Source organism: Canis lupus, chromosome 20 (assembly GCF_003254725.2).
Source record: "Canis lupus dingo isolate Sandy chromosome 20, ASM325472v2, whole genome shotgun sequence".
Classification (NCBI taxonomy): Eukaryota; Metazoa; Chordata; class Mammalia; order Carnivora; family Canidae; genus Canis; species Canis lupus.
The window spans coordinates 1,516,201-1,588,289 of record NC_064262.1 but is presented as its reverse complement, the minus strand read 5'-3'; the positions used below and the strand labels follow the sequence as shown (position 1 = coordinate 1,588,289).

The following is a 72,089-nucleotide window of genomic DNA, read 5'->3' as shown; positions in this document are numbered from 1 at the left end:
ATCAGCGCCCAATGAGCCCCAGTTGAACGAGGCATGTATGAGCCTCACAGCTTTTTCACTCACACTACCCTGATTATGCCCTCTGAGTTTGAATAGGAAAACCTATCAGGCCATTTTTGTATAAGGTAATAGACAACCTCATCATGTACACTATAAACTTTCTCTTATTTGGGTCTCTCACTTAATCCTGGGGGTAGTTCCTGAGGTGACTGTCATTATTCAGAACAAAACACTGAGGTTCCAAATGGCCAGCAAGAGATGGCCAGACCAGGAGAGATGAGGGGAGGTTTCTTAGGGGGAATTCCTAAGTAGATTCTAGAAGGTTAGACAGGCCAGATGTGTAGAGAGAGGAAAGGCATTCCACGTAGTGGGAACAGCAAGGGGGCAAATTCACCCTTTGAAACCTACATGTCCTTCTTTCCTCTTCCTGGGGACCCATGTCCTCTTCCTCTTTCTGGTACGAGAGCATGTCCCTTTCAGAACTCTGGGGGGACTCTCCCCCGGGTCTTCACCAGAATTCCCATCCTTGAATATTGGCAGGGGCATGCCTGGAGGCTCCATCAACCTCACAGAGGCAACGGCAAGCCTTCAGGGATGGCAGGAAGAGTGGACCTGGTGTTGGGGTTGTCTAGGGGCTGGGGTACAGGTAAGAGTTCTGGGCTGGAGGGAGTCACCTGATGCCAGATTACTAGGCTCAGGGACTGGGTGGGGAAGTGCTGTGCTGAAATAAATTACCCAGAGGCTGGTTTCCTTGAAGTCCCAGGGCCTGAGCCGGTTGGAGGTTGGATGCCCATCCAGGGAGAAAGGCTGAGATTGTTGCACATGATCTGTCAGGAGGTAGCAGCCTCAGGGCGCGGAAGTTGCACTTGGAAATCAGCCCCAAAGACCAAGGAGCCTGAAGGCTGGTCCACACCTGAGGCCTGCTGCCGAAGTAGACCCCCTGGAAGCCCAAGGATGGGAGCTGGGTGACTGGAGCAAATCAGAGGCCTGTGTCCTCATGGGCCTAGCTCCAAATGGCATTTCAGCTGCAGAGAACACACCCCATCCAGATTCTCATGGGGTGAGCAGGAGGTGAGAAAGTGAAGAAGAATAAGGGCCTGCTCAGGGGCAGGTACTCAGGGGCCAGGAGAACCCTGGGCATCTTCAGGGAGGTTCCAGAACCTTCTACTACACCCTGGAGTCAGCAGGGAGAGGAGGAGGGCAGTGCCCTGGGAGTATCTCAGCTTATGCACGTTGTCTCACTTCTGTAAGTATGCTGGCACTCGGTGAGGAAACTGAGGCTTACAAGGCTTACTAGTCCAATGTGCATCATGTGTCTTCTCTGAGACAGCAAAGGGGCTGGGTGTGAGGGATCAGGGAAGGCTCCCTGTGGCAGGTGGTATCTAATGTGAGGCCTTGATGGCAGAGGGAGGGCAAGGAATGTTCCAGGTAGCGGGAACTTCTTGTGCAAAGTCCCTGGGGCAAGCAGCATACGGTATAAGAACCAGAAGTGGCTCACAGGGGCTGGCAAGGCAGCAACGTTGAGGGACCAGGCTGCAAAGTGGAGCTGGCTGAGGGCAGTGGGGCCACTGGAGGTCTGCAGGTTACAGGAGAGCTTGCAGGGGGCCACCATGGCTGTGTGATCCATTGCTTAACAAACAACCTGTGGACTGATGCCCCAGCTTGTGTGGCTCACAGTCCCAAGCTTCAGAACGAAGCTTGGACAGAAGAAACAAGCCTCAACCCCCAAGAAATGAACACAGACACTGCACTGAAACAAAAACCAGTGTGGTAGGAGTTCCCGAGTGAGGGTAGGAGTGAGTGTGGTGGGCAGGAGCCAGAGAGCCATTTGGGAGGATTGAGGAGTGCACACGTGCTGAAGGAGGTCTGCAAGGGCTGGAGTCCTGAAGGAAGGTGCTCCAGACAGGGACAGAGTAAGGCCAAAGGCCCTGAGCCTGGAAGCATGCCTCACCTGAGGCTAAGGACAGCAGAGAAGGGGGTGGAGAGGAGGGAGAAGACGTGCGTTGTGTGTAGGAGGGGGAGGAGATGAGCCCCCCCCCCCAGGAGATAAGCCAGGGGATTCTGGGGAGAGGAGCTCCCAGGTGACCGTGCAAGCCCTGCCCAGGCAGTGTCAGGAGGTGAAGGCTGCTGGATTGAGGATTATTTCAGAGTTAGAGGTGATAGGACTGGCTGGTGACTTGGGGTGAAGGAACCAGGAAACAGAATAATCCTCAAATCTAAGTGCCTATGAAGAATGGACCCACGACAGGTTCAGAATTCACTGAGATGAAGCTTTATGCAAAACCGACCCCAAAACAATCTGAAACAGAAATTCCCCGTGCACGATGGGAAGGCTTTCTTGGCAATGTCACCGAAACCACTAATGGTAAATTGATGTGATGACAAAAACAACAACAACAACAAAAAAGAAACAAACAAAAAACAAAAACAAAAAACTTAAAAAAAATCTCTATGCCAAAAAACAAAAAACAAAAACAAAAGCAAAAACAAAAAGAAAGAAAAAGCCAGAAACAGAAAAGAAAAAGACTGAGTGCAGCCAAGTCACCCAGAAGACTTTCAAAGGCCAGAGGACAAATGGGAATCCTGTTAACTTCGAGAGTAATTGGAGACATTAAAAAAAAAAAAGTAAAAATGTGATATTTTTCATCTGTCTGATTGTCAGATTAAAGGGTTTGACAGGTGGGATTCCAAGGCTGTGGAGAAAAACGCGTTCACAGGCATGGTTGGGGGCGCTAAATGGGTATAACCTTTAGGGAAGTGCAATTTGGAAATTGCTCTCAAATTTAAGATGTCTATTCCTCTGACCCAGCTGTTCTGCTTCCGTGTTGAAGGTAAATTGTTAACTGAAAAAGGCAATTTGGACTCCAGTGGGAGGTATCTTTGTGATAGAGGTTGGTCCTGGGAGATTTATTAGGGGAGAATAGAGCAGGTGGGTGGGTTGCAAACCCGCCCCAGGGCCCCCTGAGCCCCATCCCCCACAGGGAACAGAGATCATCAGGCGCTGTGTGGCTGGGGCTTGGCTGTGAGCGGGAGAGCTTCGAGCCCACATCCAGGGGGACAGGGCAGGGAGGACCTAGGGGTGGCAGATGGGATCCTCAAATACCACCAGAAGAGAGCTAATGTTGGGGAAGGGGTGAGGAGCAGAGTGGATGGAGTGGGCAGAGGAGATGCTGGCTCCTTCTGGATCCAGGGCCAGCAGCTGGGCTGACTTCTCCAGAGGAGGTCCAGACGTTTCCCAGGGACCAAGGGAGGCAGGAGGAGGAGGAGCTGGGCTGGAGAAAGCAGAAGCAAGTTGGAGGTGACATCGGCTAGTGGCCCTGTGGGTGGCTCTGCATCCTAGGCAAAAGAACCATCCCAGCTATAGACCCATTATTCCCTCCACATCTGACCACGGGAACTCCACCTGCCTGCCTCGCATCGTTGGAGCTCTCAGAAGGCAGCCAGCTTCAGTGACAGCAGCAGGATTTCTCCCAGAGGGCTGAGCCTGTGCCGTGGAGGCTGCCATTGACACCCCTGGCAGATCCCAGGGTGAGGGTGGGGGTAAGAGTGAGTCTAGACTCCCTTTTCCAGGTGAGGGCAGGTGGCTAATTCCTTCTGGGTGGGCCCTGCCTTAACTGTATAGGTGGTGCTTTATGGCTCAAGGGGAAACCGCCTGTCTGGGTCCAGGTGCCCCAGCAGTGGCAACCCTGGTGTCACTGCTTGGACTGGAGACTCTGGTTTCCTTGTATGAGGATGTAGCAAGCCAGTTCCCACTGGAAAACAGGGCCTGCGATGTTTGCCCAACTCGGAAAACACATGAAGGATGTCGTGAAGGGGGACCTCTGGAGTCCATAAGTCCTACCTCGATTCAGCTATTCAGAGAAGACTGGAAGGACACACATCCAAGTGCTACGTGTGGTCGCTTCTAAAGATAGACAATGAGGGAAGGGAGCAACTCCCCATTCTTTGCCTCATATATAACTACCCGTATGGTTTCACAATAAGCCTGTACTACTTTTGTTTTTAAAACCCTGAATGGATTGCATTGAATGTGTACATTGCCCTAGGTAGCACCGACATTTTCACGATATTAATTCTGCCAATCCATGAGAATGGAATATTTTTCCATCTCTTTGTGTCTTCCTCCATTTCTTTCAAAAGTGTTCTGTAGTGTTTAGGGTATAGATCCTTACCTCTTTGGTTAGGTTTATTCCTAGGTATTTTATGCTTTTGGGTGCAATTGTAGATGGGATTGACTCCTTAATTTCTCTTTCTTCAGTCTCATTGTTAGTGTATAGAAATGCCACTGATTTCTGGGCATTGATTTGTATCCTGCCACACTGCCGAATTGCTGTATGAGTTCTAGCAATCTTGGGGTGGAGTCTTCTGGGTTTTCTTTGTACAGTATCATGTCATATGCAAAGAGGGAGAGTTTGACTTCTTCTTTGCCAATTTGAATGCCTTTAATGTCTTTTTGTTGTCTGATTGCTGAGGCTAGGACTTCCAGTACTATGTTGAATAGCAGTGGTGAGAGTGGACATCCCTGTCTTGTTCCTGATCTTAGGGGAAAGGCTCCCAGTGCTTCCCCATTGAGAATGATATTTGTTGTGGGCTTTTCATAGATGGCTTTTAAGATGCTGAGGAATGTTCCCTCTATCCCTACACTCTGAAGAGTTTTGATCAGGAACAGACGCTGAATTTTGTCAAATACTTTCTCTGCATCTATTGAGAGGATCATATGGTTCTTGTTTTTTCTCTTGTTGATATGATGAATCACGTTGATTGCTTTATGAGTGTTGAACAAGCCTTGCATCTCAGAGATAAATCCCACTTGGTATGGTGAATAATCTTAATGTACTGTTGGATCCTATTGGATAGTATCTTGTTGAGAACTTTTGCATCTGTATTCATCAGGGATATTAATCTAGAATTCTCCTTTTTGGTGGGGTCTTTGTCTGGTTTTGGAATTAAGGTGATGCTGGCCTCATAGAATGAGTTTGGAAATACTCCATTCCTTTCTATCTTTTGGAACAGCTTTAGTAGAATCCCTATCAAAAAACCATGGAATTTCTTCAGAGAGTTGGAACAAATCATCTTAAGATTTGTGTGGAATCAGAAAAGACCCCGAATAGCCAGGGGAATATTGAAAAAGAAAACCAGAGCCGGGGGCATCACAAGGCTAGAATCCAAGTTGTACTACAAAGCTGTGATCATCAAGATAGTGTACTGGCACAAAAACAGACACATGGATTAATAGAACAGAAGAGAGAACCCAGAAATGGACCCTCAACTCTATGGTCAACTAATATTCGACAAAGCAGGAAATACTATCCACTGGAAAAAGGACAGTCTCTTCAATAAATGGTGCTGGGAAAATTGGACAGCCACATGCAGAAGAATGAAACTGGACCATTGTCTTACATCATACACAAAGATAAACTCAAAATGGTTGAAAGATCTAAATGCGAGACAAGAATTCATCAAAATCCTAGAGGAGAACACAGGCAACCACTTTTTGAACTTGGCCACAGCAACGTCTTGCAAGATACCATCTTTAAAGGCAAGGGAAACAAAAGCAAAAATGAACTATCAGGACTTCATCAAGATAAAAAGCTTCTGCACAGCAAAAGAAACAGTCAACAAAGCTAAAAGACAACCTACAGAATGGGAAAAGATATTCACAAATGACATATCAGATCTATAAAGAACTTATCAAACTCAACAGCAAAGAAACAAACAATCCAATCATGAAATGGGCAAAAGACATGAACAGAAATCTCACGGAGGAAGACATAGACATGGCCAACATGCACATGAGAAAATGCTCTGCATCACTTGCCATCAGGGAAACACAAATCAAAACCACAATGAGATCCCACCTCACACCAGTGAGAATGGGGAAAATTAACAAGGCAGGAAACCACAAATGTTGGAGAGGATGCGGAGAAAAGGGAACCCTCTTGCATTGTTGGTGGGAATGTGACCTGGTGCAGCCACTCTGGAAAACTGTGTGGAGGTTCCTCAAAGAGTTAAAAATAGACCTGCCCTACGACCCAGCAATTGCACTGTTGGGGATTTACCCCAAAGATACAGATGCAATGAAATGCCAGGACACCTGCACCCCGATGTTTCTAGCAGCAATGGCCACAATAGCCAAACTGTGGAAGGAGCCTCGGTGTCCATCGAAAGATGAATGGATAAAGAAGATGTGGTTTATGTACACAATGGAATATTCCTCAGCCATTAGAAATGATAAATACCCACCATTTGCTTCAACATGGATGGAACTGGAGGGTATTTTGCTCAGTGAAATAAGTCAATCGGAGAAGGACAAACATTATATGGTCTCATTCATTCAGGGAATATAAAAAATAGTGAAAGGGAATAAAGGGGAAAGAAGAGAAAATGAGTGGGAAATAGTAGAGAGGGTGACAACATGAGACTCCTGACTCTGGGAAACGAACAAGGGGTAGTGGAAGGAAGGTGGGCGGGGGGACAGGGGGACTGGGTGACGGGCACTGAGGGGGCACTTGGGATGAGCGCTGGGTGTTATGCTATATGTTGGCAAATCGAACTCCAAAAAAATAATATACAATAAATAAAATAAAATAAAATAGAATAAAATAAAATAAAATAAAACCCTGGATGAAGATTTCTTTTTAAAGACAAAAACAAAAACCAGGGCCTGTGCAGTGAGTACACACACAGTGATTGCCAGCACTGCCACTGCCAACACTCAAGTCCCCGTCAGGCTGGCTTTGGTGGATGGGGTGCGGGGCTTCCCCAGGCCCTGGCCTTGCCTTAGGTCTTCAGGGCAAGAAGTCCTGGCTGTGTGGGGCCGAAGGGCTGCAGGGAAGGAGCTGGATGGAGAACAGGCCAGAGGGCTCAAAGGGCAGGAGGAGCTGGGGAGGCTGGGCTTCCTTTGACAGCACCGCCACCACAGGGGTCGCTGCTGCCCCAGGAAGCCCTCCTGGAAGCCCAGCCCCTAGCCCCTGCTCTCCTGCCAGTGTGTCACATCCTCAGCCTCCACTCCCACACGCCCTGGCGGAGCACCTCCCTTTGGAGCTCAGGGGTGGATGACTTTCCCAGCCTCTCTTCTTCCAGTAGGAGAGCAAAGCAGCTTTGCTGGGGGGGCTGCAGAGGCCTGCAGGGGACGGGGTGCAGCAGTGGAGGGAGGGTGGATCCCACCAGGCAGGAGCAAGGAAGGGAGTGTGGAGTGCCCAGCAGGGGTGTGTGTGGGGGGGGGATAGAGGGATCCCAGTGGAGGCCGGAGGGGAGTGGATCAGGGAGGGGAGCACTGTGTTGAAGTCAGCCCTGCAGAGGCTTGGAGCTGAGACCTTGACCCTGAGCCAGGGCTGGCCTGGGGGCACCTGCCCCCACAGGAAAAGGCCAGGGGGTAGCTCTGAATTGAATCCTGAGAGCAGCAGGAAGCCTTTGAAGGTTTTTCTGCCCAGGGGTGACTGATTTTTCATTTTAAAAACATCTCCTGGGCTAAGGGAGAGGGGGCTGGCAGGAGTTATTAGGGGGTCTGGGGGCTGTCAGAGGGAATGCATCAATAGGAATTGGACAGATCTGGAGCAGATCAGGGCTCCACTCTGATCTGGGAGGGGTGAGGTCTTGGGCAGCCATTAAAGGGCAGAGGTCAAGGGCGCAGTGGTGGGAGTTGGGACAGGATGCCCCCTACCCAAGGACAGGGAGAGGCTGGGAAGCCACCTTATCATTAAAGGAGTCCTCCCTAGATTAATAAATGCTCGTAATACCAACCCACTTGCAAACCTGATGTTGTTTGTTTAGGGGTCTCAACAAAATGGTTTTAAAGTTTACTTAGTCTAAAAACACACGTCCCCTCAACAATGAGATGAACACGCAAAGGATATTCTTCAGCCCTTCTGGAAGGATTGCCAGCGGTGCCAGGGAGGGAGAGACAGGGCATCAGTGTGGTGGGAAGTGCCCCATGGGGGCACTGTTAGCTGTGTGCCAGAGTCCTAAACATAGGGGCAAGTCACGTGTGGGATTTCTCAAAACTAGGAGTGCGTCCTCTCTCACGCGTGCAAGAGAAGGATGCGACAGAAGGAACCTCAGCCATTTCCCAGCCCCGCTCCCTGCCTCTCCTGACAGGCTGACCATATAGGTCCAGGCACAGGGTGCGTCACTGCTTGTTTTCCCAGCATGGGCAGTCCTGCCAACCCTGAGGAGGAGGCTCAAATATCTGGGGCAAGAAAAGCCACCTTTTAATCCATCCAGCAGTCCTTAGGGTGTGGCAAGAGGCAGGCCTCTAGGCCCGTGTTCTGGATACTTAACCAGTTTCCCAGCATCTTGGAGCAAATACAGGTCTCTTCCGTGCCTTGTTTTATTGACTTTCTGTGTGGGTGCCCCCAGCCCCAGCCCACTCGGGACCTTCCTTCTGAACTGATGCCAGAGAACTCTGGTCCCAGTGGCTTTCTAGTTAAGTGGTGCCATCTGGTCAGATGGGGCCCTCGAGTTTTCACTTAACCCCGGGGGTCTTGTTTGAAGGTAGAGTCTGATCCAGCGGGTCTGGGTGGGGTTTGAGATTCTGCATTTCTAACCAGGCTTCCGGTTCTGGTCTAAGGTCTACACCGAGTAATGAGCTCCCCAGCACATTTGGGTTGATATTTTTTTACTGTGTGCTGTTTTAGGATGCTTCCTGGTGCAGCGGTGCCTGGCTCATGAATGATCTATTCCTCAGGTGTGCACCTGCTGGTTTCCTTATCCACTTATTTCCATATGGACTTGTGGTTGCTTCCAGCAACTCACACCACATGGTGGTCGAAGTTCTTGTCCAGGACCACTGGGTTTTCAGGGTGGATGTGCAATTAACTCACCCCTGGTCTTCAACAGCTGCATCATCCCAGCCAAGAGGCACTGCCAACATCTTTTGATTTTGCCAACCCGACGGGCTAAAGTGAGCCCCTGTAGTTTTATTTTTGCATTTTTCAATAAATAAGGCATTCTGCTCACATGTTTGTGAACCTTTGAAGTTTCTTTTCCGTTTTGCCTATTTTAATCCTTTTGCCTGCTTTCTTAATAGAGCTACAGTCTTTTCCTTGTTGACTTACAGGGATAGATCTCTATCAGCACATCTTATACTAAATATTAGTTCCTTTTCAATTTTAGACAATCAAATGCCTTGTTCCAGTCTGTCACCTGCCTGTTAACTTAATCCCAAGTGTCCTTTGCTGAGCAGAAATCCTTGATTTCGATGTGCACAAATCCATTCATTCTGCCTTGTGATTGTTACCTTGGGGGTTGTGTTTAGGGAGTCCTGTCTCTCCTCCCCACCCCACCCCTACTCCAACAGCTCTCCCGCATTTATTTCTTTCACTTTCAGGTTCTTAATCCTTCCAGAAGCTACCTCTGCATATAGTGAATACAGAGAAAAATAAGACTAGATACCTGCTGCTACCATCTACAAGAGTTTTATTTGTAGGTTAATTGGGGGATACTTAACATCTTTATAATATCAAGTCACCTCCATTCAGGAACACTAAATGTCTTTCCTTTATTTTCCATGTCTTTCTAAAACATCTCACTTAAAATTTTCCACATGGAGGTTTTTTTCCCCCCTTCAATTTTTTTTTTTTATTGTGGTAAGATACACATAACATAAAACGATTCCCCACTGTCCTACCTCCTGTCTCTTGTGAATTTGACAACTCTAAGTACCTCATGTATGTGGGATCATATGATGCTTGTCCTTTGGTGACCAGCTTATCTCACTGAGCACTGTTCTTCAGGGTTCATCCATGTTGTAGCCTGTGACAGAATTTCCTTCCTTTTAAAAGCAGAATAATATTCCATTGTCTGTATAGACCACATTTTGTTTACCCACTCATTTGTCAATGGACACTTGGGCTGCTTCCACCTTCTGGCTCCTGTGAATAATGCCGCTCTGAACACAGCATACAAACAATCTCTTTGAGACTCTGCTTCCAATGTTTTTCCTTTTGGATTTTATATATTCCTTACTAAGGCAATTTCTAGATGCTATACATTGTGTTGCTCTTATGAATAATATCTAATCTGTTATATTTTTTCACTGGTGTGGAGAAATGCTGCTGGGTTTTGTATCCACCAACCTGGGTGAATTATTAGATTTCAAGGTTTGTATTTTGATGTTTTTTTTAATGTGACATATGTATAAAATGTCATATATATGAATGACATACAATACATATATATACTATGTCATTAACAGAATGTGTCTGGGGTGCCTAGGTGGCTCAGCCAGTTAACTGCACGACTCTTGATTTCAGGGCAGATTATGATCTCAGGATCACGAGATGGAGCCGCACTCCATGTTCCCTGCTGGGCTTGGAGTCTACTTAAGATTCTCTCCTTCCCCCTCCCTCTGCTCCCCTCCCCTGCATGTGCTCTCTCCTCTCTCTCTCTCTAAAAAAAGGGAGAGGGAAAGAGAGAGAATGTCTAAAAGTTCCTGTGTTAAATGGAGTGTTCTGTTGTATAACGTTTATCAAGGTAAGGAAGTTCTCTTCTAGTTTGTCCAGAAGTCTTATTATTATTGCTGTAATTAGTATTATAAGTGGTGTTAAATGTTATCAATGATTTCTCTGCATCTGATGAGATAATTGAGATAATGATGTGAATTTTCTCCTTTAATAAATCACAAATATCATTAATGTATTTTCTAATGCCTAAACCATCCTTGCATTCCCTACTTGGTTTAATGTATATTTTTTAATACACTTACATTCTATGAGATAATATTCTATTTAGGTATTTGCATTTACATTTGTAAGTAATATGAGCTTCTTTTCTGTTCTTTTTTCAAAATTCAGGTTAGGAATCAAGTTTACCTCAGCCTCCTCAAGTGAGCTGGGCCAGTTTTACTTATTTTCCACATTCTGAAACAACTCATATAAGATAGGAATTAACCACCCCTTGAGAATTTTGTAGAAATCTTCCATAAAATGGGCTGGACGGGGGCTCACTGGGAAAAAAAATTTATATTTTAAATTATTTAATTATCATTGGCTAATTCAAATTTTCCATCTCTTTTTATGTCAACCTTTGCATTTTATATTTTCCTAGAAATTTATTCACATCATCCACGCTATACTTTTATATTACTGTAAAAAGTCTGTTGTGCCCAAAGTTACAGTTTTATTCTGTAAGTATATATTTTTATATCTCCTCCTCCTCTCTGCCTTTGGTATTATCAGTCTTGTTTTGTACTTCACTGATTTCTGATATTTATTATTTCCATCCTTGTTGCTTTGGGTTTGTTTTATTACTCTTTTTCTAATATCTTGATTTGAATGTTTAGTGTACTTTTTCTACCTTTTTTGGTTCCTAGTCATTTTATATAAAATCAATAAATTTCCCACTAAATTCTTCTTCACCACAAAATTTTCATATGGTTGATTCATAAAGATTTAATATAAATATTTTTCTGATTTCTTTTTTTAAGCCAAGGGCTATTTAATAATGTATAATTTAGTTTCTGGCCACATGGGTATTTTTGGAGGTATCTTTTCATGATTAAATTGTAATTTTATAATACTACTACTCTTATCAGATACTACTAATTATTATTATCCAACAAAATCTCTATGATGGTGGCTTCAGTAGAACAAGCTGATGCTTCCATTGCTGGCTAGCAAGTGGTCAGTCTTTGTAAGTGTTTCGTATGTGTTCAAAAAGAATGTATATATATTTGTAGTATAGATCTCTATATATTTTAAATTTCTTGATTGAATTATTCAACTGTTTTAGTTTATTATAGTATCATATATATTATATGTATCATAATTTGACATCTCTTCTCCACCCCTTCTGTTCTATCATTGTGTGTGGCAGGGTCAGGGCCAAAAACAAGAGTGAAAAGGATAATAAATAGAATACAGTTTAAAGAAGGTTGAAGTGGATGGTGTCTGTACTAGTTAGGGTTCTCCAGAGAAACAGAAGTAATAGGATACAGATAGACATTTAGTGTAAGGGATTGGCTCATGTGATTATGGAGGCTGGTAAGTCCCAGGATGTGCAGGGTGAGCTGGTGAGCTGGAGACATAGAGCGCCAATAGTTTAGTTCCAGTTTGAGTCTGAAAGCCTAAGAGCCAGGAGTACTGATGGGATAGTTTCATCCAATGGCAGGCAGGCTTAAGCCCTAAGAAGAGACAATGTCTTGGTTCAAGTCCAAAGGCAGTAAGAAGTTGATATCCCAGTTCAATGACCAACAGTCAAGATAGATTCCCTCTTTTTTGGGGGGAGAATCAGCTTTTTTGGTCTAGTCAGGCCTATAACTGATTGTATGTGGCCCACCCACATTAGGGAGAAAAATCTGCTTTACCTGGTCTACCAATTAAAATGTCAATCTCATCTAAAACCATTCTCACAGGGCAGCCTGGGTGGCTCAGCAGTTTAGCGCCGCCTTCAGCCCAGGCTGTGATCCTGGAGACCCAGGATCGAGTCCCACGTCGGGCTCCCTGCATGAAGCCTGCTTCTACCTCTGCCTGTGTTTCTGCCTCTCTCTCTGTGTCTCTCATGAATAAATAAATAAAATCTTTAAAACAAATAAACAATAAATAAAATAAAATAAAATAAAATAAAATAAAACCATTCTCACAGAAACATCCAGGATAATGGATGACCAAATATCTGTACATTCCATGGCTTTAGTTGCCTGTTGTAATAGGAGGAAAGGGGGACTTAATATGGGACCATGGGAAGTTGAGTATTCTGTCAGTGGGATATTGAAGGACTGTGGTAAAATAACAAATAAACATTTGGTCTTTGTCCCCAAGTGCCAGAATCGAGCTCCTAAGTGCCTTGGGATCTTCTTAACAAAGAATGTCTCTGTGTGTGAATGAGCTGATTCCTGGCAGGGCTCAGCATGGAGGCTGGTCTCCAGAAAGACCAAGTCATTATGAGAGTTGGAACTCTCAGCCCCAGCCCCTGACTTCTGGAGAGAGGAGAAGGGTGAGAGATTGAGCTAATCATCCATGGCTAATGATTTAGTCAGTCATGCCTATGTAGTGGCATGTCCATAAAAAAACTAAGTGAAGGGGTTTGGGGAGCACTGTGCTAGTGAGTTTGTGGAGGTGCTGTGAGGAAGTGTGCCCAGATAGGTCATAGAAGATCTATGCACCTCCCTCCTACCTTGCTCTATGCATCTCTTCCATTTGGCTGCTTTTGTGTCATATTCTTTAGGAAAATGGATAAGCTAGGGAATAAAGCACTTTTGTGAGTCCTGGGGGTCATTCTAGGGAGTTATCAAGCCTCAGGGTGTGGGTCACGGGAACCCCGAAATTTATAGTCAGCCAGGCAAGAGTGCGGGTGGCCTGGGACTCCATTTGCAGCTGGCATTTGAAGGGATGGCAGTCTAGTGGGATTGCTCTTTCATCCTGTGGAGTCTGGTGCCAACTCCAGGTGGTTGGTGTCAGAATTGAATTATTGGACACCAGTTGGTGTCAGAGTTGGTGGTAGGAAAAAAAAAACACCTTTGAGGGCATATAAGAGGGTCTGTTCTCTCTGCAAAATAAGAGATAAAGGGGTTTACTGCAGAGAAAACATGGTTCAGTAATATAAGAAAAAATAGAAATATTAAAAGTAGGAAACAAATCTCTAATTTAGGGGAGACGGTGAGATAGGTGCTTGACTCATAAGCCCAGAGGCTGACTACCAACATCACCGTTTTACTAACTGGTGACTTGGAAAGTCAGTTAGCTGTGTTCTGCCTCCATTTCCTCACCTGTAAAATGGGGACAGTATCAGGAGCTGCTTTGGAGTTCTTGTGAGGCCTAAATGAAAGATTCCTGGCATGTCTTTAGCATTCACTAATTATTAGCTGCTATTATAATTATTTGCAGTAATATTATCTCATACTCAAACCCCCATGAGAATAGATTGAAAGATTTGAAAAATACTTTTAATAAGTTGGTCAGTTCCAGAGTCAATAAGCAAAAATCCGAAACTTTTCTAAGTATCAGCAGAGATCAGAAAGGAAATATAATAATAGACAAGTCTCCAATCATAAAAGCAAAAATGCTAGATAGCATATAACAAAAACAAACCTAAAAATTCCTACAGAAGTGCAAAAGTCCATGAAAGTCAGTAAGAGGGGGGCAGACATTCTCTATCAAATATGTAGACTTATTAGAAAGTTAAGGTAAATTAAAGACAGTTTGGTACTGCCTTTAAGAGTAGTTTTAAAAAAAATCAGTGAAATAGCATAAACAGTACAAAATAGCCCTGAACTCATACAGGAAAACTGGTATAACACAGGCTCTAACAAATTTTTGATGAAGCAACAGACTGTCACAGAATCAGTGCAGAGAAACTGGTCGTTTACATGGAAGCTTTAAAATTAATCCTCTATGTCACAGCATGGACAAGAATAAATTCCAAATGTATTAAATGCCTAAATTTGAAAAGCAACATATTTAACATTAGGGAGAAATGTTGGAAAATATCTTGAATGATGTTGGGCTAGGGAAGAACTTCTTAAACAAAGCATAAAGAATCAGATGAATTTTATTCCATTAAAATTAAAGCTTTAAGATGATAAAAAAGACACCACCAACAAAGCAAACAGACAGAAAAGGAAAGATGTGTGCAATGCGTAGGACTCATGGAGAATTCTCACCTAGTTTATAAAAACTAGTCCTACAAATCAGTAAGACAAGGACAAATATCTGAATGGAAACATGAGCAAAGAATATGAACAGGCGATTCAGAGGAAAATAAATCTAGGTGACAAATACGAAAACAATAAAGCTCATTACAAATCAGGAAATGCATATTAAAGCAACAATGAGACGCTATCTCATACCCATCACCTTAGCGAAAAATATAAAGCATGGCAAAAAAATAACTGTTGGTGGGAATGTGGGGTGATGGGAACTTTTGTACTTTGCTGGCACTGGGGGTGGAGGGCACAAACTGGCATAGCCACCTTAGAAAATAATTTGGCATTATCTAGTACGTGGAAGGTGCACATTGCCCGTGACCCAGAAGTCCCACTTCTAGGGATCAGCCTGGAGAACCTCTCACATATGCAAGGATGTTCACTACTCAGAATGGTAAGAAATTACAGTAAGGAAATGGGAGCAACTTAAATGTCCATCAACAGGAGAGGGACTACACAAATTACACAAATCACAAATTGTGGCATTTTCATATCACAGTGAAAATGAAGTATATAACATTGACATATCTCAAAAACCTAATGCTGGTGGAAAACAGCAAGTTACAAAACAAAATTTATGGTGTGATGATATAGCATTTTAATACATGCAAAACAATTCTACATATTGTTTATGGATACAAACATATTTAGTAGAAATATAAAACTGTGTGGCCCACAGAATGAAAGAAAATATTTCTGAATCATATATCTGATAATTAGTTAATATCCATAACTAATTAGTTAACTAATTAACTAATAATATATAGAAAACATATAGAAAAAGCAACCACAAAAACACCAATTCAAAAACACATCAAGGGCTTGAATAGACTTTTCTCTGAAGAAGATAAGTGAATGGTCAATAAGCAAATAAAAAGATGCTTAGCTGGGGATCCCTGGGTGGCTCAGCAGTTTGGCGCCTGCCTTCGGCCCAGGGTGTGATCCTGGGGTCCCGGGACCAAGTCCCACGTCGGGCTCCCTGCATGGAGCCTGCTTCTCCCTCTGCCTGTGTCTCTGCCTCTCTCTCTCTCTCTCTCTCTCTCTCTCTCATAAATAAATAAAATCTTTTAAAAAAAGATGCTTATTATCACTAATGATGAGGCAAATGCAAATCGAAGCTACAATGAGAGTCCAGCTCACACTTGTTAGGAGGGCTACTTATCAAAAAAGGAAAAACACTAATTGTTGGTGAGGATGTGGAGAAATTGGAACGCTTGTACAGTAAATTGGAACATTGTACAGTACTGGTGGGAATATAAAATGGTACAGCCACTGTGGATAGCTGTATGGTTGTTCCTCCAAATACTAAACATAGAATTATCATATGATCCAGTAATTCCACTTCTGGATATATACACAAAAGAACTGAAAGCAGGGTCTTGAAAAGATGTTTGTACAACCCTTGTTCACAGCAGCAATTTTCACAACAGCTAAAACATGGAAGCAATCCATGTGTCCATGTTGGATGAATAGATCAGCAAAATGTGGTCTCTCCGGACAATGGAATATTATCCAGCCTTAAAAAGGAAGGAAATTCTGTCACATGCAACAATGTGGATAAACCTTGAGGACATTATACCAAGTGAAATAAGCCAGTCACAAAAAATAAATACTGTTGGATCTCACTTACACGAGGTCCCTAGAATTGTCAAATTCCCAGGGACAGAAAGCGGATGATGGGGGCCTGGGGGCTGGGGCAATGGGGAGTTAGTGCTTAATGGGGACAGAGCTTCAGTTTAGGAAGATGAAAAGGTTCTGGAGACAGGTGGTGGGGACAGTTGTACAACAACGCAAATGTACTTAATGACACTGCGCTTCACTCTTAAATATGGTTAAGATGGTAACTTTATACTATGTGTATTTTACCATAATAAAAAAAGAAAGAACTTGAATGGCAGAACAGAGGGGGACAGAGAGAAAAGGATTCTAGAGGAGAAAAAAGATCCAAGTGTGATCAATTTATCTCTAAAAAAATATCTCTAACTGTGGTATAATATTAAGTTTGTTAAATTTGTCAAATTATAGTGGTAAGTAGATGAATATTCATTATCTTGTTCTCATCACTTTTCAGTGTTTTCAGACATTTCATAATAAAAAAGAAAATAGATGCAAGAAGGCATGAACCCCAAACTCTAGAATAGGAACAACAATAACAAATAGCCAAAAAAGGAAGGAAAAAATTAATAAAAGAGATTACTTTTGTACTTTTTATTGCCTTAGTGTTTATCTATAAAGCCAAAATTTATTCTTTCAACAAACTCAGAAAACTGGCCATTGCCAATCTTTGTAAGAGGGAGAGCATGCAGAGGGGGATGCAAATTCTCATCAGGAGAAAAATGGAGTTTAACTTCAGGTAAAGAGATTTTTTTAAAAAAATCATAAGAATGTGTCATGAACAATTACTATCATTACATTTTAAATCCTTAATGAAATGGACAACTCTCTAGGAAAATCTGTATCATCAAAAATCAGCCCAAGAAAAAGTAGACAATTAGGAGAGCTCAATCAGCTTAAAATAAACCAAAATTGGAGCCAAGATCAATGTGTAAAATATTTGTGCATGAATTCAACCAAGCCATTTCATGCAACTTACTTTGGAATGTGGAACACAGGGCACCATTCACAGTAGGCTGTAAACAATTCTGATGGCAAGTGACTAACCGAACACTTGTCCCCAGTCCCTCCACTCTCACCAAACTCTACCAAGAGAGGCCAAAAAAATGAAATACTCACTTTCCCAGTCTTCCTTGCAGTTAGAGGTTCCCATGTGACAGTTTTGGCCAATAAAACACAACAGACATTTCCTGGGAGACTTAGGGAAAGTTCTTATTTTCTTGATAGATGGAGAAGGCCATCTGGTACCACCATCCCTGTGCTTCCTGCCATGGACAGGAATCCTGGAGCTGAGATGGCCATCTTGCAGCCGTGGCTGAAAAGCCAAGAGACTGCAGAATGAAGGCTTATATCTAATTGAATAACTGAAGGAAGGTCAACAGTCACCTACTCTCTACGCTTTTTGTCATGGACACTGTTGAAAGCTTTATATTTGTTTATTTGTTACTTACAGCTGAGTCATTACTAAAATAAGCACAAACCGGATTTAAAACCAGTCAAGGACACCATAAGAAAGTTATGTTACAGCCAATCTCATACATAAACAGATGGAAATAATCCCAAATAAAATATTAGCAAGTCAAAGCCAGCAGTGCATTAAAAGAAAATGCCAAGTAGGGTTTAGTCCAGGAATTTAAGGATAATTTAACATTAGAAAAGTCATCAATGTTATTCACTTCATTAGCAGACTAAAGGAGAAAAACCATCTGTTCATCTCAATAGATGCTAAAAAAGCATTTGATGAAATTCAAAGCTAATTCATAGTAAACATTCTTAGTGAACCAGGTGTAGATACTATCTTCTTTAATTGAATAGAACTTTTTACAGAAATCTGCAGCAAATATCTTACCAGAGGAGGAGAATTTCCAAGAAAGTGAGAAGGTAGGCAAGGCTGTGTGCTATTCCTGGAAGTACTCGATGCCACCTCTAGCCAATGCAAGTACATAAGAAAAAAGAATAAGCATACATTTTGGAAAGGGAGAGAGGTAGCTGTTGCTGTTTATAGGCAATGGTCATCTATTCGAAAATCTAACAGATTCTACAAAGAAACAACCTTTCTCTAGGCTCTTTTTCATAGCTTTAAATGAGAGACACTCTTTGGACCTCAAAGGGTCATTAAGACTATTAAGTAACTTTGTGTATGTGAGGAACTTAGAATGGTGCCTGCACATGAAAAGCACTAATAAGTCACAAGATCATTGTTCCTAAAGACCAGTCATAACCAAATAGAAATTGAAAAAAATCTTTTCAAAAAAAATTTCATTTATGATAGCAATCAAACCTATGATATACCCAGAAATAAACCTAACCAAAGATGGGGCTTAGGCAGCAGATGACAAAATTCCTAGAAGGGACAATACAGAAGCCTGGAACAAGTGGAGAGATGAATAATGCCTTGGGGGAGGGGCATGAAATGTCATGGCCCTCCAAAGCAAGTCAGGTGTTCAATGCAATTCCAATCCATATCACACAAGGACTTTTCCTAGAACTTTGCCAGTTAGTTCTCAGATGTACATGGGAAGAATGGGAATCCGTGGATACCCTAAAACAGGCTGTAAGCACAGAACAGGGAAGCCTAAGTACTTTCCTCTTCCTCCTATAAGTATGTCGTAGTCATAGAAGTAGAATTGTTGGCAGATCCCCAGATCCTGCTCCCAGTGTCCAATGCCCTCCAGAAAGATGTACCAATTTGTGATGATGCTAACATAGGAGGACCACGTCTGCCCTAAAGTTGATTATCTATACCTTAGTATCTGACAACTCAGATAATTGAAAAATAATATCCCACTGTTTTAAAAATTATGAGTGCAGCTGCCCACTCCCTCCGGGCAACTAACAGGATGAGATCATTTGCTTTCCTATTTGCCACAGTCCCTAGTAGTCCCAGTGGCTTTATGGCATATAACTATAAGGGATGTATGTAGGAGTGGAATAGCTGGATCACTGCATACCATAGCTTCTACTTTGTTGTTCATATCAAACAATCCTCCAAAATGAGTGTCCCGGGACGCCTGGGTGGCTCAGCGGTTGAGTACCTGCCTTTGCCTCAGGGTGTGATCCTGGGGTCCCAGGTTTGGGTCCCACATCAGGCTCTTTGCATGGAGCCTGCTTCTCCCTCTGCCTGTATCTCTGCCTCTCTCTCTCATGAATAAATAAAAAATCTAAAAACAAAACAAAATGAGTGTCCCTAGCTGCATTCCTGCCCATGCATGAGCACTCTGATTCCTCAACTTTGACATTGTCAGAATATGTGATTTTAGCCACGCCAGTGGGTAGGTAGTGGCATTTCATTGTGATTTTAATTTGCATTTTCACAATGACTAACAAGGCTGAGAATCTTAACATTTTTTATTTTTATTTGAGTACAGTTGACACACAGTGTTATATTAGCTTCAGGTGTACAACTCTACACTTTATGCTTTGCTCACCACAAGTGTAGGGCATCTGTCCCCACACAGTGCTGTCACAGTACCAGTGACTATAATCCTTGTGCTGTGCCTTTTATACTTATTCTTTCCATAACTGGAAGCCTGTATCTCCCACTCCCCTTCACCCATTCTGCCCAGCACCCCACCCTCTCTCCCGGTGACCACCAGTGGGTTCTCTGTATTTATAGGTCTGATTCTGCTTTTTTGTTTGTTTTGTTTTGTTGATTCCACAAGGCTGAGTACCTCTTCATAGGTTTATTGGCATGTGGCTATCCTCTTCTGTAAAGGGTCTGTTCAAACCTCTTGCCCATTTTTCTCTTAAGTCATCTCTTTTTTAAATTGATATGTAGGGCTCTTACTATACTTTGGATTGCAATCCTTGTCAGTCTGTGCCCTGAAGATGTGTTCTCAAGTCTGCGACTGCCTTTTTCCCTCCTTGATTTGCACCTGCCTGCCTTTACTCACCTGGGCCTTTAGGAACCTGACTTTGTGATGTGTGCATCACATTTGCTCCAATGAGCATCTGAACACCCATGACACCTTCAAGCCACTCACTCCAGATCTCTCTGCTGAGCTTCAGACCCACATGTTCAACACCCTTCTACCATCTTGCTGTTCAAAGTGCATCCACAGACTTGCAATACCACGGCCCCAAGGGCTGGTAAAAAAGGCAACATCTTGGGTCCCATCCCAGGCAGACCTCCAGAGTCAGACTCTGCACATGAAGCCCCACAGAAGCCTGAGCACCCCCAATGTTCTGCCAACCATCTCCTTTCTACCTCCTAAATAGCTCAGAAATACCCCTGCTTCTTTCCATCCTGCTACCTACATCACCTCTCTACTAGATTATGGCCTCTTTTCTCAAGGCCTGGGGCCATGCTTGACCTCCTAAAACCTATTATCCACTCGTCAGCCAGAGGCATTCCTTCTAAAACACAAATCTGATTGTGTCACTTCTGGCTTAAACCAATTCAATCCCTCCCTGCTGCTGTCAGGATAAAGTAAAACACCTGACACCCTGCTAATTCGAGCCCATCCCAGCCCTCCCACCACACCACCAGCAACGGTGAGCTCCCCAAATACTGGCTCTCATGAAGGGCTCCACTGGCCTCCATCTCTCTGTCCAGGAGTTTCCTTCTCAACTACTTACCCCAACTTCCAGGCCCGGATCGGGGGCCTTTCGCCCTCCACTTCCCCATCAGCACACATGCTACCCTCTCCCACCATGTCCTGTTTAGGGGTCTCTCTCCTTGTGTGGAACCCTGAACCCACCGCATCCAGAATCATGCCTGTTTGCTCACGGTCGTGCTGGCACCCAGCACACGGCTGACCCCGAGTCCTCCCTCAGTAGTCGATGCATTTGGGGCGGTTATGAGCTAAAGAAAGCTGCACACGAGTTAGCACACAAGTCTGTGTTGGCAGGGGCATCTATTTCTCTTGGGCAGATACTGAGGAAAAGAACCGCCTGTCCAGTGCATATTTAACCTTACAGGAACCTGCCCACAGCTCCCTTTCCCATTCTGCTAGGAAGGAGAGGGGTGACAACGGGTCCTTCAGGCACCAAGGGCCTGACTTCTTCCCCCAGGAGTCTGTGTTCTCAGCAATGCGAGCAGGTGCTCTGAGGGAAGAGGAACAAGGTCCTCCCCGCAGCATAGGAAAAGCTGGCTTGCTGGCTCCCCCATCTTCTCTCAGCCTCTATTGGGCTGTTTCCTTCAAGCTCTCAGTCCCCACACACTCAACACCTCTGGTGATCTTCCTTGTGGCCGTGCTGTTCCCAGCTAGGTTCTGAGGGGCTCTTTTTTGGAACCATTGGATAGAGATGAGACTCTGGCCACTATTAGGACCAGGGTGCACACAACATTATGCTCCACCATGATAGAGGAGGTCCATGTCCAGAAGGATGGGGTCTCCTAATATCCAGGGCCAGAGGAGTCTCTGTGTGCCTCCTGGCTGAGGTAGTATCTTTGAGGGCTGCCTTATGCTTCTCATCCTGCATGGGACTTCTATATCAAGTAATCTTAGCCTTTTGTGCACAGACCAGGGCAATCTCCAGCTTCTGAACTGGATGAGATTCCAACCTCTACCCAAGACAGGCTGGAGGCTCCACTGAGGGACATCTCCAGCTCATTACATTCCCGGACAGAACTCCATTCTGTCCCTTCTAAGTGGACTACTGCATGTTCCATTGTTGGCCTTCAGACCTTTTTCCTCCAGCCCAGAGCTCTGCTTTCTGCTCCCTACCCTCAGCCTAAACCCCAGGCCGCAGCCCTGCCTCACAGACAACACTGACCACACCCCACTCTTGCCACATTTCCCTCCTCCTCTCTCCCTCTCTCCTAAGAGGATTGAATCCTGCTGAAGCATTGAAGGAAAATTGGCTGGGGGTTGATGAATGTCAGTGTTTACCTGTGAGAGCTGTAGAGACTCCATTTCTGCTATTTTTCTGTCGGGCCCCATTTTATTCATGAACCATAATTTTCCTCCAAATAAGCCAAAGAAACTATGTTCCCACTCCAAGGGGGAAGCAAGAAAGTTAATCATTCTCTGAGTTTTCTCTTAGGCCCCAAACACCTAAAAACATCTAAGAAGAGCCAGATCACAAACATGTTCCAGCACATTAGTTCGAACAAACCTTGGCTGATGCTGACATCAATGCCCCTACATTCAGTAATTTATGAAATAACACCTGTTATTCACCTGACACTTACCTTTGATCAGATCCTACCCTGGATTCCTAGAGGAACATGTACATGGGACTTATTTCCAATATAAACCCTTAGCCACAAGTGACAATGGGACTCATCCTCCTTTCCTTTCTGAGTCTCCCAGACACCCCATCTGCTATTCTCCACCCATCACTTACACTCTTCAGTAAACTCTGTCTTTACTTGCTGCAGTTCACACTTGATTTCTATCCTGCTCAAAGCCAAGGACCCTCTGGCTGGGTTGGTCCTATGGAATGCTACTCTGGGTACTTGGGTTATGGCTTACCTGCATCACCTGGGGCTAAGAAGCTTTGCAAGTGTCCCCCACTAAAATGTACAAAGGCAGCTTCTCTGCACTGCCTGACAGCTTGGCATACATGCCATGTGCCCTTAGTCTCCAAACTGTTCATTTGTCTTGTCCTGTTGGTCACTCCTGGGATGTCCTCTCTGGTCTCTTCCAATTGTCTTTCTAAAAAGAAAAATCAACTTTTAGATATAATTTACATACAATAAAATTCATCGACTTTATTTTTTTAAGATTTTATTTAATCACGAGAGACACACAGAGAGAGGCAGAGACATAGGCAGAGGGAGAAGCAGGCTCCCTGCAGGGAGCCCGATGCAGGACTTGATCCCAGGACCCCAGGATCACAACCTGAGCCAAAGGCAGATGCTCAACCACTGAGCCACCGAGGTGCCCTAAAATTCATTCACTTTACATGTATTGATAAATACACACAATCACGTAATCACCTCCAAAATTGTAGTATTGCATATTTCCATCACCTCAAAAAGCCTCCTTGTGCCCCTTTGCAACAGACCCCCATCTCTACCCCACCCCCAGGTGACCACTGATCTGCTTTGTCACTAGAGCCCAATTGGCTTTTATACCTTCCTTGTGTTTTCCATGGTCCTAAACTGTAGAATGGGCTAATGGTGTTTATTCCAACAGTTGTAGGAAACTTCAAGCAAGATTTATAGAAATAAGATGAAGTTTTGTGTAATTGCATTGTGTGAAAAGAGGTAGAAGATTTTTCTTCAAATTTGAAATATTTTTCATTCTCTGCCTTAAAACAAGGTCCACTTTGTAAAGCCTGAGGGTACCACCTGGCTTTACATGGTAAAGCCATGACCACTCTAAGAAAGGTAGTCTTCCTTTTGGGCAGCTCCAACCATAGCCCTGCCAAGGCTGTGAGGTATCGCAAAGGCAGAGAAGCATATGCTCTTGCAGCAGCAAGGAAAGTGTGGTTTCAGTTGGGAGCCACAAACTACAATGCAGAAGGGCAGTGCTGGGATTGCAGGCCCAGGGAGGGCACTTTGAAATACCTTACAAAGGATTTTCCTTGCTGAGGGGTCTGGGATCCTATAGTCCTCCATCCATCGGTGGTGGGAAGAGAAGAACCCAACCAAGAATAAAAAAGGAGTTGTCTGGGTTCACAAAGAATGAGCACAGATGCAGTCCTGAGAAGGGAGGGAAGATCCAGGCATTTTAGAGAAAATGGCTTCCCTAGCTCTTCCAAAGCTGCGTTTTGATAAGTAGGGGTCAAGAAACTGTAGAGATGGAGAACAAGTTAGTGGTTCCTGGGAGTTGGGGCTGATGGAGGGATATGTGGCTGTAAAGGGCAGCATGAAGGAGGGATAGTTCAGTGTCTTGATGACATCTATACACGTGATAAAAGACACAGAACTAGACAGGCACTCTGTATAAATGTCAGTGTCTTGGTTTCCATAGGACACTATAGTTGCATAAGGTGTAACCACGGGACAGCAGGAGAAGGCTACAGGGCCTCTCCATACTATCTTGGCACTTCCTGTGAATCTATAATCGTTTCAAGGTTAAAAAGTTTTTATTTTTTTGTTTTTTTTAATTATTTATTTATTTTTATTGCAGTTCAATTTGCTAACATATAGCATAACACCCAGTGCTCATCCCATCAAGTGCTCCCTCAGTGCCCATCACCAGTCACCCCCACCCCCCCACCCACCTCCCTTTCCACCACTCCTTGTTCGTTTCCCAGAGTTAGGAATCTCTCATGTTCTGTCTCCCTTTCTGATATTTCCCACTCATTTTTTCTCCTTTCCCCTTTATTCTCTTTCACTATTATTTACATTCCCCAAATGAATGAGACCATATAATGTTTGTCCTTCTCTGATTGACTTATTTCACTCAGCAAAATACCCTCCAGTTCCATCCACGTCGAAGCAAATGGTGGGTATTTGTCATTTTTAATGATTGAGTAATATTCCATTGTATACATAAACCACATCTTCTTTATCCATTGATCTTTCGATGGACACCAAGGCTCCTTCCACAGTTTGGCTATTGTGGACATTGCTGCTAGAAACATCGGGGTGCAGGTGTCCCGGCGTTTCATTGCATCTGTATCTTTGGGGTAAATCCCCAACAGTGCAATTGCTGGGTCGTAGGGCAGGTCTATTTTTAACTCTTTGAGGAACCTCCACACGGTTTTCCAGAGTGGCTGCACCAGTTCACATTCCCACCAACAGTGTAAGAGGGTTCCCTTTTCTCCGCATCCTCTCCAACATTTGTGGTTTCCTGCCTTGTTAATGTTCCCCATTCTCACTGGTGTGAGGTGGGATCTCATTGTGGTTTGGATTTGTATTTCCCTGATGGCAAGTGATGCAGAGCATTTTCTCATGTGCTTGTTGGCCATGTCTATGTCTTCCTCTGTGAGATTTCTCTTCATGTCTGTGCCCATTTCATGATTGGATTGTTTGTTTCTTTGCTGTTAGGTTTAATAAGTTCTTTATAGATCTCGGAAACTAGCCCTTTATCTGATACATCATTTGCAAATATGTTCTCCCATTCTGTAGGTTGTCTTAGTTTTGTTGACTGTATCCTTTGCTGTGCAAAAGCTTCTTATCTTGATGAAGTCCCAATAGTTCATTTTTGCTTTTGTTTCCTTTGCCTTCATAGATGTATCTTGTAAGAAGTTACTGTGGCCGAGTTCAAAAAAGGTGTTGTCTGTGTTCTCCTCTAGGATTTTGATGGACTCTTGTCTCAAATTTAGATCTTTCATCCATTTTGAGATTATCTTTCTGTATGGTGAAAGAGAGTGGTCCAGTTTCCTTCTTCTGCACGTGGATGTCCAATTTTCACAGCACCATTTATTGAAGAGACTGTCTTTTTTCCAGTGGAGAGTCTTTCCTGCTTTGTCGAATATTAGTTGACCATAAAGTTGAGGGTCCACTTCTGGGTTCTCTATTCTGTTCCATTGATCTATGTGTCTGTTTTTGTGCCAGTACCACACTGTCTTGATGACCACAGCTTTGTAGTACAACCTGAAATCTGGCATTGTGATGCCCCCAGCTATGGTTTTCTTTTTCAATATTCCCCTGGCTATTCGGGGTCTTTTCTGATTCCACACAAATATTAAGATAATTTGTTCCAACTCTCTGAAGAAAGTCCATGGTATTTTGATAGGGATTGCATTAAATGTGTAAATTGCCCTGGGTAGCATAGACATTTTCACAAATTAATTCTTCCAATCCATGAGCATGGAATATTTTCCATCTCTTTGTGTCTTCCTCAATTTCTTTCAGAAGTGTTCTGTAGTGTTTAGGGTATAGATCCTTTACCTCTTTGGTTAGGTTTATTCCTAGGTATCTTATGCTTTTGGGTACAATTGTAGTTGGGATTGACTCCTTAATTTCTCTTTCTTCAGTCTCATTGTTGGTGTATAGAAATGCCACTGACTTCTGGGCATTGATTTTGTATCCTGCCACGCTACCAAATTGCTGTATGAATTCTAGCAATCTTGGAGTGGAGACTTTTGGATTTTCTAGGTACAGTATCATGTCATCTGTAAAGAGGGAGAGTTTGACTTCTTCTTTGCCAATTTGAATGCCTTTAATGTCTTTTTGTTGTCTGATTGCTGAGGCTAGGACTTCCAGTACTATGTTGAATAGCAGTGGTGAGAGTGGACATCCCTGTCTTGTTCCTGATCTTAGGGGAAAGGCTCCCAGTGCTTCCCCATTGAGAATGATATTTGCTGTGGGCTTTTCATAGATGGCTTTTAAGATGCTGAGGAATGTTCCCTCTATCCCTACACTCTGAAGAGTTTTGATCAGGAATGGATGCTGTATTTTGTCAAATGCTTTCTCTGCATCTATTGAGAGAATCATATGGTTCTTGTTTTTTCTCTTGCTGATATGATCAATCACATTGATGGCTTTACAAGTGTTGAATCAGCCTTGCGTCCTGGGGATAAATCCCACTTGGTCATGCTGAATAATCTTCTTAATGTACTGTTGGATCCTATTGGCTAGTATCCTGTTGAGAATTTTTGCATCCATGTTCATCAGGGTTATTGGTCTAGAATTCTCCTTTTTGCTGGGGTCTTTGTATGGTTTTGGAATTAACGTGATGCTGGCCTCATAGAACCAGTTTGGAAGTACTCTGTCTCTTTCTATCTTGCCGAACAGCTTTAGTAGAATAGGTATGGTTTCTTCTTTAAACGTTTGATAGAATTCCCCTGGGAAGCCATCTGGCCCTGAACTTTTGTATCTTGGGAGGTTTTTGATGACTGCTTCAATTTCCTTCCTGGTTATTGGCCTGTTCAGGTTTTCTATTTCTTCCTGTTCCAGTTTTGGTAGTTTGTGGTTTTCCAGAAATGCGTCCATTTCTTCTAGGTTGCCTAATTTATTGGCGAAAAGTTAAAAAAAAAAAAACAAAAAACAGTAGTGAGCTATGTTTAGAGTGCTGAACAGAGAGATATTTATAATAAACCACTGCATTGGGAGGAAGGATGAGATTTATGAGTAATTTTTGCCAAATGCAACCCCAGTGGGTAAAGAAGCTAGAAAAGGTTGGCAAGAAGGGAGGGAGGCTGAGACTGCCTGAGTCCCAGAAAGGGGGTTGGCATCCTCCTCCTTCCAACTTCCTGAGTCTAGAGACTGGGCAAGATGGCTGGAACCTGCATAGGCTGAGAAGGCTGCATGCCTCTCAGAGAGACCCTGTGTTCCACCTGGTTCCAGCACCCTGTGTCCCTTGATCAGTGTGGTATCAGGGTGAAAGGCCTGAGGGAGGCTCACAGAGTCCCACATACCTTTGAGGAAACAGCCACTGTCACCTGAGCTCCAGTGGGAGTATGGAAGGGCTGATGGCCCAATAGGCAGGCAGTGGCTAGACTCAGGCAGAGAAGCCCTCTGGACCACAAGCTACAGAGTGATAAGGACATGAGCAGTGGACACCAGCTCCTCAATGTCAAAACTATGAGGGCCCAAGCCCCGATTAGCAGGTGCCAGCCTATAGTGCCCAACACCAGGTAATATAAGCACCCCTCAGAAAAGGCTGCAGGTAAGCCCAAGGCAACCCACACCTCTCTTGATGCAAGAGGAGAAAGAAAAGGGAGAAGGATTTTATAGAACATTCATTCCAAAGAGATGAAGTTTAAAAAGGAACTGTCACATTAAAAATGTTAAGATTAAGTGTGTTCTGCTGAAGACAGAGTTGTCCCGGGATACAAGAGGAAGGTAGGACAGGAGGGGATACAGTTGGGGTCTCAGTCACAGGACCAGCCTCCACTTCAGACCTTCTTGTGATTCTGGGGCACAGCCATCTGGCCAGGCTCCTCCTCAGGGCTCCAGGCCCTTCATGCAATGGAGCTTTCTGCAAATTTATGAATTTTCAAGGCACTTCAAACATGTCCAAAGCCTGTGCTAAGATGCTTCCCTCATACCTGGTTCCACTCCAATGTTTCTGACATGAGAGAAGGGTTCCTTTATCCCCAGTGTGTGCAGGGCAGAAGTCAGGGATCACCCTTGACATCTCCACTGCTTACCATTTACCCCTAACCCATCCCCTTCTCTTCAAACACACTGTCCCCATCATCTCCTTGACTGGATTAAAGACTCCTACAGTATACACAAATATTGAATTTTATGATATACATCTGAGACTAATATAACATTATATTTCAATTATACTTCAAAGAAAGAATCTCTTAATTTGTATCCACATGTTTGTGATGCTGTTTTCCTGCCTGACAAAATTCATAGTCATTCCTTGGTAGAAACTAATAGTCTATAATTAAATTCCCCTATGGTCTCAAAACTTTATCACAATTAATTGTTGGAATCTGGATCTGAACAAGGTCAATATATTACATGTAGTTGTTATGTCTCTTGTCTGGGAAAAGTCCCTACTCATGTGTCTGGTTTTGTTTTGTTTTATGCTAATGATATGTTGCAGAAACTGACCCAGTTGTTCTGTAGATGGTCGCACATCCTGGATATGACCTTTTGCTTCCTTAAGGTATCTTAAAACAAACAGTGCTGGGAAAACTGGTATCCACATGCAAAAGAATGGAGTGGGACCCTTCCCTCCTTACACCATATACAAACATGGACTCAAAATGGATCAAAGACCTAAAATTACAAAATTCTTAGAAGAAAGCATAGAGGAAAACTTCATAACATTGGATTTGGCAATGATTTCTTAAAAGGACAACAAAAGTAAAAATAGTTAAAGTGGACTATATCAAAATTCAAAACTTCTGCACATCAAAGGACACAAGCAAAAGAATCAAATGGCAACCTACGGAATAGGAGGGATATTTGCAAACTATATATCTAATAAAGGGTTACTATCCAGAATATATTAAAAATTCTTACAATTCAACAACAACAAAAATTATTTTTAAGAGGGGCAAAGGACTTGAATAGACATTTCTCCAACAAAGATACACAAATGGCCAAAAGCACATGAAAAGGCACTCAACATTGCTGATCATTAGGGAAATGCAAATCAAAACCACAATGAAATACTATCTCACACTCATTAGGATGGCTGCTATAGAACAAAGAAAACAAGACAACAGACCATAACAGGCGTTGACAATGATATGGAGAAATTGGAACCCTTGCACACTGCTGGTGGGGATGTGAAATGGAGCAGCTGCTGTGGATAACAGTATGGAAATGCCTCAAAAAACTAAAGATACAATTATCATACGATCCGGCAATTCCACCTCTGGGTACGTAAAAGCATTGGAAGCAGGATCTCAAATAAATACTTGCATGTCCAGAGCAGCATTATTCACAAGAGGGAACATGTGGAAGCAACTCAAGTGTCCTTTGACAGCTGGATGGATAAGCAAAATGTGGTCTACACAAACAGTGGGATAGTACTCAGTTTTAAAAAGGAAGACAATTCTGTCATTTGCTACCACTGGATGAACCCCGAGGACACAGTGCTCAGTGAAATAAGTCAGTCACAAAGGGACAAACACTGTAGGATTCCTGTCTGTGAGCTGACATATTAGGGTGCTGAGTGCCAAGGGCTGAGGGAGGGGAATGGGAGTTAGTGTTTAATGGGGAGAGAATTTCAGTTTGGGAGATGAAGAAGTTCTAGACTGGACGGTAGTGATGGCTACACAACACTCTGAATACACTGAGTGCCACTGAAGTGCACACATAAAATGATTAAGATGACAAATTTTATGTTATGTTTATTTCACTGTAATAAAACATTTTTTGGAAAAAATAAAAAAAATAATCTAGTATCTTTCCCCAAAACCATTCTGTGATTCTTTGTTCATAACCTGCTCGGTTTATGTTGAGTGCTTTGTACTACACATGTAAACCTAAATACGTGTAAACTTGTTAAATGCTAGCAAATAAAACTTGCAATTAAAAAAGAAAATTGTCGGGATCCCTGGGTGGCGCAGCGGTTTGGCGCCTGCCTTTGGCCCAGGGCGCGATCCTGGAGACCAGGGATCGAATCCCACGTCGGGTTCCCGGTGCATGGAGCCTGCTTCTCCCTCTGCCTGTGTCTCTGCCTCTCTCTCTCTCTCTCTGTGTGACTATCATAAAAAAAAAATAAATTAATTAAAAAAATAAAAATTAAAAATAAAAAAGAAAATTGTCCAGACCGGTATTTTCCATCCTGAGTCTTCCAGAGAAGGATATCCTAGGATAAATATCCCTACTGGCCAGAGGCTGGATGTTCCTCTGCAGTAGGTCATACGACATGCAAGCCAGGCTCCTAATACAGTTCACCGAGTATCCTCTGGGTATGGACACTGTCCTCCCAGGTCACTGGCCACGAGGGGCTATTGTTTACAGCTGTCCTGGGGTGGGACAGGCAGCCAGTGCTGAGGTACAGGAGAGCTAGGACCCAGAGTAATGGGACAATAGGAAATGTAAATATGTAAGAGTGTGTTATGTACAATACAACGTCAAGAGATTTCCAGACCTCTGACTAATGAAAGACTATAAAGAAAAATGCAATTAGGCAAAACTGGACTCAAAAACTAAAAGCCTTTGAGTAGACGATAGCATGAGAGAAGTGAAATCAAGTCTAAATAACATCCTCAAAAAGCTCTGAGCCAAAATGGTTTTATGAGCCAGGCTCTTTCCAACTTTCAAATAATAGTTGTATAGTAGCCACACCATGTGAACATATTATTCTATATTAACTTCCAGTGGTGGCTGGGGCTTCCAGAGTGTGGTTGATTCTCAAACAAGCAGATGGATATTAGGGAACTTACTAGAAATACAAACTCTCCACCCCATCCCATACCCACAGAATCAGAAATTCTGGGGCTGAGGCCAAGCCCTCCTGGCTAAATGAAGGCTGAGGATCCCTGGGGCTTCGGGAATATGTCTACTCCAGTGCCCTGGACTTCTCATCAATCCTTACCTGGGTATGATGGATTCTAATTCTTCCTTATATATAGCTGTGCATCCAATTCTTTGTGTCTTTAGATTGAGAACCTCATTCTTAGAGAAAATTCTCTGTCCACTTATTTGCAATTTCTCAAGTTCATAATTTGAATAGCAGGATCCTCATCAAATGATTTATTTTTTAATTACCAAATGAATAGATCCTTGTTATCAAAAACAGAAGACACATATAAGAAGGAAGAAGAAAATTATGATTGCCCATAATCCTATATCCCGAATACAATCTATGTCATCATTTTGGTATGCACACTTCCAGATCTTTTCTTATGCATAAATACATTTCTTTCACTCACCCAAAAGGGATCAACTTGTATAAACTGCACCATAACTTGCCTTTTTTATTTCATAATATATTATGAACAATTTTCTGTGTTAATCAATAAACTTTTATTAGTTTTCTAAAAGCCCTTACTGTATAATTTTCTGAACCTGTCTCCTATTGTTAGAATTGATTAAACGAGTTCGTATTTGGACAGTGTCTGACACCTGGTAAGTGCATATAAATAATTGGCCTCAAAATGTGATAATCAAAAACCACAAAAATACAGGAGCAACTGGCAAACTCACAATCATAATGGAAGATTTTTAACACTTCTTGGAAAACGACAAATCAAGTATATACAAAATGGAGGAAGCTATGAGGATTAACATAAGCTCTGGATGTCTCAAGTGCCTCTGCAAAGCTGTGTTCTCATTTGGAGCACTCTCATGGTGCATTTTTTCTACATGCCCCTGTTGCACCTTAATCCAAGGGACTCAGCACCACACCCTCCCAGTCGTGCCAACATCCATCCGGCCCCCTAGGCCGCAGCCAGGTATGCTGCTCTGAAGCTCAAACCTGCATTCATCTTCGCTTCTAACCCCAGCTCCACCATGACTCCCTTATCCTGGCGCACAGGTCCCTGAAGGGGGGATCACCTGCCTGTCCGGCCACCCCCAGCCTCCTCACCTTGAGCTCCAGCCACACTGGCCCTATGGACTCTTGGGAGGGGTCTGGTCTGCTCCTGCCCTGAGGCCTTGGCAGTTGGGTTTTCCTCTGCCCACAAGGCCGCTACTCCTCCGCCCCTCAGTGCTGACTCCCACTCTCCCTGCAGGCTCAGCTCAAAGCCCTCCAGTTGGTCTTCTTTCCCTGACCTCTGATCACGAGGTCAGCTGCACACCCTGGACCTTCTCCTTGCCAGCATGCAACACAATCCTGCCTGTACCTTTCTTTCTGGGATAGAGTTTTCTGGATCAGTCCAATCAGCTTCTTGTCTGCGATTGAGCCACAACGCAGGCACCATGTGACAGTGTCTGCTGATCTTCTCATTTCCTTCAAAGTCAGATCAGGTGGCCTGACACTGCTTTCCTCACGTGACAGACCTTGGCCCACCTTCCTTCTATAAGGGCACCAGGTGTAGAGCCAACTCACAGGCCACTGGAAAACCATGAGCCGCAGGCAGGTGTGGCCCCTTGCTCCTTTCTGGTCTTCATGTTCTGTCTCCCTTACTGATATTTCCTACCCATTTCTTCTCCCTTCCCTTCCCTTCCCTTTCACTATTATTTATATTCCCCAAATGAATGAGACCATATAATGTTTGTCCTTCTCTGATTGACTTATTTCACTCAACATAATACCCTCCAGTTCCAGGAAAGCACCGTCTCCCCCTCATTCCTTAAACAAGACTCTTCCTCACCCTTCCCAGCTGCCAGCTCCCTAACCTCCCCCTCCTTGTTTCTTTCTTTTTTTTTTTTTTAAGATTTATTTTTTTTATTTATCATAGACAGAGAGAGAGAGAGAGGGGCAGAGACACAGGAGGAGGGAGAAGCAGGCTCCATGCCGGGAGCCCAACGTGGGACTCGATCCCGAGACCCCAGGATCGCGCCCTGGGCCAAAGGCAGGTGCTAAGCCGCTGAGCCACCCAGGGATGCCCCCCTCCTTGTTTCTGAATAACCCATCGTGGTTACTCCATCAGGGAGGAGGTCAGCGGGGAGCCCTTGACTCTCCTGTCCTTTCTGCCTGCAGACGCCAGCCCCCAAATCTTTGTGCCACCCACACCCAGGAGTACCTTTCAGGGGGTCCCCTTCCACACACAGCTTCCTCTCCCCGATTTATGAGGCACAATTAAGGGAGAGAAGCAAATTGCCTGGGTGGGGGTGGGTCGTTACATGTTAGGTTTTGATCACTTATTGCTAAATTACCCTGTAAAAAGATCGCATCCATTTTGCTCCACCCCCCACCACCCCAGGAGAGAGTGAGACCAGTTTCTCCATCTCCTCCCCAACACTCAGGACTATCTTTTAAAGAGAGTACTTTCAAATCAGTCTTTTAAACCTTGGCCAGTCTGATGATGAAAAATGAGAGCCGCCTCTTTTGTTTGGCTCTGATTTCATACACTTAACTGAGAAGCAAATAGTCTTAAGGAGTTGGTATGAAAAGGAACCTGCCGCATCATTCCCTCTTTCCCAAGGACAATTCCTTGCAATGCTTTTAGCTAATTGTTTTGGTACCTACTTCTGTATTTCCACAGAATAAGCTGGTACTTGGATTTTCACTTCTAGGCATTATAGTTTTAAGTGGTTTCACGGCCCTGCTCCGCCCACCTCATCTCCTCAATATGTTCACATGCATCAGGGCATGTCCTGGTCTCACCCTCCTGAAGCATTCTCTCCAGGAATCTTCTAGACTGGCCTGGCTCACATCTGTCCTCCGGGGACCTCTCCGTTTCCCTGGTCCTTCCTCTTTCTCGGCTGACTCCTTCATTTCACTGTAGTGTATCCTGCAGCCACTCTCTGAGAAAGGTGGCCTCAGAGGTAAACTTTGACCCCGTGCACATCTTAGAGTATAGTGATTCTATCCTCTCCATCTACATTCTGCCTACGTCTAGAACTCTAAGTTAGAAAACAACTCTCCACTAGGCTTTTGAAAGCATTGCTCTCTTTTCTTTGCTTTCAGAATGGTTATCTAGGTAATTTGGTGGGGACAGGTGACTTGGGGACCCTACTCTTCTGCCATCTTGCCCCTCCTCCTCTGCTTTCAGAATGGGTATTGGAATCTGAAGGCATTCCGGGTCCAAAACCTTTGTGTTTGTTCTCTCTGGGGACTGTAGGGTTTTCTTTGTCCCTGGTGTCCTGAAGTTTCCCAATCGTATACTGGTGCAAGTCTGTTTCCTTTTATCTGCTGGCCCCTCGTTCACCGCCCCATGCCCTCTAGAAAGCTGTCCTTCAGGTTCTGGGAAGTTTTCTTGATTGTGTCTTTGATGAATTCTCCTCTGGTTCCTATTCTGCTTCTAGAACCCTTGTCATTCAGATGTTAGACCTCTAGCAACCTTTTCATTTTCTTATTTTCTCTCCCATTTGTACCTTTATAATTTTGTTCAACTTTCTTTGAGGACTTCTCCCACTTTATCTCCCAACCCTTATGTTTTTCATTTTAGCTATCCCATTTCATTTGCAACCTTCTTGCTCTGAGAGTTCTTTTTTAAATAGTATCCTGTTGATATTTTAAGAATACAGTTTTACTGCTCTGAGGATATTAATCACTTTTCTGGGTTTTTCCCCCTCTACACTGTCTTTCTCTTCTGAGTCTCATGCTTTAATTCTTGATCTTTGAGGTAGCAGAGATATCTGATGTTATAATATGTAATAAATAATATCTTATGTGTGGCAGGTTTTGCTCCAAAACTTAGTGAAACTTGGTTGCCGGCTCATAGTTAAGAGTGGGCACCAGAGTCGATCGGAAGTCCTGAGCCTGTGAGTGTGGCTTCCCGTGACGGCTGGGCCTTGTCTTTGAGAGACCACCAATGTTCCTTTGGGTCTTTCCTCTCGGCCTGGTCATACTTCCAGAGAAGGCTCTTCCATTCTCCTGCTTCAAGGGGAAAGGGCGGTGTGCTGGGAACTGAGAGGATGTGAGGACTGGAGTCTGGGCAGAATGCAAACATCTGTTCACTCCCTGACCTCTACTTCCATTTTCAGTGCAGAGAAGAAAAGCCTAGTCTCCTCTGCTGGCAGCTGGGGAGGTGTTTCTGTCCAACTACTTGTCAGAAAGTCTTTGAAAACTTACCCAATCTTCTGCTTTGAGACCCAACCTTATCCTACTTCCACATCACCGCCAAGCTCACCTGATGCCAGAGGTTCTGCATGTGCATTCAGTGGCTTCTGTGGCTCCAATCCTTGGCTTCCTCCCCTGGTTGGGGTTTGGTTACCATGTGGCCTCCCACTTTCTCACTTCCCAGATCTTGTTCCTGCCTTTCCGAAACTCCCTTTATCCTTGTTGAAGTGGGGGTGAGGATAGGGCATGAGCAAATCTGAATGTTCAACCTGTTGTCCAGCCCCTTTCTTTCAGTAGCATTTATTTATTATTCATACATTTGGACACCTTTTCAGATGCTGTTGGCCTCTAGTCTCTGCCATCCCGCTGCTGTGACTTGGTTTGTTTGTTGCAATACAGTAGAATTAACGATAGTCACTGTGCTGTACATTTCATCCCTATGACTTACTAATTTTATCACTGGAAACGTGTACCTTTTCACCCCCTTCATCCATTTTACACCCCTCCCCACCACCCCACTCTGTACCTGGTTTCCGTGAGCTTTGTTCTGTTTGGTGTGGTTTTTGAATTCCACATATAAGTGAGATCATATGGTATTTTTCATTCTCTGGCTTATTTCACTTAGCATAATGGCCTCAAATCCAACCATGTTGTTGCAAAAGGCAAGATTTTATTCTTTTTTATGGCGGAGTAATGTTCCAATGTGTGCGTGTACACACCACATGTTCTTTATCCATTCATCCATCAGTGGTTGCTTCCATATGTTGACTATTGTGAACTGTGCTGCGGTGAACATGTGTCTTTTGTAACCCTTGGATAAACACCCAGACATAAAATTACTGGGTCATACAGTAGCTCAGGCCTATAATCCAATTGGAATTAATTTTTGTGTGTGATGTAAGATAGTAGTTTAATTTCATCCTTTTGTGTGTGACTGTCCAGTTTTCCCAACACTATTTATTGAAGAGACAGTCATTTCCCCCATTGTATATTCTTGGCTCCTTTGTTGCAAATTAATGGACCATTGATGCGTGGGCTTATTTCTGGGCTCTCTATTCCATTGATCTATGTGTCTGTTTTTATTCTAATACTGTACTATTTTATTATGATAGCTTGGTAATACAGTTTGAAAACAGGGAGTGTGATGCCTCCAGCTTTGTTCTTCCAAGTTTGCTCTGGCTATTTGGGTTTTTGTGTTTCCATGCAAATTCCAAACAAGATGGTTTGTTTTGTGAAAAATGCCATGGGAATTTTGCTAGGGATTGCACTGAATCTGCAGATTGTTTTAGTTTAGTATGGACATTTCAACAGTATCAATTTTCCAATCCACAAGCACTTTTTTTTTTCAACCCACGAGTGACTTTTATTTTAGGTCGTCCCCATTTCTCAGTGGAGTTGAATCTTCTTATTCAATACTAAGAACTTTTATTTTGTCCCCCCTCCCTGGATACCATTTCTATCTGCCCCCATTTTATTTGCTGGGGACATTTTTTTTTTAGGTGCTGCAAACCTCTTCAGAGATTCCCCACTCTCTGTGCAGTGGCGGCTGAATCCGGGCCAGGTGGGCAGTGAGGCTCACATGTGCAAAGCATGCTGCAGGTTCATCTGGTCCATATGCTGCCGGGGGCCACTTTGCTCTGCTCTTCATCACCAGCCTCTGTTGCCTCTGGCATCCACGAAGCATCTATTTAAACACCTGCACTCCTATCTGGATCCTGTTTTTAGTCTAAACTCTGCTCTGCCTCCCAACCTCACATCTTCAGGTGAGCGTGTCAAGTCACAGCACATCTCTGCTGCCTAGAGGGCAGCTGACTGCTCCCTCCGCTGAGCCATGTGCCCACACCTGCCCTCGTCTCATGTCATTACTGTTCTCCCCACTCAGGGGCAGAGATGAGCACAGCTGTCCTCTTCCCTTCAGTCTGTCCTGCTGGCTGGTTCCTCAGAATGTGTCCTGGGGTGGGGAAGGGAACAGGAGGGAGCACCCCATTTTTTCAATCCTGACTTTTTCTTGCTGTAGCACTTGGAATCTATTTACTCAGAGGAAAGTAGGAGTGGGGGAAAGTGTGTCGGTTATCTACTGCAAAATAATGCTGTGTAACAAAAACAACCTCAACTCCTCTGTAGCACACAGCAAATGTCTCCTAGCTTTCAAATCTGCTGGATCTGCTCAACCTGGCTCTGCTCTCAGCTAGGGTGCAGCAGGCCCTGCAATTCAGCTAAGCCAGTACTGCCCAGTGGTTAGTGTGCATGAGAACCACCTGGGGAGTGTGCTTAGCCCCCAGACCCCGGGACACACCACCCAAGATCCAATGGGACTGAATCCACCTCTCTAGGGATCATGCACATCTGCAAGTCCACTGGCTCCGGGCTGCTCCATAACCAGTGAGGTGCCTCAGCTCTGTACGTATCCTCTTATACTCCCTCAGCATGTTCTCCTGGCAATCACAGAGCCTTTGGCCAGATTGAAAGAGCCCCTCTGAAACCTCTGCATCATACTTGCCCAGAGCCCAGAGCCTGGAGCCCGCGTGGGTCACCTGGGACAGGGCTATAGAGAAAGAGAAGAATCAAGGCCTTGAATGTAATCAGCTTCCCTGGGAAATGTGGAAGAAAACTGACTCACACTGGGCTGTGCTCCCCAAGTCCATTCTCATTCCCCCGTTCTTGGTACATCTGTGGGTGCATCTCTCCCCAGGCTCTGTTCTGAACTCTTCCTTCAATACCTGCTTGCTAAGGACTTCAGGGTGATATCCTGAGCACAACTGAAGCCTCCCCACGTCTCTTCCTGCCTGCTGCATCCTCCATAGTTTTAAGGGCTGTCACCTCTCCCATAAGTCACTGCTACAACCCCTCTTTATCCTCTCTCTGGCAAAACTCTTCTAGGCTGGTCTCCACTTGTCAGCGGGAGTGCATTTCTGAAATAGGGCCCTGACTTTGGCACACTCCTGCTTATCACTTACTGACCTTCTGAGGAAGGTTCCAGGAGGGGGGCACCTGGTCTGGGGGATATGTTGAGAAGGTGGAGGGGTTCCTTCTCCTTCTCCAAGGAAAGCCCCTCATCCTGCACATTTCCACTGAGTTTCTGACTATTGCAAGGGAGGGACCGACTTTTTTTTTTAATTTATCATCTTTTTTTCTTCCTTGCACCAACCCCAGGTCTCTCTCGAGCCTGGCCATTCATCCTCTCAGGTTCTTGTTTTCCACATTGGGTGGGGGCTGGGGGTTCATAAGGACAGGAAAGGACAACTTAACCCAAAGAAATGCTGCATACAACCCAAGCCTCAACTCCACCTGAAGCTAGTTTGTGCTGTTGGCTCTCTCCTGATGCCCCTGGCCCCTCCCCAGGCTTGCTACACACCCCCTTCCTGAACCCCTATTTCTCTTCCAGCCTCTGTCCATCCCACAGGTGGGGAGGCAGGACGGCAAGCTGGCCACATGTAACCAGGCTTGGGGAAGAAGAGAAAGTGTCCTGTTTGCAAAAGGGACAGCCTGTCAGGAAGAAGCGATGCAGAAACACATGCCCCTGGCCTCCCAGCCCTGAAAGGAAATCCAAGTATCTCCAGCTGCCTCTGGGGCAGACATGAAGCTTCTGTGTCCATGTGACACAAACACACAAACCCCCTGTGCTGTCCACCCCTGCATGGGGTACCCAGCCCCTTGGAGTTACCCGTGGGTGGGCGTTGGCAGTCCTCTCTGGTTAGGGCATCCCCCTCCAGCTGCCCCAGCACCTTCAGTCTGGCCCTGGGGCTTCTCCAGCTTTGATCCTCATGTGGGAAGCCAGCACCTGGCCACCATGGCCCCCAGGGGATTTCCTTGCCCCTGGGGACCCCCACCCCCATGCTCCTCAGTCCCTCTGGCTCTGAGCAGGGACGCCTCTGGCTACTCTCCCCAGGTGGGATGGCAGGCTCCTGCCAGCTCAGCCTTCCCAGCTGCCGTGGGGAGACCATCCAGAGGAGCTCCTCACTTGAAGAGGTGCCAAGCCCCTCCCTCAGAATGGGCTTCCAGGTTCAGCATTTGGGCCCCTGCACCACCCTCCAGCCCAGAACTCTGCCCCCTGCCCCCTTCCCCCAGTACAGACTCTCCACCTGAGCCCTGCTGTCCCCACTGCCCTCGGCCACCCTGCAGGGCCTGCTGCCATCTCCTGCAGTGCTACTCAATCAACTCCTCTGTCACCTGCCCCAACAGTGGGAGATGTGTTGCATGATGCCTGGTGAGCCACAGGTCTGCCTAGACTCTACTTTTTTAAAGGATCTCAGATGTTAAGTTGTTCCATGTTCTTCATTACATAGCACACTCTCGTTGGCCCAGGCAAGGCCCATCTATTTGTTATTTCTTTTCACTTTCATTTTCTTCCCCCTTTGCCCTCCAATCCTGCTGCCTGCACCTTTTCCTCTGCCCTGTCTTTGTCATGAGCCTGCATCACAGTATATTTGATGTGGGTCCTCAAATATGAGAGTGCACAGCCTGGTAAAGTGAGTGCTTGGGCTTTGAAATTACACACATGACCTATTATAATAACTCCCATTTCTTTGCTCTTTATCAGTTGACCCAATGTTTACAATCCACCCACCAAGCTGTATGTACATTTAATTCATGGCTCAAGACCACTCTGCAGAAGGTCAGAGTATGGCCCACCAATCTTGGCTGGAAAAATGACCTGGGAGATGGGAGTTACCGGTTGGAAAGGGAAGCGCTCTCCATTTATTTAGGACCAGGCACACTTAGGGAAATGAGGAGATCTGGGTTTGGCGGAGAGAGTGGGTGATTGGGTGAGTAAGAAAGCAGGACATTTGGCTGGCACTAAGATGGTAAAAGAGCAGAGAGCTGGCTGGAAGACCCATCCACATGGACGCGGGTTTGCAAAGCAATAGAGCAGGAGAAGCAGTGAAGCTGCTAGGACAGCTGCAGAATCACAAGCCACGAGGAGAGAGGACCGTGGCCAGGGGAGCAGCAACAGCAGACTCTGATGTGACCTTCAAAGGACAGTGGCGTGGAACCAGCCATGGGGGACGAGGAGCCCCTGTGGAACCATCAAAGGAAATGGTTGCTGGAGAGGACATCAGGGGAGTGGTGTCCCCAGGGTAGCCAAGGTGCCCTTTCCAGTGGGGATGCTGCTTCCACTTGACACATCTCCCTAGGGGACACCTCAAAAACATTTGGGGGCATTTATGATGATGTTGGAAGAGCATTACTGACTTCTCATGGGCGGGACTGTAGGACTAAGCAATTTATACTGTGTAGGTGTCCATCCCATTGGACAACTGCCCTTACCTGTCCTTCACTTTGTCCCACTGGGGGCTCATGGAGGTGAGAAACAGAGGATAGTTAATTGGAGCCTAGAAGCGAACTCATTTTACAGAGACATCAAGTATATTTGCATTGTTCTAATGTGCATTCTACACTATCGACTGTGACCTCCCCTCTCATTTTCCTGTAATTTTTTTTTTAATGGAAATGGCTCTGACAGTATTTCTCAGACCCTGACTTCTTTATCATAGTTTGACATCTGATGCCATCATGGCTTCTAGGAAGGCATACCCAAGCACCTACACAGTGAAAGACTGATTATTTACAAGTGTGTTGACCTTTTAAAATATATGTAAGTTATAATCCATGACTTGTTTTTTAATTGTCAAAGTCTAGGTCTCCAGGAAGTTGCAAAGGCCTCGCAGGGAGGTCCCAGGCACTCTTCACTCACCTTGTCTTACTCCAGGCCAACAGCAAACCGGGCAACTGAGGTTGGGGCCGCATGGCTATAGTTCTGGGTGATCATGCCATTCATGTAGCTTTCTGTAACCACTGCCTCCATCAAGACACACAACTATTCTCCCATGACAGAGATCTCTCTTGTACTAGCCCTTCCCCTTGCACCACTGTCCCTGACTCTTGGTGACCATTAGTAAAGTCTCTGTACTTCCAGCATTTTGAGAACATTGTATAAATAGAGTCCTACAGCATGTGAGACCAGCGGCGTTTAATGTAATTATTGCCATGTTAGTGTTTAAATCTGCTATTTCATTTTTAGGTTTCTACTTGTTCTCTCTGGTTTTCATTTGTTTTCTTTTACCTGCCTTCCCAAGGATTATTTGAACATTTATCTATAGTGTTTTTGAATCTCTCTCTCAAAAGAAGGGCAGAGGGAGAAGGAGAGAGAATCCCAAGCAGACTCCATGCCCAGCGTTGAACCCAACAGGGGCCTCGATCTCACAACCCTGTAATCACAACCTGAGCTGAAATCAAGAGTCTGACATTTAATCAACTGAGCCATCTAGGTGCCCCTGAATGTATCTCTTTATATAGATTTTTAACAAAACACACATCGTTCAAATTGTTTTCCTCTTATAGGTTAGATGTCATTTCTCTCTCACTGCTTTTGAGATTTATTTTTTAATCTTTAGTTTTCAGTACTTGGACTACGATGTATCTTGCTGTGGATATTTTTTGAATTTACTTCATTTGGGATTGCTCAGCTTCTTGAATCTGTATGTTTCTGTCTTCTGCCAAATTTGGGGAATTTTCTGCTGTTACCTCTTTGAGTACTATTTCAGCACCACTCCTCTCCTGGTTCTCCAGTAACCCAAATGTTAGATCTTTTGTTAAAGACCCACATATCCCTAAGATTTTGTGCATTTTTTGGCCTCACTGTTCAGACCAGGTTGTTTTCATTATTCTATCTTTGAGTTTATTAATTCTTTCCTCTGTTCTCTCCATTCTACTTTGAGCCCATCCATTGAAGTTTCTTTTTTTCTAATTTCAGTTATTTTTGAGTTCTAAAATTCCCATTTAGTTCCTTTTTTATATCTTCCATTTCTTTGCTGATGCTTTCTATTCTTGTTTCAAGTGTGTTTTTATTTGCAACAAGATACATTAAATGGAAACCAGGAAGAGCAATGACAGGATTAAGTCCTAACAATAATAAAAGTGTATTTTAGGGCAGTGGCTTCAAAGGGTCAGATAACTTCTACATCCATGTCCTCTTGTGTTTAGTATGTTGACTGCATTTTTTTTGTTGAGATGGAGAATCTGGTTCTTAGCATGAAAAGTGATTTTTAGTCATATCCTGAACATTTGGGGTGTTATGCCATAAGACTCTGGTCTTATTTAAAGCTTTTGTTTTAGCTGACACTAGGTCACTGGCAGAAAAGGGGGGTTGCCTTGTCATGGCCAGATGTGGAAAGAGGTTCAGTTTCCCCACCTGGCCATTCTTGATGGTGGGTGCCTTGTTCCCACCTCCACCCAGGGTGCGAGCAGGTTAGGCTCTCCTAGGCCTCCATGGATACCACCTTGCTGCACAGGAGAGGGACACCTCCCTATCACTAGGCAAGGGTAGAAGTCTGGGCTTCCCATTTGGCCTCTACTGATGGTGTGGGGCTATGGTTTATTCCTCATGGTGCTCGCCTGGCAGATGGTGGTATTTGTGGTCTTCCTTGGCACAACTGTGTTCATTACCTTTGTATACCCGTGCTCTATATTTCCTTCACCTGAATGGAATCCCCTCCCTTTCTCCTGTATGACAGTGCTCCTTGCATAAATTCTGTCTTGTTTAGGTACGATCACCTCAAATTTGTTTTCATTTCATACTTGCATAGTTGCATCACTTTGTGCTCTTCCTTTCTGAATCCTCATGCTTTGGGTATTCCTCCTTTAGATGTGTTGCTGAATCAAGTTTTTAATGACTTGAAGTAAGTTTACATTTCTTGTCATTATTGTTAGGACTCAATCCTGTCATTGCTCTTCCTGGTTGCCTTGTTCTGCTCACTTCTCCCTGGATACATCTGGTTTCCTTCTGCTGGTTTGTATTCTCAGTTTTCAGGAATAACCAGGAACTTTAAAGGCCTATATTGTGTCTCTCTCCCTGCCTGTTTCCTAAGCTTACCATCATCTGTATCACCTTGCCAACAAAACCATTCCTTGAGCATACTTTCAGCCCCACAGACCTGTAAGCATCTAGACTCTTCCTTCTGGATCTTTATAGATTTAGTGCTATGTCTCCCTCCTTCTCCCTTCAGATAAAAGTAAGTTTTATTAAGTCCTTGACTTGTTCCAACCCCATCCTATGACTCAAAAAACCCTTTATCTTGCCATATTTCCCCCATGTGTTTCCTGAGATGGTCTGTGTGGGCCAGGCCCTCTGCACTCCTAGGCTGCCCTCATGGTTCATGATCACTCAGCTGAAAGATGCACTCAGGTTTCAGTGTGTCTTCCATCAGCACTTTGAGAATACAGCAGACCAGTGAGTACCACAGGTTTGAACCACCCGGGTCCACTCAGGTCCAGATTGGGTATGATATGATGCCATATAAATAGTCTCTCTTCCTCATGATTTTCTTAATTTATTTCTTCTCCTTACCTTACTTTATTGTGAGAATATAGTGAGTGTATCATGTGTACAATGTACAAAATATGTGTTAGTTGGCTGGCTGTGCTATTGCTGAGGCTTCCAGTCAATGGGGGGCCTTTAGTAGTGAAGTTTCCGTGGGCGTCAAACATTATACGTGGATTTTCACCTGCATGAGGGGGTTGCTGCCACCGACACTCACATTGTTCAGGGGTCCACTGTGTTCTTTCGTCTTCATGCCTGCCATGGCGGCGGGGGAGCCACAGTGCCCCTAGTCCTACTTCTCGTGGGTGGGAGAGTGTTTCTCCCAGGAGCCTCTTGAAGGTGTTTTCCTACTTGAGGATATTAAAGCTCCTCATCAGGGTCACCTAGGAGGCTCAGTGGTTGAGCGCCTCCTTCGGTTCAGGTTGTGATTCCAGGGTCCCAGGATGAGTCCCGCATCGGGCTGCATGGAGCCTGCTTCTCCCTCTGCCTGTGTCTCTGTCTCTCTCTCTGTGTCACTCATGAATAAATAAATAAAATTTAAAAAATAAATATCATGTGTTGGCAGGGTGGGTGCTTTTATTTTCCATCCTTCTGTTTCTCGATCTTTAATTCTAGACAGTTGTGGTCATTGTGTCTTGGAATGGTTTCTTCTGCTCCATCGATGTTGCATCTTCCACTGAAATCCTAACACATGGGTTGTTGGAGGGCCTACCCTCCACATCTCTGAACTTCTCTCTTCCACAGATTCTACCTCTCTTCCTCCCGCCTCCTGAGTGTGCTCCTCTACCCCATCTTCTGGCTCATTAAGTCTGTTTTTCCGATCTATTAAGGCATTCATTGTTTCCATTTATTATATTTCCATCCTGGCATTTTCTTAAGGTCTTCTTTTAACTGCTTATGCCTGCTTCATGATAGCAACATTGTCTTGTCCCCTGGAGGATATTTGTCACAACTCCTTTCATTCCTGATGGGACTGTTGTCAAATCCTGCTCCATGTACTCTGGGTTTCCTGTGCTCTTTTTCTTTCATGGGCTGTCCCTGGTTCCTCAACTCTTTTCCCTTTGAGTTCCTTACCTCTGGGGGACAGTGGCCACCTTCATGGCTGCCCAGGTACTAGCTCATGCCATTCCTAGGTCACCTCCTCCAACTTGGGTCTCGGGGTTCACCAATCCCCTGCCCCCTAGTATACCTCCCTGGTGGGACTGGGAGAAAGTCACTCTGCACCGGGGTCATCTTCGTCACTCCCCAGCAGGACTCTGGCCTTTTGGGAGGGGACCAGCTCTGCTCTTCACAGTTGCTCAGAGCAGAGGGACCCTCTTGGAGTTTCGTGATGGTGAGTAGGGGCTGTCCAGAGGACATTCTTAGCAGGAAGTGAGATAATTAGGAGGAATCAATGAGAGAGAGTGTCAGCCTAAGGCTGTCAGGCTGCCGCTGTGCTTCATGGGGATGGTGGGATTGACTGGAGGCATGTTCAGGACGGCCTTGTCTCGGATGTTGGCTCTGTGGCACATGCGCAGTTCATACCTGGCCATGTGTATGGTGCCTTGGAGAAGGCAGCGCCCTCCAGACAAGCCTGCCCTTGGCACAACTGAAATTCAAAACCTGATAGAAAGTCACAGGGACGCCCTGGGGGTGATGGAGGCAGGCCTGGTGCTCAGGCCGTTCTCCCTGGCTTGCTCCTTCCCCTGACTCTCCCGGTCCTCTCAGAGCTCAGGGACACGTCATGATGCTTACCTTGCAGATCCATGTGTCACTTGCACCCTGCTTTACTTATATTCATTTTTTTTTTTCCGTTTAAGATGTTTTTTCAAGAAATAGCTTTTGTCATTTGGGGAAACAGAGAGAGCTTGGGTTCCTGCTTAGCATCATTCATCCTAAATAGAAGGTAGTTGCAAAAGTGAATATACTGGAAAACGGTTGCTAAATCCAGATAGAAGTTCTCTCCGGAAGCCCAGCACAGACTGGAGAGGTGAAAGAAGCCTGTCACTCACTGAGCTCACCCTTCAAGCAGGAGGATGGGGAGGCAAAGGAAAGTGTCACCATGTGAGTCAGTGACCATTGGCATGTGTGTGCACATCACTAAGATGCCTTGTGCCCTGGCCTCCCACCACTGTCAGAGATCAGTCCTGACCTCAACCCTGAAGGTGTCCCCTTTGAAATGAACCAGGCCTCTGGGCTGGGATGGTGGCAGATGGGTTTGAAGCCTGGTTCTGGTGCTGCTGGCTGTGTGATTTGAGCCGGTTATGTACCCTTTCCTGGCCTCCATTTCCTCATCTGTAGAATGGGGAGGCTGGTGTGGATCTTATTAGTACCTCCTCACAGGGCTGGAATGACCCACGCGAAGCTCCTGCACTTTATACCTGTTCAAAGCTAGCTGTGGTTTTCATTTTCCAGCCCCTGCCACCTCCACTCACCCCTGGCCCCCCGCCACAACACAGTGACCTCAGAAGCAAGTCAAACCTATGGAGAGCACCCTCTGCAGAGCCCTGGAGCCCTCCTACCCCTTGTTAGTGTCCTCTGCTGCTCAGCCAGCCCACACTGCAACCACCAGCACACGAAGAACCCACAGCATGGCCCACATCCCTGTGTGCCCAGCTCTGAGCCTGCATCAACCTGTTCAATCCCCCGAGAGCCCTGTCATGTGGATACAGGAGTGACCCTGCTTCCACATGAGGAGATAGCACCAAGGAGGGGAGTGACTTGCCCCAAGTCACGCAGTGATGCAGACCCCGGCAGCCTGCCCCCAGATCCCCACCATTCACCACAGACTTCTCTAGGACTCCCCATGGGTGACTGCCCTGCTCTTTCTGCAGGTGGGGAAGGTGAGGCACCCATGGAAACTGGACCTCCCAGGCAGAGCCGACCGGGTGTACCTTATCATGTTCTGATCCAAAGTCATGCATCGTATGCAGAGGGCCCCGAGAATTTGCTGGAGGTGGCGTGCCAGGGGTGGTGTGCAGCCCCCCTGGTGCATCCAGATGGTCATGGGATGCCCAGGAGGTACCGCTCCCTCCCGCCCCTGGGACTAAGCAGGAGATTAGGCCTGGGCTCTCAGTCCCAGCCTCCGTCATACCAAAATGACTCCCTCAAAATCCTTACCATCCCCACCGGCCAGAAGTATTTCACTAATGAGTCTTCTCTGGGCTTGAGTGCCGTGGGCAGCACAGTCCTCCATCTGCCTATCCCCCAGTGTGACCGGCCCCTCCTGTGGTCACTACCAGGCCACCTGCCACTCTGGCGGTGCCTGCCTGAGGGAGGGGTGGGCACAGCCAGTTCTCAGCTCCTAGTAGGGCTCCCCTCGGTGCCTCTGGGACCAACCACCTCACATCTGTCCAGGCTGAAGGGCTCCAAGTAGACCTCCCTAACTGGTTACCGCAGGGAAGCCTCACTAGGAGAGTCCAGTGCTCCAGCCATGTGGACAGGCTGATGGGCAGGCTGAGCTCCAGCTGGCTGCTTCCCAGCAGGGGACACCAACTTGTCAACTCTCCCACGGACTCCTGCTCTTGAGAAAGCCCTGGGTGCCCTTGTGGTGGTCGGCATGAGGGACTTCATGGCCATGTGCACCTGCCTGCCACCTCACATCCCCTCTCAGCCTGGTGCACTCTGTGGCCTCCTATCCTGCAAAGGCAGTGTGGCCCTGCCAGCGATCGGATTCCTTTTGGTGACTGACCTGCCAACCTTTGCACAAGTGCTGGCTGGCACACTTATATCCAGTCTCATCACCTGCGTGTCCTGAGATACACCAGATCTCCCTACACCCTGAAGCTCAGCAAACAAATATTCTCACAGTTCACACACCCACCTGTGAGCTAGAGAAAGTCTGTGGTGCTGTGGCCTCCCCCTCACATAAAAACTTGCTTGGCAGATGATGATGTGCCAGCAACTTCGTGGTCTACCTTGGGCAGCCAGCATCCTTCCAGTCGACACTGGACAGAGGGTGCCTTAAGGGTGGTGATGGGGAGAAGGGTGTCTTTGATATTTTGGGCCATCCACAGACCATGACCTTCCCAACGGTCCCCCTGGGACAAGGAGAGCCTGCTTTCAGCATGTTACACAGACTAACAAGCCACCAATTCCACCACTGACAGTTCACTGCTAAACCAGGAAGCCAATGGATGAGGTGTAAGAGGCGGCCACTTTGCAGTGTGGCTTTTCCTGCAGGCCAGACCTGAATTCTTAAATAGGCCTACAGGTGCCCGTAAACCCGGGCCCAGTGTCAGGCCTTCACCTCCAGTCCCCCAGCCCTCCTAGCTCTCATGGCTGGGGCTGGTGGGCCCCTGCCTGCTGATCTTCCAGCCCTGGCTGGTGCCTGGGAGTGAGACCCCCCGACCTGTGTGGCTGCCCAGCTCCGACTGGCCACCAGAGTCTGTGAAGTTATAGCTCCGCCCCCATGTCTGCTCACTGCTTCCGGCTCTCACCCCAGCCCAAGTCTGTGGGCTCCTGTGTGCGCTAGGCATGCCCCACCCCTGACCTCCTGCCAGCTATACCCAGCTCACAGCCACCCAGAGGGTAGGCTCTTTCCCACCCCAGAAACTCCCAGAGCAGTTTCACCTGGGAGGGTGGACCCAGGAACAGTAGCAGGATGGGTGGGAATCACGGGGATGGGGCAAGGGGAACGTGCTTGAGTGAGTGATGGGACGTGAGGGCTTCCCTGGGTGACGACAAAGCCTGTCCTGCAGAAGGAGTGGACTTAAGGCTGCTCGGCTGAGGGGACCTCAGCCACCTCTTGATTCAGTGTCCCCACCTATGAAATGGCAGTGGAACCCCCACCCCACAAGGCTGAGGCACAGCCTACAGGGGCTGATTTGTGCCAAGTCAGCACCTGGCACACAGTGGGTTTTCGGATGATGCCAGCAGCTGTCATCACGATTACGACCATCACCACTGTTATCACTTTAAGGTAAGACATTCAAGGCAGTGGACACGACACACAGAAGCACAAACTAAAGAAGATGGTGGGCCTCACGGGGACTGGAGAGTCTGGCACACGGGCGGTGGGGCACGTGTGACGGTCGGTAGCACAGAATCTGCCGCCAGCCTGTCACAGGCAGCCAGCCAGCTCTGCCACTTTCTAGAGCGTGGCCTTAGCAAGGCCTTAGCTTCCTTGTGCCTCAGTTTCTTCATCTGGAAAATGGAGATGATAGTACCAGCCACACTAGCAGGACTGCAGCGAGGATTACGTTAGCTGGCACAGGTGCTGACACTGTTGCCGTTGGCCTGTGAGCCTGGCGAAGGGGTGGCTGGCCGTGCAGGGCCTTACCGGAGCTTGAGCAGGGAATGGCCATACTCACACGTGTCTTATACAATACCTATAGAGAAAGAAAAAGGAGCAGCCCCACCATGTGGAAGGCGGTCGGGTGTGGCCAGCTGGGCAGTTCCGCTCTCAGTGGGACAGAGCCTCACAGACCACCGACCTCAGGTTAGATCCCCCTGAGACCACCCTTGAGGGAGACGCCAGACCACCCTACAGTTGTGGCTCCGCCCAGAGAAACCAAACACCAATGCCCCCTTCTTGTGGCGAACGTGAGCTTCTGTCTCTGTGCTGGTTTCCCCTCCGTGTAGATAAGGTTCATCCAGAAGCCCGTCATGGAATTGTCTCCACACTCTGGCTATAACCATGCAGTTAACTCCTGCTTCCTTAGACGCTTCCCCAAACCACCCAGCCAAAGCCTCAATCCAGTAATGGTTTCTTTCTGACACCCTCCACTGAGATACCCCGTGTTATCTGTCGCTGGAGATGAGGAAGCCCACTTGTCCATGGCAGGTGTGTCTCTGGAGGCCTCTGGCTGGGCCGTGGCCACATCCTTCAGAAGCTGGTTGTGCAGCTGAGCAGTCACCCTGACGTCTCCCTTGCACAACCTTTTCCCACCCTGATGCCTCATGTTGCAATAAATGCTAACTAGCCAAGCAGTGAAGAGGAGAGTAGGAAGGTTCTGGGATTCCCCAGACTCGGAATCCCAGACCACAGCAGGGCTGCCCAGTCTTCCCCAAGTCAGCATCCTGTCAAGGGTGCAGGTCCTCACCCTCCTGCTCCCTCCTTAGCATTGCTACATGGCGCAGCCAATCTGTCAGGAGATAAGCCCCTGGAAGTCTTATAAACCAAGTGAATTTGTTTCAGAGCTTTGGTTACGCAGGTGATGGAAGAGCTGAGAAGCCTGGGGGAACAGCAAGAGGCCCCCACCCTCAGCTGAATGACAAGGGGAGTGAGGATGCCACCAGAACCCGATCTCAGGGTGTCAGAGTGGCCTTAGAAGGGCTGCCCAGGGGAACTAGAGCCCGGGAAGCAAATTGAGGGGAAACAGCCCTGGCTTTGTCCCTTCTTTCCTCCCTCGAATGATTCCCTCCCTCCAAGGCCTCCCATCAGCTGACCTTGTCAGGGAGCCTTCATCCTTGGGTGCAGAGCAGAAGGACTGGCACAGAGCCCAGCATGAGGTTTGCCCACTCGAGGCCCTGCCCCTGTAATTTATCCTCACTCGGCCCTTGGGAGATGTGAGCACCCTAGGGGAGGTAAGTCAGCCCAGGTTGGCGGTGACAGTTGGGGAAGGCAGCTTCCCCAGCACTAGTAGGCCAGCCTGGCCAAGACGGAGTCGCCAATGAGGGAGGGCATCTTGTTGGCAGGGCTGTCTTCAAGGGCCAGTAAGGCTGGGGAAACTGAGTCACAAGCCTAAGAGGAGGGGAGATAGGGTGAGGAGCTTGTGGCTCTTTTTATAGCCTGGATCCCTCCTCCTGGGATGCAGCCGAGACTTCTCTTCAGCCCCTGCCCTATACCCAGGGCAGAGCTGACACCGCAGTGTGGAGCTTGGGCCAGCAGAGGCAGGCGTAGCCAAGTCCAGGTATCCCCAGTGCAGGCTGTGGAAGAAGAGTCGGGGAACAGGCACTCACGTGTGTCCTTGCGACCCTGGAGAGAAAGCCAGGCTGGGGCAGTTGGCCCAATCTCCTACACCTGCCCATCTCATTATCAAAGCAAGACTAGGCTGGAGACAGACCTACAGCCGCGGACATCTGGCCACCGTGTCATCACGTTCTGTGTCCATTGTATCTAGCTGTATATTGTACGGATGATGAATGACCATGAATTCTCATTTTCTTAAGTGATTATGTGTAATATGTAATGCAGCCCTTGAAAATAGAGCAATTGAAGTAACAAAAGCTAGTGTGAAATAGAATACAAAGTATAAGAATGTGGGAAAACTATAAGGTTGGCATAGGAACAACCAAGCTTTACAGTTGAGTTCAGTTCTGTGAGTTCAGAGGGTGAGAGGGGCCAGGTGAAGTGGGGACAGCAAGGCTGTGGAACAGGGCAGACAGAGGTGCCCATGTCAGCTCTACTACCTAGGTGTCTGTTTTGGGTGCCCACATCCGCACAATGCCCAGCTTCCTCCCCTCCTCTGTTCTAATGCTCCGGACACAGCAGCAGCCCCCTGTGTTTCTGGGGGAGGGCAGGGGCTTCCGGGGGTTTCTGGAAGGGGGCAGGGGCACACCTTCCAAGCAGAGCACTGCACAGCCACAGGAGGCAGGAGGTGCAAATTTTATCTGTCCTCAACCTCCCTGCCAAGCAGCTCCCTCGAGGGTCCTGTCCCAGCAGCAAGTGATGTTTGCGGTTCCCTGTGCTTTGTGTGCCTTGTGGAGCCAGGTCTGTGATAGGCTGTGGTGACACAAAGGCTCCCCGACTTCGTTCGGGTTGGTCCTTGGGGACACCGTGGGAGGTGATGGCCGAGCAGCCCAGATCTCCTGAGGCCAGTGCCTGCCTCCATGGCCTCCTGGGGCATCTAGTCACATGGGCACCTGTCACCAGCAGTCTCTCTGGTCTGCTCAGACTTTTCCAATCCATTCAAAAAGAGGAATGTATCTTCACAGTCCAAGAGAAGCCTCAGTCTGAGTCAAGGGCATTTCACATCTTTTTTAGAGAAAGCATCCTCCAGAACACAAAGCCTAGAGGGAAGTTGTAAAGAGGAGGGAATGGTCTCCCAGGTTGGAGGACTGCACAGTGAAGAAACATTCACTGCACGTGGATCCTCCCCCGGGGAAGAGGCCGGGCCATGCTCACCCTGCCACTCCAGCCCAGGTCCTCCTGACCAGGGCCCCTTCCCCGCCACACCTTTGGAAGCCTGGCACAGACACCCCACCATAGGCTGGATTTTCCAGGAATCTGTGGATCTCGGGAACGGAGGTGCATTCTTCAAGGTTAATTCAACTGATCCTACCAGATCAATGATTTCAAACTCCAAAAACACTTTTTCAAATGTTCAAAATGCTGCTCCGTGAAACTGTAGTTTGCAGGGTAGCACACGTGCTGTTAGTATATGAATAGTAGAAGCAAACAACTTCTATGTTAATGTTCCAGCTACATTGCATACACATTGCTCTCACTTTAATTAGTAGTCTACTGTAACAGCAACAGCAAATGGAATAGTGATTGGGATATTCTAGAGAGCTACAAGAGGCATTTAAAACCACAGAAAGGATTCTGGTTTGTCTGGAACAAGAAGACAACTTAATGGTGACTGTTTAAGAAGATACAAAAATAAACATATCACATATCACTACTGTGGGGTGCACATAAAGCGGTATACTTAAAAGGAAGTTTATAGCATTAAAAATTCATACTGGAAAAGAATGAAAGCGAAACATGAGTTGACTGAGTGTCATCTTTAAGAAGTTACAAAACGAACAAGAAGCCTGCAAGAAATAGAAGTGAAGAGACACTTCAGAAGACACAAGAAGAGAATCAGTGTGTCCACAGTAGGTTCTAATAAAACAGACACACCCAAGGCAAGATTTTCTTTTCCTTCTTCCTTCCTTTAGCATATGCAATATTAGGAAAGAAAAGTGGGATACAGCAGATCCTACAAATGATAGGAAGTAATAATACTGAAAACTTTATGTTAATACATTTGAAACCATAAATGAACTGTACTATAAACATATACAGGGAAGACTAGATCTTAAGATATACTAATGTATGAAAAATAAGAAAGATACAATTGACAGCACACTATCATTTATTTCCATTTCAAAAACACAGTCACCATTAAATAATTTATATGAATGCATGCTTTACCTCTATGCATTACAGTAGGGCAGATGTTACATTAAAATAAACATTGCACTCACTGGATCCCACGGCTCCCTAAGTGTTGGAGTGGGAGGCGCCCAACAACACCTCGGGGCTAGAAGAGGCGGCCGCAGGCCCTGCAGGGTGGCCGAGGGCAGTGGGGACAGCAGGGCTCAGGTGGAGAGTCTGTACTGGGGGAAGGGGGCAGGGGGCAGAGTTCTGGGCTGGAGGGTGGTGCAGGGGCCCAAATGCTGAACCTGGAAGCCCATTCTGAGGGAGGGGCTTGGCACCTCTTCAAGTGAGGAGCTCCTCTGGATGGTCTCCCCACGGCAGCTGGGAAGGCTGAGCTGGCAGGAGCCTGCCATCCCACCTGGGGAGAGTAGCCAGAGGCGTCCCTGCTCAGAGCCAGAGGGACTGAGGAGCATGGGGGTGGGGGTCCCCAGGGGCAAGGAAATCCCCTGGGGGCCATGGTGGCCAGGTGCTGGCTTCCCACATGGGGATCAAAGCTGGAGAAGCCCCAGGGCCAGACTGAAGGTGCTGGGGCAGCTGGAGGGGGATGCCCTAACCAGAGAGGACTGCCAACGCCCACCCACGGGTAACTCCAAGGGGCTGGGTACCCCATGCAGGGGTGGACAGCACAGGGGGCTCCCATGACAGGCCAGAGGGTTGGGTCAATTGCAGGTTGGGCTCCATAGGCAGAGTGCACAGGTGCCCAGGGGGTGGCGACCGCTGGAGTCACGTGAGCTTCCTCAGGGATCTGAGATGCAGGGTGGACGCTCTGCCTGGCTGGTTCTGTAGATGCACTTGCCCCCATCTCAGATGAGAACCGCCCTCCAAAGCCAGACAGCCAGGCGTTTCCCTCCTGGGCTGATTCCCAACGGCCCCTCCAGGTGGCTCCTTGGTATCTGTGGGGCAAGCAGACAGGGTGAGAGACGGGGCAAGGAGGAAGATTCAAAGGGGGAATCAGAGGAGAGGGCAGGAAAAGTTCCAGGTGAGGTGGTCACAGAGCTTTGTTCATCTTAGGGAGGATGAGGAGAGAGGGAATGTTGTAACAGCAAAAGTGACCCTGTGCAGGAGGAGGTGTATGTGGCACCTGCATGGCTAATAACTTATGACATCAAATCCTAAGTTCTGAATTCACTCTCATTCCAATGGCCAAGCTCACTGAACACCTCAAATTGACTCATGGCAGAACAGAAAAGTCAGAAACATACAGTAAACCACCAGAAAGTGGAGTCTGCTTAGAAAGTTCCTGAAGAATTCCATCCTTGTCTCCCGTCCCTGCACTTCCTCTCCACAAATCAGGCTCTTCCCCAAACAATTTCCCCTAAAGAGTGCAGAACATAAAGCTACACTTTTTTTCTCCTGGAATGTTCTGAATGGCATAATCAGCAGCCACATGCAGCACAACGAGGAAGTGGTATAAACTGGTGTAAAGGAAGTAAGGAGATGCTTGAGGGACCCAGCAGGGCCAGGAGAGGACACACCAGTGGTCCCAACTATTTCTCGACATAACAAAGGTCCCCTGGGGGGGGTTTCCTTACAATTTGCAGAGGTTTCTGAGGTAAGAACTGGTGCCCAGGAGTCACTCTGGCAGTCTGCGATGGGATAGCCTGCACGTTGAGGGTGTGGCATAAAGCAGACAGATGGTCAAGGGGCTGGTGGCTAGGAGAAAATACCCAGTCCCCAGCACCCAGGAGCAGAAGCTGGTGTGATCAGGGCTCCTGGGGCCCTGGCTGGAGCAGCCACAAAAGGTAGGTTGAACCACAGCTGATGGGCAGCACCCAACAAACACCAGCCTGCTGCACAAGATCCTGCACACAAAAGAAACCAGTCAAGTCTCCCGGTGTGCGCTCAGCAGAACACTGGGAGCCAGAAGCTGGGCAGAGCCCAGAGCAGGTGAAGACTCTAGAAAAGAGGGCAGTCAGATCATGAGGGTCCCTGTGAATGCCTGCGGAGACCCTCCCGTACACAGGACAGCAGGAAACCTTGGGAGTCTAGAGAGGTGGTATGACCAGCTTCATGTTCCAGAAGCCTCTCTAAATCGGAGAGGGGAGCCCAGGTGGGAATCACAGGCCTACGGAAGGAAGACAAGCTAGGGCACAGATTGAGGGATGGTGGTGTTGGAGCCAGAGGAGGGAAGGCAGATGGGGAGAAGCAGACTGGCCCAAGCTGTGTTTGGGAGGCCGAGATGACAGGGCTGGTGGTTGGATGGAGGCTAAGGGGCAGGATTCCAGGCTGATGTTCCTTCCAGGTCTGGCCTGAGCAACAGGGTAGACCAAGAGCCGGTTCCCTGAGTCAGGGACACTGGGGAGTTTGGGAGAAAGGCTGAGTTTGGTCTGGGTGGGCACCATGTGATCAGGGTTACCCCTTCTCTTCCGACACAGGCAGGAGGAAGAGTCACTGGCAAAAGGCGGTCCAAGAGCTGTCTTCCTCCTCCTTCCTGGTGCCCAGGCTAAGGACAGATTGGAAGGAAGCACGAATCAGTGCTCTGTCCTGGTACGGCCTGGGAAGCAGGTGTAGCCCTGATGTGAGCTGGAATTGCTGGGGAGGGCAGAGGGTGGGCTTGCCCCACCACTCCTAAAATGTGTGACTGAAGAGGCAACTCATCCCCTCCTGACTGAGAATGGCGTGGGGGCCCCAGGGCTGAGGAGAGGGCAGCAGCCCCACAGAGGGTCCTCTTTAGGCATATAAAAGAGGCAAGAAGGGAGGTTGGTGCATCCTCAATGCCAGCAGGGACGAGAGGGACAGAGGCGCAGCTGAAGGCCCAATAGGAACCAACAGACCTGTGCTCCCAGATCCTTGATGCCCAGCCACCCCCACCCTGGGCCTGGGATGCAGGATCACTTCCCGGAATGGGGCCTAGGAAAGCCTGGAACATGCTGGGAAAGGCCCAAGTGACCAGCTAGCCAGCACTGAGGAGGAGCATCTTTTCCACAACTGCCCAAAGGGGGGCTCTAGAAGGAAAGCAAGTTCGGTTCCAGGAAACCATTCCAGTTTGAATCCACAAACTCGTGGACTGTGACATTCGTAGCCCATGCAGGTTCAGAGCATCCTCTATAGAGTTAACACTCAAACCTTCCAAGAAATGTTCTCAAAAAAACTTAACATGGTGGAGGAGGCCATTTGTGCATGGTATGAAGATCAGAAAATATTTAAATTTAAAACCTATCTAGTTAAAAATGAAAAAGACAAAATCGGTATGTTCAAAATCAAAAGGCAAACCACAAAATGAGCAGGGTATTTCCAACATATGGCAGACAAGGGCTAATAATCTTCTAATAAAGTGCCTACTAGTCAGTAGTAAGAAAATAAAGAACCCATCTATAAATCAGATAGACGGCAGCTACAAGCAAGTCCCAGAATAAGTTAATGTTTGTCATTTTTCATGTAAAAATGCCCAGTTTCACCAGATGTTTAGATGCTTAAAAAGTCAAATTTTGAAAAGAACGGAACTTTGATTTTTACAGCTAATTTAATAAAAAATAAAGCTTTGCAATGGTATTTTAAAGGCTATGGAGAAAAGCTCACACTGTTTTGTTGTTAAAGGAGCACACACTATTCTTTGGGGTTTGATTTGACAGTAACTATCAAAACATAAAATTCAATTCCCTTAGTTGCAAATTCCCTTTCTATGACCCAGACACTCTGGGCATGCCTCAGATGGGATTTCAGATTGACCTGACCTGGGCCCCTGGGGTGGATGTGGGGGCAAGGTTCTTAGGATCCAGGTCTCCAGGGAAGAATCTTCAGGGAATCACACCCATCTGGGACTCAATCCCCTTTTCCATGGCTCACACCCCAGAGAAGATTGACCGTCTCACATCCCATACCCTTTAGGCTAAATTTGTCCTTTATCATAGTATACTCACTTGATTTTCCTAGAATATTCCCTTCCAACAAAGTCTCTGGAATCCTGACGCTTTGACAGTCGTGGCTGAAATGGTCTCTGAAGAGGTGCTGTGTTCTCCAGGCAGTACTGTGGCCCCAGTTCCCAGGTCAGTCTCCCTCTGCCCCATGGATGCATGGTTGCTCTGCCCCAATGTAGGTGACCTTTCCTGAGCACTCTGGCTCCTGCATGCTCTATTTTACCTATACCCTATAAGAATCCTCATAATTTCCAAAGTTTAATGAAAGGTCACTCTGTGACCAGCTCTGTCCTAAGCACTTCATGTGTATTGGGTTCAAAGAAACCCACAACATGGCGTCACTTAGGCCAAGTCAGCAAACTAAGACTTGAAACCTCACCTACCTGCAGTTTCAACCTCCCTGGAATGAAACTTTTAACCAGTCAGCCAGGAATTTTCTGATCAGGACCAAAAGGCAATCTGTCACTTGGGCCCTGTCCATCCCCCAAAGGAAGATGAGGTAACCCACCTAGTAAAACTCTTCGTCCACAACTGATGTTGCCCTCACCTGAAATAATCCCTTTTTCTGTTTATGACTTCCTTGTTCTACCTTTAAAAACCTTTCCCTTCCCATAGCCTTTGGAGCTCCCCTCTACTTGCTAGATGGGATGCTGCCCCATTCAGGAATCATTCAGTAAAGTCAATTAGATCTCTGGATTTCTAGATTGAAGTTTGTTTGATTTTTTTTTAACAATCCTTTAATCTTCATGTCACCCTGCAAGACCCACCACAGCACAACCATCAGGATTTAGAAAATCCAATTGTTTAAAATGTGAGGCTGCATTTTCTTATGGAGTCAATACATATTCCAGAAGGTCACAAGAAGCTCCAAAGTAAACATGGCAAAATGTATATGGGACACAAATGATCATCCCAAGTGATCAGGAGCAGTCACTACTTATGCTCACACCCCTGATTAGGGTGGGGGACTGGGCAAAGCCTAAGTGTACTCTGTTAAGATTGGTGCTGATGGGGCACCTGAGTGGCTCAGTGGTTGAGCCTCTGCCTTCAGCTCATGTCATGGTCCCGGGGTCCTGGGATGGAGTCCCACGTCAGGCTCCCCAGAGGGAGCCTGCTTCTCTCTCTGCCTGTGTCTCTGCCAGTCTCTGTGTCTCTCATGAATAAATAAATAAAAATCTTTTTTTAAAAAAAAGGATTGGTGCTGCCACTAGGGTGCTGGCTTCAGCGCTTTTCCCATTTTGCACATGAGGCTACATCACTAGTAATGGGGTAGAATTGCTCCATTTTCTGTGCTTCTGGTCACAACATTGCAGGGCTATCATGCATACAAAGTCTTATATAAAGGTAATCTTTTTACATGTTCTATTAAAACTCTTTATATCCTGTACAAAATGCCACAGCTCAGGTCAAGCAGCCTTTCCTCAGAGCTCTGGCTCCCTGTGGAATTCATGTCATTGCCCCATCCCTGCCCTTTCAGACCCAGAAATGGCAAGGACTCCCCACTGTCTATAGTCCCTGGGTGCATTACCTTCCCTTCTTTGTTTCCTTACCTCCTCCCAGGTCGCTGAAAATAGTTCATTCATTAAACATTAAATATTCCTTAATGAACCACTTGAACATTTCACACCAGAACCTTGGCTGATACTTCCCTTGATCCTTCAGGTTGGTTTTTACCTTCAGTTATATTTTATCTGATATCTCTATTACCATACATGCTTTCATTGAGTCATCAGTATCACCAGATAGTATTTATCTTTCAATAAATCATTTTACCCATTCATGATTGTTATCTTAAATTAGCAAATCAATAGCTATGTTCTCCCTCCAAGGATATAAGATTATTTAAACCACTTTTTTCTATTATTCTCTCATATATCCTAACATCCTATATTAATGTTTGGAATCTTAGTTTGACCTTGATATTTAGCTTTTTAAGTCAATAGTTATTTACATTTAACAATAGCCTTCACTAATGACTCTGTGCATTACTTTATGACTTACACAGTTTCTTTCTGGATTCATTTCCTTTTACATTATTATTCTGTAATACAATATATAATTCATTAAATTCTATGATTTCTATTCTGTAATTAATTCTATAAGGACCTGTAAATGGTAAAATTTGATTGGATTTTATATATGAAAATTTATCTTATTCTCAGTTTTTAAAATTTATAGTTTGGCTGGGTATAAAATTCTAGATCCAGAGTTACTTGGTCTAAGCAATTTGAAAATATTGTTTAATTAACCTTCTTGCCTCCACCTTTGCTGCTGAGATTTGTGATTTTATCAGAATCTTTTTCCATATAAATAGTGCCTTTCCCCCTGGTAATTAATAGTACTGTTTCTTAATCCTTTCTTATTTTGTCATATCATAGGAATGTAATTATGATTCATTTTTGTTTCATGGTGGCTTGCTCAGCTACACATTTGTGTGATCTTTCTATTTAAAGTTGAATTTCTTTCTTCAGTTTTAAACATCTTTAACATCCATGGTGTTGATTAATGAGCCACCAGTATCACTAAGAAAATCTATTTCTGACACTTCTAGTGAGATTAAGCCAGAAATAGCCAAGACAAACTTATATAAGAATAAATCTGGAGAACTTACACTGTCAGGTTTTAAGACTTACTGTAAAGTTATAGTCAAAAAGCCAGCATGGTGTTTATGTAAGACTAGACATACAGGTTAATGAAACAAAATAGTGAATCCTTATATAGAGACTCTCAGGATTTTCAACAAAGATACCAAGGATTCAATATATACATAAAATACTTTTCAATAAATGGTGCTGGGGCATATGTATATCCATATTAAAAATAGATGACCCATGTATCATACCATATACAAAATTAGTTTAAAAGGAGTTATAGACCTAAATTCAAACATAAAATAATAAAGTTTCTAAAAGAAAAAAAAGAATGCTTATTTCTTAGTCTTGATAAAGGTACTGTAGTTGTGTAAGATACTAAAATTAGAGGAAGCTGAGTGAAGAGTTTAGGTAAACTCTATAATGTTTTTTGCAACTCTTTTTGTAAATATAAAATTATTTTTTATTCTATTTAAATTCTATTTGCCAACATATAGTATAAAACCCAGTGCTCATCCCATCAAGTGCCCTCTTTAGTGCCCATCACCGAGTCAATATAAAATTATTCTAAAATAAAAAGTAAAATATAGGGCATAACTTCATAACTTTTGGCTAGGCCAAGATTACTTAGGTAACAACAAAAATTACCATTTGAAAAAGAGAAAATTATTAAACTTGATTAAAATTAAGAACTGTTGGGATGCCTGGGTAGCTAAGTGGTTGAGCATCTGCCTTCAACTCAGGTCATGATCCTGGAGTCCTGGGATTGAGTCCCACATCAGACTCCCCACAGGGAGTCTGCTTCTCCTTCTGCCTGTGTCTCTGCCTCTCTTTCTGTGTCTCTCATGAATAAAAATAAAATCTTTTTAAAAAATTAAGAACTGTTCATCAGAAGACACCATAAAGAAAATGAAGATGAATACTACAGACTGGTGGAAGAGGTTTGTAGTACATATATTAAACCAACAATATGTATGCAGAACTCATAAAAAACTCCTAAAAATTAATAAGAAAAAGACATACAGCTTAATTTAGAAATGGTTTTGATCTGAAAAAGAGACTAACCAACTGACCAATAGGCACATGAACATGTGCTCAACATCACTAGTAATCAGGGAAATGCAACTTAAATAAGATACCACCATACACCCACTGGAATGGCTAACATAAAAAAGACTGACATTATTTGGTGCTGATAGACATGTGGAGGAACTGGAACTTCAAAAATTAGTGGTGGGACTTTAAACTGGAATAATGCTTTGGAAAACCTTTTGTCAGTACTCTATAATACAGAAATTATTATACCATGATATATATACCATATATATATTATATATACCATATATATATATATATATATATATATATATATATATATATATATATCAGAGGGAAAAAGTGACTACATGAGTCTACAAAAGATATGTACAAAAATATTTATAGCTTATGTTAGTAGTTTAAGAATAGTTTATAGTTATGTTTATAGTTTAAGAATATTTATCCACAAAGATAAAACTGAAAAAAATTAAATTATCAGTAGTAAAATGCATAAATTGTGACATGTTTAAATACCAGAATAAAAACAAATACACACAATAATAAAAACAAATATGTTGTTTCTACATTTAACAAAAGGGATGAATCTTAGATATCCTGTTGAGCTAGAAAAGTTAGACAAAAGAAGTTCATTCTATATTATTTCAGTCACATGAAATTCAAGAACAGGCAAAAAATAATTTATAGTGATACAAGTTAAAATAGAAATTAACCTCAGGAAAAAAAAAAGAAATTAACCTCAGAATGAGTGTGGGTAATTTGATAGGAAGGGGCACATGAGAACCTCCTAAATGCTGGGGATAATTTACACATTGACCTGAGCTGTGGTTACATGTGTGTCCAAATATAAAAATTCATTGACATGGGAGTTCCAGAGAAAGAGGAGAGAGCAAAAAAGGAGCAGAAAAAAATCTTAATAACGTTTAAAAACTTAATAAATTGATAAAAACAACTTCATATTCAAAATGTTCAATGAAGTCCAAGTAGAATAAATTCAAAGAGATACATGCTTAGATTATAATCAAACTATTAAAAGCTAAACCAAAGAGAAAATCTCGAAAGTGGCAAAAGAGAAGTAACTCATTATGTACAAGGGATCCTCAGTAAGATTAACAGAAATCATGAAAACAATGAGATGAGATATTCAAAGCCCTCAGGGGAATAAAGGACTATCAATCAAGAATTCTATGTCCAACAATATTATCTTTCAAAACTGAAAAATAAGTTAACAAAAACCCAGATAAACAAAACAAATAATCCATTGCTAGAAGATCTGCCTTACTACATAACTAACTGCCTAACTACATACATACCTAACTACATAGGTAAATATAAAAATAGTACAAATATGTTTTTTGTTTATAGCTCTTTCTTTCTCCTGTCCTACAAAGAGCAATGTTTCTTAATCTCTATTGATGGGCACAAATATAAATGTATAATTTGTATGACAATAATAGCATAAAGGAGGGGGAGGGAATATAGTTTTATAGGAGCAAAGTCTTATATATTATTGAAATGAAGTTCATATTAAACCAAACTATATTATTATAATTAAAGGTGTTAATTGTAATCCCCAGGGGCTCCTGGGTGGCTCAGTGGTTGAGAGTCTGCCTTTGGCACAGTTCACAATCCTGGGGTCCTGGGATCGAGTCCCACATCAGGCTCCCGGCATGGAGCCTGCTTCTCTCTCTTCCTATGTCTCTGCCTCTCTTTGTGTCTCTCATGAATAAATAAATAAAGTCTTTTTTAAAAATTGTAATCCCCAGGGTAAGTACTAAGAAAATCACTTCAAAAAAAAATAGTAAAAGAAATGACAAGGAAATTAAAATGGTACATTGGAGAATATGTATTTAACACAAAGGAAGGCAGTAAGGGAGGACTAGAGGAACAAACAAGAAAGAAGACAAAGAACTAAATAGCAGACATAAATCCTACTTTAATGCTAATCACAATAAATATAAATGGATTAATCATTTCAATTAAAAGGGGAAGGTTGGCAGAATAGACTTTTAAAATTTAAAAACATAAAAAAAAAAAAATAAAATAAAATTTAAAAACATGATCCAACTATACTCTCTCTATACAAGAGATATGCTTTAGATTTAGAGACACAAATAGCTTGAAATCAAATGGGTGGAAAAATATATTCCATACAAACGGTAACCAAAAGATAGTTGGAACAGCTATACTAATATCAGATAAAAGCACTTTCAGACATAAATTGTTACTAGAGACAAAGAAAGACATTTTATAATGACAAAAGAGTCAATCCATCAGGAAGATACAACAATTACAAACATATATGCCCATGACAACAGAGTCCCAAAATACATGAAGCAAAAACTGAATTGAAGGGAGAAATAAACAATTCAACCACAATAGGAGGCTTTAATACCTCACTTTTGATAACAGAATAACTAAACAGAGAACAGAAGATGTGAACAAAACTGGAAACCAATTAGATTTAACAGAATCTCTAAAACACTCTACACAACAATAGCAGAACACACTTTCTTCCCAAGTGCCCATGGAACATTCTCCAGGATTGATCAGTTGTTACACCATAAAACAAATCTCAATAAATTTAGTAGGACTCAAATCATACAAAGCATGTTCTTTAACCACATTGGACTAAAAGTGCAAATCAATAGCAGAAGGCAATTTGGTACATTCACAAATATGTGGATATTAAGCAACACACTTCTAAATAACCAGTGGGTCAAAGAAGAAATCACAAGGGAAATTAGAAAATACTTTGAGATGAATGAAAACAAAATTGGTTGCAGTGAAAGCAGTGCTCAGAAGAAAATTTTTACCTGTATACAGGAGCTAAAACTATAAGATTGTTAGAAGAACACATAAGTGTAAATCTGGATGATGTTTGAATTAGGCAATGATTTCTGGGATATGACACCTAACACACAACAATCCAATGAAAAATAGATAGATTGGATTTCGTCAAAATTAAATCTTTTTGTGCTTCAGAGAAAACCATCAAGAAAATAGAAAGATCCAAAGAATGAGAGAACATATTCAACATATTTAGAAATCATATATCTCATGAGAGACATTTACCTAGAACAGATTTGTTTTTTTTTTTTTGAACAGATTTGTTAAAAAATCCTACAGCTCAACAATAAAAAGTGAAAATCCCAATTTAATAATGGGTAAAGTATTTGAATAGACATCTCTCCAAAAAAGATATAAAAGTGGTCAATCGCCTTATAAAAAGATGTTCAAGATCACTGGTCCTTAGGGAAATGCAAATCAACCACAAGTATGTCATAGCCACTCAGGATGGCTACAATAACAAGATGCCAACTAGTGCTGCTAAGGATGTGGAGAAAGCGGGACTCACACATTGCTGGTAGGAATGTAAAATGGTGCAGCTGCTCTGGAAGACAGTTCCCCACTTCCTCAGTGAGTTAATTATAGAGTTACTGTATGACCCACCAACTCCAATCCTAGGTTTATACCCAAGAGGAACAAAAACAAACATCCAGCCACACAAAAGCTTGTACATGAAGGTTCATTGCAGCGTTAGTCACAGTAGCCAAAAAGTGAAACAAACTAAATGTCTCCCAATCATGGGTGGATAATAAAAATATGTCCAAACAATAAAATACTGTGCAACCACAAAAAGGAATGAAATCTAATTCATGCTACAACGTGAACAAACCTTGAAAATATTCCACTAAGTAGAAGAAGCCACGCATTTATATGAAATGTCCAGAGCAGACAAATTCATAGAGACAAATTAAATTAGTGGTTTCAAGGGGCTGGGGGGAAGTGAGAGATGAGAGTGACTGCTAATGGGTATGCAGTTTCTGTTTGCAGGGATGAAACTGTTATAGAATTAGGTAGTGGTGATTCACAAGCACAAGCTTTAACTGTAATAAAAAACATTGAATAGTATAATCTAAAAGGGTGAGTTATATGCTATATGAATTATGTCTCAATAAAAAGTATTCATTGAGCTATACACTTAACATGCACTTTACTGTATATATGCCATTTTGCAGTAGAAAGTAAAAAGGGGGAAACATTTAGATTAATCTAGATTAAAATAAATTTTAAAAAATGTGCATCTTAGTCCATAGATATAACAATCAACTGCAATGCATCATTATTGATTGATCCTAGGGTTTTTTTTTATCTATAAAATATGTTCTAAGGACATTTATGCACATTTGAATATGGAGTAAAATAAGTATTAGATGTTATCATGGAACTGATCACTGTTGCAGATAAGAGAATGGTATATGTGAATGTGAGAGAATGTCCTGATTTGTTGCAGATGCCTCCTGGTGAATCCCAGTATTTCTAATGTATTTTTCAGTAGTTTAGCAGTGTGTATGTGGAGAGAGGGACAGAGAGAGAGAAAGGGAGGGCAAATATGGAGAAATGTTAATACCTATTGAATTCAGACAGTGAAGCATGGATGTTCTTTTTACTTATTCTCATATTTAAAGGTTTTTGTTTTGTTGTGTTTTTTAAGAGAGAGAGCACACATACGAGTAGGGTTGGTGGGGAGGCAAAGGGAGAGGGAGAGAGAATCTTAAGTAGAGCCCAGCTCTGAGCCTGATGCCTGGCTCCATCTCACGACCCTGAGATCATGACCTGAACCAAAACTGAGAGTCTGATGCTTAACTGACTGAGCCACCCAGGAGCCCCTGTTTAAAGTTTTTTTCATAGTAAAAATGTTAAAAGGATAGAGATGAGAGAGAATGGCTGTGAATGTTTGAGTTCTCCTCCGTGGCCAGCCGCACGGAGGGTCCCGTCCCAGTTGCCATGTGTGGGCCGGGCTTCAGGCAGAGTGCCAGCAGCCTCTCCATCCTAGTTGTGCCTAGTGGAGCCATGGCTCCTTGGGAAGCCCTGCAGAGCTGGTTCCACACTGATCCCTGGCAGGCAGTGGGAAGTGCTGGTCAGGCTGCCCCGGATCTCAAGCCTGGGAGGAGGCAGTGGTTATTCTACCCCCCGCAGCCGTTGGAGGTCAGGTCCTCACATTCATTCAGATGAGAGTAGTTGATTGGAAGCTGACTCCATGAAAGGAAATGCAGTTTTCCTAAAACCTTGTTGTCCTCATTCAGAAGTGAAAAATCCTGGGGGCACCTGGGTGGCTCAGTGGGTTAAATGTCTGCCTTAGACTTAGGTCGTGATCCCAGGGTATTAGGATCAAGTCCCAAGTCAGGCTCCTTGCTCAGCGGGAAGTCTACTTCTCCCTCTCTCTCTGCCCCCCTACCCCCCCCCCCCGCTCATGCTCTCTCACTCACGCTCTCTCAAATGAATAAATAAAAAATTAAAAAAAAAAGTGAAAAATCCCGAATGAGCCTAGGGCCTGTTCAAAAATAATATGCCAAACTGGAATCAGCTCTAAAGAATATCACCCTGGGGAAAGACTCACCAGGAGAATCAAGATTGGAAGAAAATTCCGAGGAGCTGGAGGACAAACTAAACCCCAATGGAGGAATCACCTCCCCAAGAATGAGAGGCAAGTGGAGACAGCCTAATGCTCAGCACGTGGAGAGGGAATGTCCCACACTGCAAGGATGATCCAGCCACCCAAAGTGACCCAGGGTCAGGGAAGCACAATCATCTCCTCCCTGTGGGGCATCAGGCCCTGGGGCTGTCCCCAGCATGGCCTCTCACCAATGCTTCTACTTCCATCTGAAGCCAGAGCTGTCCCCTTCCCTCTGTCCCCTCTCCCTGTGGATTTGAGGGACTAGCTCATGAGAAGGCCTCTTGCCCTCTGCATCCTCCGTAAGAAGGGCCTATGGACACCCACTTAAAGCTCCTTTTCAGGCTGGCTATCCATCCTTCACATCTCAAACATGGAGCTGAGCTCCTTCAGCTTAATTTAAATTTCTGAACCTGGAAATGTACTCACGATGCTTTAGGTTCTATCTTGTCTTATACTTGTTTTTACAAAGACTCCTGAGCTGTCTGTCATTATTAGTTTAAGAAGCAGTCTGAGTGTAATGGCTCAGAGCTGGAGGGACTGAGGAATATTGGGGTGGGGGGTCCTCCTGGGGTAAGGAAATACACCAGAGGCCAAGGTAGCCAGGTGCTGGCTTCCCATTTGGGGATCAAAGTTGGGGATGTGTGCCATTTGACCAAGGCCAGATTGAAGGTGCTGGGGCAGCTGGAGGGAGATGCCCCATCCAGAGAGGACCACCAAAGGGCATCTACATGTGAGTCCAAAGGGCTAGATGCTATATGGTCATACAATGGGCACCTCATATGGGGTCAGTGACTCAGAAAGCACCCTCATGACAAGGCTGGTTACTCCTTTAATTCCCTGGCTAGGTTCACCATGGGGGCTGAGGCTGCTGCATGCCTGTGGGGTTCCTTTGAGGGCTGAGAGGCTAGCTAACATATGAAAAGTTCTGCTCACTAACAAAGAAAATAAAAGTTAAAAAGGGAATGGAAGATCAGCTTTAACCAATTAATTTGGTAAATCCTAAAAAGTTTGATCTCACCTCATTGTTTCACAAGCTATGGAGATAAATGCATTTCAGTGCATTGTTGGGGCACAAAGGGGACCTTGGAGAAAACTTGGCAAAACACCCCAACTCTCAGATTCATAGACCAGGGTAGGGGGTGGGGAGGCAAGGAGCCAGGGTACCAGACCTACCTACACAAGAACCCCTGAGGGCATTGTGCGCCATTTGTAGGATGGTGTCTCCAGGGTGGGAGTCTTGGTGGTCCTGGTGGAAGCCTGGGTGTTGGCAGATGCAGGGGGAAGGCTGAGCAGGTAACCCAAGAGGGGGAGTGAGGAGGGAGCAGTCTTGTAAGGGGCATGTGGAGAGGGAACTGCTGAGCAAAGAGACAGCAAGAAGATCAGGGCTATGGGAGGGAAGAGCCAGTGACCCTCAGTCCAGAGTAGATTGTTCCCCTGGTCCAAACAGGATGCCACACCTGACTGACCCCATCAGACAAGATCTGCACCACCTGTCTCTGATGCCTAATGTCCTAGGATGTCTTTTTTTTTTTGGCTCTGTGCCTAGAGGGATTGGCCTTGAACAATCCAGGACAGGGAGGTGGCCACCACTGGGGCATTGTGAGCACGAGGCAGTGATGGTCTCTGCCCTACCTTGTTGCTCTCACCTAGGGCTAGAGGGACCCAGACATACCAGGCAGGAGTGAGACAGGTGGGGGTGAGGAAAGGTGCTTTGACCAGATTGACTCGAAGGAGAATATAGTTTCAGAGTTCACTGTCAAATGGCACACATCCCTAACTTAATCAGAGCCAAGAATCTGGTTGGATTGATCCAATAATCTGTTTATCCCAGAAACAGAGGTATAGACAGAATTGTATTGGATGCTGACAAGGAGAGGGTCCAGGGTATATAACTGATCTAGTTACCAGAGGTCAAGGAAAGATGACCAACCAGGCGGCTTTGAGCTGGGTCTGAAGGGGGAGTGGGAATCACCCTTGCTGGGAGAAGGGGTTGAGGAGTAAAGGCCTTATGGGCACAGGGACCCCATCTACCAATGCCCCAGGAAAGGAGCAGACCTCTTCTGTTTGTTTGTTTTAAGATTTATTTATATATGAGAGAGGAGAGCATGAATGAGGGAGGGGCATAAGAGAATCTCAAGCAGAACCCTGCCCCCCCAAGCATGGATCCCATTGTGAGGCTCCATCTTACAACCCTGAGATCATGACCTGAGCCAAAACTGAGTTTGGATGCTTAACCGACTGAGCCACTCAGGTGCCCCAGCAGACCTCTTCTAGGTGCCCACAAGACCAGTATGAATGGAGCGGGAAGCTAGGCGGGGTGTGGAGCTGGACCAGCAGGATGCTGACCTCCCAGACCATCTGGCTGGTCTCTGTCCTACAAGGAGCAGTCACTGCAGAGTTTCAAGAAGGGCATCATGTGCTTCAGCAGGCATCTGAAGTTTATACAATTTGGGGGCAACTCCCTTAAAAATCGTTCAAATTTAGGAATGTAAGATTGCTAGCCACACCTGCTGACCCTGGACCTGGAAAGGGGCTCTGCCCTGACCTATGACCCAATCTCATGCCCACTCCCCTTGGGATGTAGATGCTGCTATGACAGTCCTCCCTCCCACCATGACTAAACCAGTAGGATCCAGGAAATAACATTGTGACATACATGGGCTGTCACTATACTAAGGCTAATTCCTAAAATATTTTTCAGAGCTCGCTTATGTCCCCAAAGCCCAAAGTAAAGAGCTGGTTGCACTGTGAGAAAGCTGAAAGATACAAAGGGCAGGGATGGTCACTTCTTGCCGCAGTCCCACACTCAGAGGCCTACCAGGTAGCCTCCGTGTTGGAGAGACAGACGAGGCCGGCAGAGGCAGGTGCCCATCTCCCATCTCCCTAGCCCTACATGGGCATCTGAACTGGCTCTGGGGTTACTTTCCCCATTTCAGAGAAGAGATTCCAGCCTTTGGCTCTGACCTTCCTGGGCACACCACTGGTCCAGGGTGTGGGCATGTGCTAATACTGACCACGTGGAGACCTTCAGTCTCTGAAAAATGGATGTTTTCATCCTTTCTTGTTTTTCTACTTGATCTGTCACTTCTTGAGATGCGTGTGTTGTTAAACCCCTCATATTAATGGATTTATTTATATATTTTGAAGCTTCTTATTTAGGCCAATAGAGGTGATTTATTCTTGGTGGAATGTGCCTTTTTATCAAAATTAAGTACATTTCTTTGTTCTTTTAACACTTTTGCCCTCAATTATGTTTTCCCACATAACTTGGTTACATTTTCCTTTTTGTCTACATTTGCCTGTTGTGTCTTTGTATTATTGTCCTTTTCCCGTTTTTCTTTATTCCATTTTAGGTACACCTTTTGTAAATAAAGTATAGCTAGATTTTGTGTTTTAATCCAATTTGAGAGGCTCTACCTTTTAGGAGATTAATATAATCCATTTGCATTTATTCTTTCCAGTTTGTTTTTTCTATTTGTTACTTTTGGTGTTTTTCCCATCCTGACATTCCTCACTTAATTCCTTTTGTTCCATTTTCCCTCTCTACTTCCTTGGAAGTTATACCTTTTATTTCTGTTCTTCTAGTCATTACCTTTAAATTAACACATACACACATATTATTGAAATTTTAGTGTTAACTGACATCTGTATTCTTTCTCCCAATATATGCTAGTCTCTCAAAATCCTTTCATTTACCCCTTCTCGCTGACTCCAATGTTATCATTGGAAACTTCCATCTAATTAGTAATACCTTGCTTTAATTGATACTATACGGTCCTATCATGAGGATTTCTGATGTTCTCACCATCTCAGTGTGGTCCTTTATGAGAGAGCCATGTGGATTATTCCACTTATACTCATAGTTCTATCAGTTTTGCTTTATAGATATTCAGGTTTGTTATTGCATAGACTAAGAGCTGTGCTCACAATATCTCTTTGGTGGTTGTTCATGTATGAAATGTACATCTTGGTGATAATTTTTCTACTTGCATCCCAAGCCCCCTTTTCTTCCCTGCTTGGTACCCCAGAGGCTGGCCTTGATGGCCTGCAACTACTAGACCCCTACCCTCTCTGACTCCCAGGAGACCAGAAGGTGGAAGGGGAGTGAGCTCAGTTTCCAGATTTGCCCACCATCCAGTCTCTCCCTGCAGGGCTGTGGGCTGACCATAGCTGTATTTCTTATCAAATAGTGTAGCCACTACCCCCTCTTTCAGCCACAACTGCCCCGGGTCCTGAGAACATCACCCTCTCCTCATCCTCTGGAGACTGTGGCTAGTCCTTGGGTGCCTCGCCATCTCTTGTTGGTTCCTTCAGCCCACCAATACCTCTGTAAATAAATTTTTATTTCACTAGTCACTCTTCTGTTAACGCTGCAAGTGTTTGCTTCCAGAACATGGCTGATCCACTATCTTTGATTCTTTCAATTGATTTTTGCCCTGAATTTTATTTTGTCCCATACTACTACTATACCCTCCTTCTTGTGTGTTAATGTTTACCGGTCAGTCTTTATCTTTTAATAGACATGTTTAACCCATTCACAGTGGCCACCCTTAATTGAGTGAATCAATACCATTATTCTCCCTCAACAGATATTATTTCCTTAGCATCATTTTACCCCTCTCTGCTCTTCTCACATATCCCAAACTATTTTCAATGAATATTTCTGTAAACCAAATACCTTTAACGTATATCTCTGCTCATCATTGCTTCTTGTCTTTTCACAACTTCCTCCTGGATTTTTTGGGTACCTGCTTTATTTTTTCAGTGAGATCTGTGAGGGTGGCAAACTTATTAGAACACTTTTATATTAAAAAACATCCTCACCTCATTGTCAGTCTTTGTTCATGGCTAGGTGTAGAAAGCTAGGTGCAGAGTTACTGTGTCTTGGCACTTGAAAGACCCCGTTCTTTAAATTCTTCCCTTCACTTTTGCTTTTTTCATTTGAATCCCATTCCCTGTAGATAGCCCATCCTGGTAACTATCAGAGTTGAGTTGTTATCCTTGGTGTAATGAAATTTTACCATTATGTGTCTAGTTCGTTGTTTTACAGTGGTCTGCTCTTCTCTACACTAGTGTGTTTTCAATTTGAAGATTAATTTATTTCTTTGGTTCAACAGGTCCTCCATCTTATTTTTTGAAAATATCGCTTCCTATCTAGTTCTTTTTTCCTTCCATTCAGGAGTCCCTACTGGATAGATATACAAACTTCTAGATTCAAGGTCCCCTAACTATTCTTTCAAACTTTCCATCTATTTCATTCCGTTGTGCTGCATTGTTCTACAGTGTATCCCATCTATTAGTCCTCCATATGAAATATTATATACTTTATTTCCACAATCTTTCTTTTTTTCATAACCCTCTGCCTTTGTTTTAGAGATAAAGTAGTAGCCCTTATCTCTCTAGTGGTATTACTGATAGTGTTTGGTTTTTGTTTTCTTTTTTAATGATTGCTCTTAAAAATTCCTGAAGATTAGTCTCCTAGCCCCTCCTCGAGTGGGGGTTAGAGATGGCATTGGCATCCCCCAATGCCATTCCTCCTTGCATTCTTCTGTTCTGGCAAACAAAACAAAACAAAAACAAACAAACAAAAAACCTACCCTGTCTGGGTGACAGTTTTCTTCATTTAGACTTCTCACAGTTTCAAGACCATCATGAAGTCTCCTACTTATTTGCAAGGCCAATGGTGTTTTTTCTTCAAAATTTTTGAGTATTTTCATTAGCAGTATTGATATAGCACAAGAAGAGGCAACTCTACCCTTTGGTAGTCCATTGTCTTGAAACAGGACTCTGCCTTGCTTTTAATTTTCTCTATGAAAGTCTATGAAATTCTTTGTATTTTATGCTTTCTGTTGCTACTGAGAATGGACATTTCCCCATAGCATCATTGTTACATGTTGAATTCTTCAGGAAGCTGGCTTCTGGGACCACTGCCATGGAAGAGAGGTGCATGAAGCAAGACTGGGCAGAGAGAGGGCAAGCTGTGATACTGGCCCCATGGGGAACTCACCAGATCTCCTTGGTGACTTTGACCCCTGCCTCACTCAGTCATTGGATATGTATAGCCTTGGACGGGTATGTTCTTGATTGGATGGCTCTTTGCCTTGGATGCCTTCCTTGAGGGGCTCTCCTCTGAAGGCTATCTGCTGACTGTACTCCCAGCAGATGGAACAACAGTCCTTCTATGAAGGAAGCGCTGGGTGGCACATCTCTGTGCCCATCACAGTTTTTTAACTGGCTTCTTATGTCTATAGGGAAGTTATTTACTTGTGCATATTTATCCTTCATTCAGATACCTTACAGAAGTCCCTTCAACTATAATGGATTATTTATTTATTTATTCAGGGAGATGTAATTGTACACACATTAATTAATGATAATTTTGCCTGCTTGTTTACAAGAGTTATACCTTCCATTTTAGTTTCTTATGTTATTGCATTAGCCAAAATTTACCCCAAAATAAATGTTTATAAAAATGATCATACAGAGACAGGAGGTGAGGTGGGAGAAGTGGGTGAAGGATGTCAAAAGTTATAAACTAAATAACTAATCTCTAGTTATAAAATAAATAACTTATGGGGATGCAATGTTCAACATGGTGGAAATAGTTAAT

The 72,089-nt window shown here is 44.8% G+C and overlaps 1 protein-coding gene across 1 annotated transcript; it reads right to left on the bottom strand.

The window, feature by feature from the left end:
* Nucleotides 1-52,513: 52,513 nt before the first annotated feature.
* On the bottom strand, nt 52,514-54,577 carry C20H3orf56 (chromosome 20 C3orf56 homolog). The gene has a single exon (XM_025451618.3). The coding sequence runs from the start codon at nt 53,314-53,316 to the stop codon at nt 52,618-52,620; it is 699 nt and encodes a 232-aa protein (XP_025307403.3). The 5' UTR covers nt 53,317-54,577; the 3' UTR covers nt 52,514-52,617.
* Between the last annotated feature and the right edge of the window lie 17,512 nt (nt 54,578-72,089).

Excerpts from the sequence above, each read along its gene's own strand:
- C20H3orf56 (XM_025451618.3), bottom strand. The coding sequence starts at position 53,316 with ATGGGGGCAAGTGCATCTACAGAACCAGCCAGGCAGAGCGTCCACCCT.